The sequence below is a fragment of the Oncorhynchus mykiss genome, chromosome 8, assembly GCF_057628025.1.
Source record: "Oncorhynchus mykiss isolate SJ-2025 chromosome 8, ASM5762802v1, whole genome shotgun sequence".
NCBI classification, from domain to species: domain Eukaryota; kingdom Metazoa; phylum Chordata; class Actinopteri; order Salmoniformes; family Salmonidae; genus Oncorhynchus; species Oncorhynchus mykiss.
In genome coordinates, this window is record NC_143029.1 from 47,658,710 (window position 1) to 47,713,726 (window position 55,017).

Here is a 55,017-nt window from a genome sequence, read left to right on the forward strand (position 1 = left end):
ATAAAGAAGAATCTGACCTTTCTCTCAGTGGACTGAGGAAGAAGCAGAGCTGGTTTGCGTGCGTGACTGATTGCGCGCTCTTCGTTGTTTTTCCTTTCTATTGAATATGCTATTGTCCCATTAAAATATTATTGATTATTTAGACAATCTTTTGACATGTTTCAACGAACTTTACCGGTCCTATTAGGATGTATTCGTCTGCATGTTTTGACCGCCTTTGAGCCAGTGGATTACTGAACAAAACGCGCCAACAAAATTGAGTTTTTGGGATATAAGAGAAAACATTGCTGCACGTCTGAAGTTCGCAAAAGAGCACCTGGATGTCCACACAAAATATTCTGTGGACAGATTAAACTAAAGTTGAGTTGTTTGGAAGGAACACATAACACTATGTGTGGAGAAAAAAGGACACAGCACACCAACACCAAAACCTCATTCTCACTGTGAAGTATGGGGGAGGGAGCATCATGGTTTGGGGCTGCTTTTCTGCCTCAGTGCCTGGACAGCTTGCTATCATTGATGGGAAAATGAATTCCCAAGTTTATCAAGACATTTTGCAGGAGAATGTAACACAATCTGTCCGCCAATTGAAGCTCAACAGAAGTTGGATGATGCAACAGGACAACAACCCAAAACACAAGTAAATCAACAGCAGAATGGCTTCAACTGAAGAAAATACACCTTCTGGAGTGGACCAGTCATAGTCCTGACCTCAACCCGATTGAGATGATGTGGCATGACCCCGAGAGAGGTTCACACCAGACATCCCAAGAATATTGCTGAACCCAAAAATATTGCTGAAATACATAATTGATCATAGTGCTAGTAGAAGGGTAATATTTGCGATGCATTGGAAACATAGAGCAAGATAGAGGACTGATCTTCATATCATTGAGGCTACAACCCATAGGAATCCCCACTCAGTTAAATTTGAGTCATTTAGCAGACACTCTTATCCAGAGCAATTTACAGGAGCAATTAGGGTTAAGTGCCTTTCTTAAGGGCACAGATTTTTCACTTAGTCAGCTCTGGGATTTGAACCAGTGGCCTTTTGGTTACTGGCCCAATGCTCTTAACTGCTAGGCTACCAGCTGACGAATTTAAAATGGCGGAATCATTGTGGAAGCCCTCAATTGCTATGTCCATGCTAAAACAGGTTATATTCATGATGAGTCCTCTATCTCTCTCTATGGTTGGAATGCAAAAACAGGATGTTGCAGACTAACTACATCCCTTGCCGTTTAAACGCACATTGATGTTGTGTATAACGTTAGACTTTCCTGCATCCAAACATAGAACATCTATAAACTTTGCCTCTTCCTCTCTGATCCAAATACATGTTATATTAATAGTTCATTCAAGGTATACGTCCTGGCAAAAAAGTATTAATGAATCGACAAAGTTTCACCTTTGTTAGTAGAGTCTGCCTTTTTGAAACGTCTTCCATTTGACTGACAAAAACATTAATAAAAAAACAAAGTTTAATATTTTATGTGCATTCATTGCATGTTTCACAAGGGTTATAATAATCCAGAAAACATACAGTGGGGCAAAAAAGTTTAGTCAGCCACCAATTGTGCAAGTTCTCCCACTTAAAAAGATGAGAGAGGCCTGTAATTTTCATCATAGGTACACTTCAACTATGACAGACAAAATGAGAAAAAAAATCCAGAAAATCACATTGTGTGATTTGTAATGAATGTATTTGCAATTTGTGGTGGAAAATAAGTATTTGGTCAATAACAAAAGTTTATCTCAATACTTTGTTATATACCCTTTGTTGGCAATGACAGAGGTCAAACGTTTTCTGTAAGTCTTCACAAGGTTTTCAAACACTGTTGATGGTATTTTTGCCCATTCCTCCATGCAGATCTCCTCTAGAGCAGTGATGTTTTGGGGCTGTTGCTGGGCAACACGGACTTTCAACTCCCTTCAAAGATTTTCTATGGGGTTGAGATCTGGAGACTGGCTAGGCCCCTCCAGGACCTTCTTACGAAGCCACTCCTTCGTTGCCCGGGCGGTGTGTTTGGGATCATTGTCATGCTGAAAGACCCAGCCACATTTAATCTTCAATGCCCTTGCTGATGGAAGGAGGTTTTCACTCAAAATCTCACGATACATGGCCCCATTCATTCTTTCCTTTACACGGATCAGTCGTCCTGGTCCCTTTGCAGAAAAACAGCCCCAAAGCATGATGTTTCCACCCCCATGTTTCACAGTAGGTATGGTGTTCTTTGGATGCAACTCAGCATTCTTTGTCCTCCAAACACGGCGAGTTGAGTTTTTACCAAAACATTCTATTTTGGTTTCATCTGACCACATGACATTCTCCCAATCTTCTTCTGGATCATCCAAATGCTCTCTAGCAAACTTCAGACGGGCCTGGACATGTACTGGCTTAAGCAGGGGGACACGTCTGGCACTGCAGGATTTGAGTCCCTGGCTGCGTAGTGTGTTACTGATGGTAGGCTTTGTTACTTTGGTCCCAGCTCTTTGCAGGTCATTCACTAGGTCCCCCCGTGTGGTTCTGGGATTTTTTGCTCACCATTCTTGTGATCATTTTGACCCCACCGGGTGAGATCTTGCATGGAGCCCCAGATCGAGGGAGATTATCAGTGGTCTTGTATGTCTTCCATTTCCTAATAATTGCTCCCACAGTTGTATTCTTCAAACCAAGCTGCTTACCTATTACAGATTCAGTCTTCCCAGCCTGGTGCAGGTCTACAATTTTGTTTCTGGTGTCCTTTGACAGCTCTTTGGTCTTGGCCATAGTGGAGTTTGGAGTGTGACTGTTTGAGGTTGTGGACAGGTGTCTTTTATACTGATAACAAGTTCAAAAATGTGCCATTAATACAGGTAATCCACCATTAATCCACCATAATTTGCAAATAAATTCATAAAAAATCCTACAATGTGATTTTCCGGATTTTCTTTCTCATTTGTCTGTCATAGTTGAAGGGTACCTATGATGAAAATTACAGGCCTCTCTCATCTTTTTAAGTGGGATAACTTGCACAATTGGTGGCTGACTAAATACTTTTTTGCCCCACTGTATTAGCCTAAATATGAACAGCATGTTAATCCACTAATGTCAATGTAGGTCTATGTCTTGATGTCACAAGATATGATTTAAATGTATTTTATTTGACCATGCATCCCACCCCATATCAAGTAAGAAAAGTTAATATTCAACCGGTATATCCAATGGTTAAGGTTAGGCATGGGGATAAAAATGGCCTAAGAATAGGGCTACATTTAAGGTCAGGAGTAGGGTAAGGTTAGGCATTGGTTAATTTTCCCCCATCCAAACCGATCTGACACCCAATGAAGAGAGAGATGTACGCTGTCTAGTGCCTGAATACAAATTTGACTGAGATTTTACAACCACAAGAAATACTGATCAAAGGACAATCTGTTGCGTGTTGGTATCATGTTTATGGTCTCAAAAACAGAGAGACTGGTGATAATAGAAATTGATCCCTGTCAGATATATAGGACATTTGTATGTGTGTGTGGGGTGGGCTGGGGGGGTGGGGAGTGGGTGTGGAAATATGGGTGCACGTGACAAGGTTTTCAGGAGCTGTACCCCAGCTGCTGGGGTAGTCTAAAATTAATCTCTCTCTTTATTGGCCATCAGGCCCAAAGCCTTTTTAGGGGTGTGTGTTTGTGCTAAGTGAGTGCCCCAACAGGGGTTCGCCTCTCGTGGCCAGAAATGTTCTAACCTGAGAGACAGATCCAGACGTACAGAAGCAGCATACTACTAAAGGACTAAGTAAGGACTAGGTAAGTCACTATACACACAAACACACAGGCGGCAGCTGAGACAAACATAGTCTCACAACACATTACACAACACATAGGCTCACTCCTACGAAACGTGACTGAGCATTGCACAAGCTTTGCATACTGTGGCAAGCATAAATTACTCTAAAACGTTTAAACACACAGAGCTTTTACTTTATGAATGTGACATTATAAGCCTACCTTTTAAAATGTTCATGGTATTGAACCACAATGTCCTTCTAGTCACCCGCATGACATGCTCATTTTACTGAGGGTAAAGGATTGTGAAAGTGTGCAGAATGGGTATTCATAGAATAATAGAAGACTGATTGGTTCCTACTAACTTAACGTCCACTTTGTTCAAAAAGGTTGTCTTTTTACTATGATAAAGTGGTATTTTGAGTGTGTATCATGCTACAATTTGTTTCTATCCAGGTCCTCGTAAAACATTTGTGTTGAACTCAACAATTTAGTAATGATGATCTCTTACTAGGTTGTATTGATGTAAATGAAGTGGTCGTCAAGCCTGGTCCTAGAGAACAGGTTATGCTTTGGAAACTGCCAAAACACCTGATTCAACTAAAAGTCTTGATTATGTATTTCGATATAGGACTTTGGATGCATTAAGTGTGCTAGTGCTGAACTGGAACAAAAGACTGCACTCCAAGACCAGGGTTAGTAGCTACAGCATATTATGGATCCCCCACTCAGGTTCTAAGTGGTAGAGAGTAAAGGTTTTATTCCTCCCATCACACACCTGTTTCAAATAATCAATAACCATTATGTAAAATATTGGTCTGATCATCATTTTTTTGTCTGGACCCAGATAAGCTGATGCATGTGTTACTAGTGCTGAGATGGAACTAAAGCTTGTATTAGTAATGAGGTATTTGTTTGTGTTTCCCTCGCAGGCAGCCATGTCGGTTTCTCAGATCACCCCCACCCTGTTCCTGAGTGGCGCAGACGCCCCCCTCAACCAGGCCCTGGTCTCCCGCAAGGGCATTACCCTCATCGTCAATGCCACCCTCAACCACGTCTGCCCAGTCTACCCAGGCGTGGAGTGCCTGCGTGTGCCCGTCTCCGACCTGCCCAGCGCCCGTCTGGGCGACCACTTTGACCGTGTGGCAGAGCGCATCCACAGCAACCGGACTGGTGGTACGCTGGTGCATTGTGCGGCTGGCATGAGCCGCTCGCCGGCCCTGGTCATAGCGTACCTAATGCGCTACCGGGGCGTGACTCTGTGCCGGGCCCACGCATGGGTGCAGGAGAGTCGGCCGTACGTACGACTCAACGCGGGTTTCTGGGCGCAGCTACTAGAGTTTGAGAAGAGGCTCTATGGGAAGAATACGGTTAAGGTGGCAGCGCCCATGCCGCCTGTGAAGCCGCCCCTGTCGCCATGGACACTGCGGTCATCATGGACACAGCGGTCACCACCGCTGTTGCCCAGGTCACCATTGTTGTCGTCTATATCGCAGGCCAAGAAGTTGAAGAAGGGTAGGCTTGTAAGGAAATAGTAGAGGAGGGAAGTTTGCTTTTCTGTCTGAAGATGTGAGGGAAGAACTTACAGCCCTACTGCCTGAGGATTTAAACCAAGGAAGCAGGCATGTCCCCTGTCATGATTTGATAAGGGAAATATAGTACAATAATAATCTTTATATATATGTACACTGAACCAAAATATAAACACAACATGCAACAATTTCTAAGATTTTACTGAATTTCAGTTCATATAAGGACATCATTCAATTTAAATAAATTAATTAGGTCCTAATCTATGGTTTTCACATGACTGAGACTACCGATATGCATCTGTTGGTCACAGACACCATAAAGAAAGGTAGGGGCGTGAATCAGAAAACCAGTCAGTAAATGGTGTGACCATGTTTTGCCTCATGTATCACGACAGATGAGTTGATCAGGCTGTTGATGTCTGGTGAGTATTGTGTACACATTCTTGCGACATGGAGCCAGCCGTGCCTTATCATGAGATGATGGCGGCAGATGAATGCCATGACAATGGGCCTCAGTATCTCGTCACGGTATCTCTGTGGGTGGTTTCAAATCGCAATTGATAAAATGCAATTGTGTTTGTTGTCCATGGCTTATGCCTGCCCATACTATAACCCCACCGCCACCATGGGGAACTCTGTTCACAACGTTGATATCAGCAAACCGCTCGCCCACACGACTCAATACACACTGTCTTCCTGGTACAGTTGAAACCAGGAGTCATCCGTGAAAAGCACACTTATCCAGCGTGACAGTGTGAGCATGTGCCCACTGAGGTCAGTTTCAACGCCGAACTGCAGTCGGGTAAAGATCCTGGTGAGGGCGACGAGCACGCAGATGACCCTGACACAGTTTCTTACAGTTTGTGATGTAATTCTTCAGTTGTGCAAACCACCAGATTAATCAGCTGTTTGGGTGGCTGGTCTCAGACGATGCTGTAGGTGAAGAAGATGGTTGTGGAGGTGCTGGACTGGCTTGGCTACTAGTTGTCTGCGGTTGGGAGGCTGGTTGGACTTACTGCCAAATTCTCTAAAACGGTGGTGTATGTTAGAGAAATTGTCTGGAAACAGACATTCCTGCAGTCAGCACACCAATTGCACGTTCCCTCAAAACTTCAGATATCTGTGGCATTGTGTTGTGTGACAAAAGTGCACATTTTAAAGTGGCCTTTTATTGTCCCCAGCACAAGGTGTAATGATGATCATGTTGTTTAGTCAGCTTCTTGATATGCCACACCTGTCAGGTGGTTGGATTATCCTGGCAAAGGAGAAATGCTCACTAACTCACTATAAAGTTGTGCAAAAAATTGATATATTTTAGCTCATGAAACATTGGACCAACACTACATGTTGCGTTTATATTTTTTGTTCAGTGTATACAGTGCCAGTCAAAAGTTTGGACACATCTGCTCAGTCATAGGTTTTTCTTTATTTTTACTATTTTCTACATGGTAGAATAATGGTGAAGACACCAAAAAAATTGAACAAATTAACTTTTAACAAGGCACACCTGTTAATTGAAATGCATTCCAGGTGACAGCTATGAAACTGGTTGAGAGAATGCCAAGAGTGTGCAAAGCTGTTATCAAGGCAAAGGGTGGCTAATTTGAAATACATGTATTTAATTTTTTTTTGGTTATTACATGATTCCATATGTGTTATTTCATAGTTTTGATGTCTACATTATTATTCTACAATGTAGAAAATAGTTCAATAAAGAAAAACCCTTGAATGAGTAGCTGTGTCCAAACTTTTGACTGGCACTGTTTTGTGTGTATATAATATATATATATATATACACACAAAACAGTGCCATATATATATATATACAGTGCCTTGCAAAAGTATTCGGCCCCCTTGAACTTTGCGACCTTTTGCCACATTTCAGGCTTCAAACACAAAGACATAAAACTGTATTTTTTTTGTGAAGAATCAACAACAAGTGGGACACAATCATGAAGTGGAACGACATTTATTGGATATTTCAAACTTTTTTAACAAATCAAAAACTGAAAAATTGGGCGTGCAAAATTATTCAGCCCCTTTACTTTCAGTGCAGCAAACTCTCTCCAGAAGTTCAGTGAGGATCTCTGAATGATCCAATGTTGACCTAAATGACTAATGATGATAAATACAATCCACCTGTGTGTAATCAAGTCTCCGTATAAATGCACCTGCACTGTGATAGTCTCAGAGGTCCGTTAAAAGCGCAGAGAGCATCATGAAGAACAAGAAAGCCATTTCTTAAAGATATCCATAAAAAGTGTCGTTTAAAGTTTGCCACAAGCCACCTGGGAGACACACCAAACATGTGGAAGAAGGTGCTCTGGTCAGATGAAACCAAAATTGAACTTTTTGGCAACAATGCAAAACGTTATGTTTGGCGTAAAAGCAACACAGCTGAACACACCATCCCCACTGTCAAACATGGTGGTGGCAGCATCATGGTTTGGGCCTGCTTTTCTTCAGCAGGGACAGGGAAGATGGCTAAAATTGATGGGAAGATGGATGGAGCCAAAAACAGGACCATTCTGGAAGAAAACCTGATGGAGTCTGCAAAAGACCTGAGACTGGGACGGAGATTTGTCTTCCAACAAGACAATGATCCAAAATATAAAGCAAAATCTACAATGGAATGGTTCAAAATTAAACATATCCAGGTGTTAGAATGGCCAAGTCAAAGGCCAGACCTGAATCCAATCGAGAATCTGTGGAAAGAACTGAAAACTGCTGTTCACAAATGCTCTCCATCCAACCTCACTGAGCTCGAGCTGTTTTGCAAGGAGGAATGGGAAAAAATGTCAGTCTCTCGATGTGCAAAACTGATAGAGGCATACCCCAAGCGACTTACAGCTGTAATCGCAGCAAAAGGTGGCGCTACAAAGTATTAACTTAAAGGGGCTGAATAATTTTGCACGCCCAATTTTTCAGTTTTTGAATTGTTAAAAAGTTTGAAATATCCAATAAATGTTGTTCCACTTCATGATTGTGTCCCACTTGTTGTTGATTCTTCACAAAAAAATACAGTTTTATATCTTTATGTTTGAAGCCTGAAATGTGGCAAAAGGTCGCAAAGTTCAAGGGGGCCAAATACTTTCGCAAGGCTGTGTATATATATATATATATATATATATATATATATATATATATATATATATATATATATTTATTTTTTTAAAGTATATTGTAATTCCACTCCCCTTCCATATTGTTATGTTTAATTACAGATAGGAATGAGAGGGGGAGAAAGTTGAGTTGAAACACAGCGCAGAACATTTAAGAGGCCGTTTGTGGTCCAGAGTTGGCAGCGCCACCTCTGCACAAGAATGTGTATTCCACTACCTGAGGAAGAATGCAGACAGCAAATCTTCTGCCTAAAGTAATGAAGGAATTGTTATGGCCATCTTTCTCGCTGTAAGGGGAGTTCAAGTTAATTTAAGTCATCAACATTCAACAATTGATCTTTGAATTGTGGGATGAAAAAAAGATATACTAATAGAAAAACACAAACAAACAACAATGCACATTTAGGGAACTATTGTTGTGGCTGTTGCTTGTGTTCACTGCTGTGGAATCTTGTTCCTAGGAATTTTCCTAGGTTCTTCCTGAAGTTTAAAACTGTACATGACAGTGGAGTAAGATCTTCATCACATTCACATTATCTCAAGGATGTCCAGTAAGGACTAAGCCTGGAACTACAGGTTTTTTTTGTATGTTTTTGTTGTTGTTGCATTTATGTACTTTGCAATGCCTTGTTTTATTGCAAATATGAACATCAACCCTTTTAAAGTTAAAGCGTGTAAAATGTGTAGACGTACCCATGACATTATGTTTGACATCATTATATTTCAGGAGGCGTTTTATGTAGAGGCCTTTGTTCTTAACGTTTACAGCTCAACGCTAGGCCCTTTCTGCAGTGGGGTGGTTTTGCAACCCAGGACCCATTATCAAAAGAAAATCTGGATGATTCCACGCCAGTGGAAGCAGAAAATATTTTGGGTATTGCAGATTGTTCTGGCAATTCTCACATAGAAACTAAATTAGGAGGAAGGATGTTTGAAATGTTTCAAAAAAATTGTGTCACAAACCATTTTTGGGAAAATCATTATGAAAGTGACAATTTTATGCCCTACACATGCCTCCTGTAAGACCCTAAATACATGATACAGACATATTGGTGTCATTATGCTCCTTATACTGTAGTGTGCTCTAACATATGGAGTATGTCTCGATTCTGAAATACAAATGCTCACATTCATTTATTCAGCATAAAAAAACGTTCATATTAATATCTCAAAACTATCATTTTTTATTTTGTTAATTTTTACACAACTTCCATAAATCCCATGTCCAACCTAGCAGGTCTCACTGAGGGCGCTTTCACATATTTCTGTATGATCTGGATCCTGGAGCGTTTGATATCCTGATCCACGCTAAAAAGAATATGTGAAACATAAACGAATCCTGGCACAAATAAATCCTGCGCCCTGCAAGGGCTGTGGGTCCAAGATCCAGGACCAGGGTACGAGGTATTGTGACACAGAAACAACCTGTGCTGATGTTCATGTGTCATAAAACTTTTAAAATACAGGTTGCAACTGGAGCGCTATTCGTTATTTTTTGTTGGTTATTCAACTTTTGTTATCCAGTTAACGTTAGGTAGACAATTAGAAAAAATAATTAAGATTTCAAAATAGGGCAAAGGGACGACATGGACGATCTGTGAAACCGAGACCTTACTGCAGATCGGAGGGAGAGTATCAAGGCGGAAATGGCAAACACCCACAAAAAGACAGAAAAAAGCTATTCAGGGAATTTTTAAAAAACTACGCTCACAATACATTTCAGCGAGGGATGCACTCAGGAAGTCAGGAAGCTCGGTAGATGAAAAGGACAAGTGTCAATATTTTGATATGATTGACACGATCATTGGCTCACGACCAACAAGCAATCCAGTCTAAACTGTGGATACATCGTCAGAGACAGTCCTGTGCCTGCTGCTGCAAGTTAAAGTCCAAACAAGACACTGAACAGTTTGTCATCTGAAACGGATGATTTCTTCCCCAGTGGTAAGTTGACAGTAGGCTATGCATAGCAATGGTACACTGTAAGCTAACGTGAGCTAGCTATTAAAAACCAATAACTTTAGACCAAGTAACATCAGCCTGTGATTAAGTCCATTGCTTACAATAACAAGCTAGCTCAGTCACATTCCAACTTTTTTTGGTTACAGTAATCAATACTGCAAATGTATTCAATTATTTTACCTTTGTTTTTTTAGATGATCCTGCTTTTACTTCAGGGGATGTTATCCAGCAAGCGGGGACATGTACCACCAGTGAGGCTAGGCGGACAAAGAGGAAAAGGAAGGCACCTGACACACCAAGTACCATGGCAGCAATTGCAGACACACAGAAGAAACAATTTGAGGAGTTTATGAAGTTGGAGACTGACCGCCTCTTGAGCGAGCTTGCAGATCAACTGGTGGCATGGACAGCAAATGAGGAGGAGAACAGCGAAAGGCAGCTTCAGCAGTGAAAATAATATCTTTCTTACTGTGTTTCAGCACTTGGCAAACAGATTTGAACGTGTGGCAGGGGCCCTTGTCCTACCTCACCAAACCTGTCCCCCAACAACATAAAGCAGGCCCAATAAACACAGCATGGAATCCCCCCACACCACCATTTGGAGCTTCAATGTATGCAGCCTCAGATCTGAATCACCTTTACACCATTGAGAATGAGCTCTCAACATCCACCATGACCACATATTATCGTCTGTAGCTATCCATTGCAGAACTTTTGTCTTGTTTGACTTGATCCGATACATATAATTCTAATTTGTTCAGTTTTGGTTTTTAGATCATAAATAATATATTATTTATTTGATCAGATTTAACGAATATCAATCGATGCAAATATTTATTATATAACAATAATAACTTTGTTACATAATAATAGCATGCTAATAATGTAATAGCAAACGATTGTCATCTTGAATAGATAAGGCCCCTGAGGCCTACTTCATGAACATGGATTACTTAAATACTACACTGAAAAAAATATGTATGCAACATGCAACAATTTTAAAGATTTTACAGAGGTACAGTTCATATAAGGAAATTAGTCAATTTAAATAAATTCATTAGGCCTTAATCTATGGATTTCACATGACTGGGAATACACATATACATATTTTGATGACAGATACTTTAAAAAAAAGTTAGGGGCGTGGATCAGAAAACCAGTCAGTATCTGGTGTGACCACCATTTGCCTCAAGCAGGGGAGGCAGATGAACCTGTAGCCATATTACTTCAACAGTATTTAACATTAGATTGTCTCTGGCTCGTTGAACAAATTTTAAACTGTCCATTTGCAATGTCTTACAATGGGCATTTACCATCACGAATTGGACATATTCTAATATGCTGCAGAAATGCCCAATTGCCTGGCTTGTTGAACTCGGGATGGCCGAGCAGTGATAGTGTTCCTCTCCATCGCTCATTGGTGTTGATTTCAGCCTGTCCATTTGGTGATGGAAAATTCCTCATTAAATACATTGGAAATGGACAAATGTAAACTGTCTGTTTGCAATGTCTTATAATGGGCATTTACCATCACGAATTAGACATGCCCCTAATATACTGCAGAAATGCCCAATTGTGACTGGCTCGTTGAACTCAAGATGGCCGAGCAGCGATAGTGGTTCCTCTCCATCGCTCGTTAGTGTTGATTTCAGCCTGTCCATTTGGTGATGGTAAATCCCTCATTAAATACATTGGAAATGTACACTGTCCATTTGCAATATAAAATGTACAATGCCAATATATTATACTGCCATCAAGTCAGCCATCAGTCAATAAGATATCATATTGACACCAAACTTACTTTGTCCAACTCTTTTAGAAGCCAACTCTCACATATTTCAGAGCCGGCCCACAATTCATAACGCCTTCTGTTAAAACCATAAAAAATTTAAAAAACATAGTTATATTCAAGCTGCGAGTCCAGTTCTGACATTATGTGTAGGCCTAGCTGAGGTGTCCCTGAATCCCGAGTTTCGGGTCAATAGGTAATTTGGGGCCCAAGCAGCGAACTTAATTAGTGCTGAAAATGCACTTATTTCGGGGGTTGCTATGGGTTCCCTGCATGAGCTATCGACCAGAAACGTGTAGTGTCAGTCTCTATGGGCTGAGGCAGTTTTAATGCACCTAGTCTTGTGATTCTGGGACTTTTCTAAATGTTGTCATTTTCGCGACGTAAAAAACAAATTTAAGTTATTTCAAATGGACGAGGCTGTTTCTCGGCCTGAGAACCTTCGAAGGCCACACATCTCACCGTGTACTACCGACTTAAGTGCTAGAACAGGTTTATAAAGCTTCAGAGCTCTAGATCTGACGGTTCTTGATGCTTCGAATGCAGGTAACTATTGCAGGCTCTGTGTGTCTATAAGCCCCATACTAAGTCACTCCATATTGACTCTGTCTGTGTGTGTGTGAGCACAGAAAATCACAGAAATCATGTTGAGTGCTGCAACTGGATCTATAACTTTTGGGATAAAAACCCACCTTTGTTTAACCTTCATCAAACGGACGTTGTACGATTTCTCGTAAATTACAATAGATAAATGGCTGTTTCTGTTTTTCCTCACACCATAGGTTTATATACTTTGATGTGAAGTGGTCAAATTAGCGCTGTATCACCATTTAAAACTTTTAATCCTATAAAATGTGCATCATCATATTTGCACCTCTTCGATGGTCCAACGTCACTGTCTGTTGTTCGGCGCTCTCTCAAACATAGTGAACATAAAAGTTCAATCAGGAGAAACAACAGGGATTATCCAGTCACAGTATATTTTAATGACCTAAAGCATGACATTTCTATCTTTAGATTTTGTGTCATAGAGAAAGTTGAGATATCAAACAGGGGAGGTGATATTAATAATACTCTGAGTAAAAGAGAATGTTTTGGGATTTTCACCCTCCAGACATTATTTTCCTAAAGGACTTAATGCTGAAATGCCTATGTATGTTATGTTGTGAATTTGAACATGAAGTATGTGCCTATTGAAGATTACTGAAGATGTTTTTCGTACGATGTACCCAATGACTAATGAAAACTTGCTATGTCCTCATTGTGGTTTTACAGATGTGTTCACATTTGCACCTCTTCGATGGTACAAGGGGCCAGTAGCTCTTCAGCTGCATCAGATTCCCAACTGTCAATGTCCATGCTAGCTGGGCTAATAACAAATGTAGAATTACTGATGCTAGCATTGGCTGTGCTCGTGGAAGCAGAACAACTTGTGTCGTCGACAGGTGCAGGTGTAGTGCTGCTGGTAGTAGCAGTACTACCAGTAGAGCTGGTATGTGTTTCTATGGACGCGGGCCGTACTTTTTTATAAACCATTTATCAATTTTCGAGCAAACGGAATGAGCAGCAGCTACGTTGGCTACATATGGACCGTTAGTGGAATTCCCGCGAGAGAGTAACGGATAATGTGATTGGATGTTAATTATTTGACTAGGCTACCTGTTGTTGACATTATATTGTTATTTCGCTGAACGCTAGATGGTTTAATTTTATTTTTTGGCAGTGAAACAAGGCTACTCAGTCGAGAAAAAAAAACATCAACCAAATATATAGCCCTGTTGGAAAATATAAATGGACTGTTTGAAAATCTGAATTTTTATATTTATTTATTTGAATCACATTTTTATTTGGCGTACCCCCGACTGTATTGCACGTACACCTGCCCCAAAGTTTTTGGGTTCTTTTTTTGTAAACCTGTGATTTTGTACAAGCATTGGAACTGTAAATCTGAATATTCTCTATTTTTTTAGGTGGTTGAAGCGTAATCTACGATTGCATATTATTATCTGTATTTATTTTTATTATTGGAAATGTGAGGAATTTTTTTCTGATATTAATGTTTGGTTGTTATGTTAATGTCTACGGACCAGAGTGCTCTGGAGCATGTTTTCATCAAGGATCTCTCTGTATTTTGCTCTGTTAATCTTTACCTTGATCCTGACTAGTCTCCCAGTCCCTGCCACTGAAAAACATCCCCACAGCATGATGCTCAGTTTGGCTGGGCGGCCAGCTATAGGAAGAGTGTTGGTAGTTCCAAATTTATTCCATTTAAGAATGATGGAGGTCTTGGGGACCTTCAATGCTGCTAAAAAAAACGTGGTACCCTTCCCCAAATCTGTGCCTCGACACAATCCTGTCTCTGAGCTCTACGGACAATTCCTTCGACCTCATGGCTTGGTTTTAACTTTGACATGCACTGTCAAATGTGGGACAATATATAGACAGGTGTGTGCCTTTCCAAATCATGTCCAATCAATAGAATTGACCACAGGTGGTCGCCAATCAAGTTGTAGAAACATCTCTAGGATGATGAATGGAAACAAGATGCACCTGAGCTCAATTTCGAGTCTCATAGCAAAGGGTCGGAATACTTATGTAAATAAGGTATTTCTGTTTTTTGTTTTTAATACATTTACAAACATTCTAAAGACCTGTTTTCACCTTGTCATTATGGGGTATTATGTGTAGATTGATGAGGGAAAAAAATTATGTAATCAACTTTAGAATAAGGCTGTAACGTAATAAATGTGGAAAAAGTCCAAATTTACTGTATAAAATAAAACTAATCAAGCAGAAAGTACCAGTGAAGCACTCAATATGGAAGAGGTCCAATGAAGCGGATGCTGAGCTACAGGACTGTTTAGCTAGCACAGACTAGAATATGTTCCAGGACTCATCCAATAGCATTGAAGAGTTTACCATATTAATCACCAGCTTTAATAATAAGTGCATTGACGACTTCGTCCCCACAGTGGCTGTACGTACCGTAAATATCCCAACCAGAATCCGTGCATTACAGGTCACACCCACACTGAGCCAAAGGCTAGAGTTTCCACTTTCAAGGAGTGGGACACTGGTGCTTTGAAATGCTTTGAAAGGCTGGTCATGGCTCATATCAACACCATCATCCCAGACAACTTGGATCCACTCCAATTCACATACAGCCCCAACAGATACACAGATGATGCAATGTCTATTGCACTCCACACTGCCCTTTCCCACCTGGACAATAGGAACACCTATGTGAGAATGCTGTTCATTGACTATAGCTCAGTGTTCAACACCATTGAGCCCTACAAGCTCATCACTAAGCTCAGGACCCTAGGACTGAACACCTCCCTCTGTAACTGGATCCTCGATTCCTGACAGGCCCCCAACCACAGGTGGTAAGGGTAGCCAACAACACATCCACCACATTGATCCTCAACACGGTGGCCTCTCAGTGGTGCGTGCTTAGTCCCCTTCTGTAATCCCTGTTCACCCAAAAATGGGTGGCAGCGCACAACTCCAACACCATCGTTAAGTTTGCTGACGACAACACGGTAGTAGGCCTGATCACCGATGACGATGAGACAGCCTATAGGGAGGTGGTCAGTGACCTGGCAGTGTGGTGCTAGGACAACAACCTCTGCCTTAACTTCAGCAAGACAAAGGAGCTGATCGTGGACTACAGGAAACGGAGGGCCAAGCACGCCCCCATTCACATTGACGGAGCTGTAGTGGAGAAGGTCGAGAGCTTCAAGTTCCTCGGTGTCCACATTAATAAAGAATTATCATGGTCCACATACACCAACACAGTTGTGAAGAAGGCCACGACAATGCATCTTCCCCCTCAGGAGGATGAAACGATTTGGCATGGACCTTGAAAAAGTTCTACAGCTGCACAATTGAGAGAATCTTGACTGGCTGCATCACCGCTTGTTATAGCAAATGCTTGGCATCCAACCGCAAGGTGCTACAGAGGGCAGTGCGTATGGCCCAGTGCATCACTTGGGCCAAGCTCCCTGCCATCCAGGACCTCTTTACCAGGCGGTGTCAGTGGAAGGCCCTATAAATTGTCAGTCTCCAGCCACCCAAGTCATACTCTTCTCTCTGCTACTGCACAATAAGAGGTACCGGGGAACCAAGTCTGGAACCAACAGGACCTTGAACATCTTCTATCCCCAAGCCATAAAACTGCTAAATAGTTAACCAAATAGCTACCCGGACGATCTACATTGACCCTTTTTGCACTAACTCTTTTGACTCATCACATGCGCTGCTGCTACTGTTTATTATCTATTCTGTTATCTAGTGACTTTATTCCTAGTTATATGTACATATCTCCCTCAATTACCTTGTACCCCTGCACATCGACTTGGCACTAGTAAGTACCCTGTGCATATAGCCATATACTCATTGTGTATTTATTCCTCATTTTTCAATTCTTTCTCTTTTTTACTCTCTGTATTGTTGGGAAGTTCCCATACGTAAGAATTTCACTGTTAGTCTACACATTTATTTTACAAAGCATGTGACAAATACAATTTGATTTTGAATTTACAGTCAAAATAATTTATTTCAAACATTTATACAATTTTGACATAGGTGTGAGATGACGTGTGAGGGGCTGCAGGGGTTTCCGCTACGCCAGTGGGTGCTGCCCAGCTGTTGAAATTTGGTTACCATGATGACATAATCATGTGGTTGAAACTTCACCCTTAAAACAATTTTATTCAAATCCAATGTATTTTCCACATAGATTCCACTTCACAATACGTTGACAAATTACATTGAAACTACACTAAAATAAAAGCCCAGAAGAAAGCATGAGTATCTATGCATCTCTGCAATTAGCCTATAATTACACTTGGAATTTAAATTGGAAATCGAACATTTGCAGATTATTCCAAATTTACACAACAAACAAACACCAGCGAGAATATCCTAACATGGATTGCAATAAATGTTTTATTACAAGCAATAATATCCACAACTTTTCATATATCATATTCATTTCACATCCAAAAGGAAAATAAATATTCTGAATAGCGTGTTAAAGCGAATCATCGACAATGAAAGTAGCACTAGAAAAATACCTCTAAGTATATATAGACAAAATGGTTATTTAAAATGTCGTTAACAAAATGTCCTGGGTCGTGTTCAGTAGAAGAAGAAAACGGACCGAAACGGGGAGGGACTACCTGAAGTTGTCAAATAAGAAACTAATTACATTGCAAATGGTTTTGCTACAGTGTGCACTAATGAATACGACCCTGTTGTCTTAGCAATGCTGTTATGGATAATTGCAGAGGCTGGTCTGAATATTGATGTTTGCTAATGACACACTCATCCCACTCGTAGTTACCAGTGTGAGGCATTCTCTGCTCTCTGCCCGGAGTGGCATATAGCTGTGTGCCACTCCAGACAGAGAGTCTACAATTTTGAGAAATACTTTCTGTTTGTACATACAGAGATTGGATAGGTATTTCAATTACTTTTGAGTATTATGTCATTTGTATTTGAAAATACTGAAAGTGAATTTGATTTTTATTGCCAGACTATCACTACACTCACTCTCATTCGGAAGTGACTTTCTTTCAAACACCTTTGCGCATCCACCTACACCGTCTGATGGCTCGTAGTAATATATGGTATCTCTTTTTTGACACCAATGCAGCAAATTTTTGAATAATATGCGGCCACAAAGCTCTGAAGATTAACATTCAGAACTGTGCCAATTGTCTTAGCAATAGATACTGTTCATAGAGTGTTAGCCAAGGTTAACAGGCTGTTTTATAACTCATTTAAAGGGGCTGCCTGTAAATATATTTTCTGTATTTTGAAAATACAAAATACATGCATTTTGAAAATACAAAATACATGTATTTTCATCAAATACATTTGTTGGCACCAGTATTTTGTGGTTCATTACAATGCATTGGTCTTTAGGGTATTTTATGTTTTGTAACAGATACATTTTAATGTTTCTTTGCCCACCTCTGTGTACGTACATTACCAGGCAAAATGTTGGACACACCTACTTATTCAAGGGTTTTTCTTTATTTTTACTATTTTCTACATTGTAGAATAATAGTGAAGACATCAAACTAGGAAATAACACATATGGAATCATGTAGTAACCAAAAATCTGTTAAACATATCAAAATATATTTTATATTGGAGATTCTTCAAAGCAGCCACCCTTATCCTTGATGTCAACTTTGCACACTCTTGGCATTCTCTCAACCAGCTCCATGAGGAATGCTTTTCCAACAGTCTTGAAGGAGTTCCCACATATGCTAAGCACTTGTTGGCTGCTTTTCCTTCACTCTGCAGTCCAACTCATCCCAAACCATCTAAATTGGGTTGAGGTCAGGTGATTGTAGAGGCCAGGTCATCTGATGCAGCACTCTCCTTCTCGGTCAAATAGTCCTTCCACAGCCTGGAGGCGTGTTGGGTCATTGTCCTGTTGAAAAACAAATTATAGTCCCACTAAGCCCTAACCAGATGGGATGGCGTATAGCTGAAGAATGCTGTGGTAGCCATGCTGGTTAAGTGTGCCTTAAATTCTAAATAAATCACAGACAGTGTCACAAGAAAAGCACCCCTCACCATCACACCTCCTCCTCCATGCTTCACGATAGAAACCACACATGCGGAGATCATTCATTCACCTACTCTGCGTCTCACAAAGACACGGCAGTTGGAACCCAAAAATCTAAAATTTGGACTCAATAGACCAAAGGATAGGTTTTCACCGGTCTAATGTCCATTGCTTGGGTTTATTGGCCCAAGCAAAACTCTTCTTCTTATTGTTGTTGTCCTTTAGTAGTGGTTTCTTTGCAGCAATTCGACCATGAATGCCTGATTCACGCAGTCTCCTCTGAACAGCTGATGTTTAAATGTGTCTGTTACTTGAAATCTGTGGAGCATTTATTTGGTCTAAAATGTCTGAGGCTGGTAACTCTAATGAACTTATCCTCTGCAGCAAAGGTAACTCTGGGTCTTCCTTTCCTATGGAGGTCCTCATGAGAGCCAGTTTCATCATAGCGCTTATATTTTTTGCGACTGCACTTGAAGAAACGTTCAAAGTTCTTAAAATGTTCTGTATTTGCTGACCTTCATGTCTTAAAGTAATGATGGACTGTCATTTCTCTTTGCTTATTTGAGCTGTTCTTGCCATGATATGGACTTGGTCTTTCACCAAATAGTGCTATCTTCTGTATACCACCCCTACCTTGTCACAACACATTTGTATTTGTATTTGCATATATTATGGATCCCCATCAGCTGCTGTCAAAGCAGCAGCTACTCTTCCTTGGGTCCAGAAAAATTAAGGCAGTTTATACCATTTTAAAAACATACAATACATACACAGATTTCCCAACACAATGTGTGCCCTCAGGCCCCTACTCCACCACTACCACATATCTACAGTACTAAATCCATGTGTTTGTAAAGTGCGTATGTTATCGTGTGTGTGTATATCGTGTGTGTGTGTGTGTGTGTGCCAATGCTTGTGTTGCTTCACAGTCCCCACTGTTCCATAAGGTGTTTTTTTATCTGTTTTTTTTTTTTAAATCTAATTTTACTGCTTGCGTCATTTTCTTGATGTGGAATAGAGTTCCATGTAGTCATGGCTCTATGTAGTACTGTGAGCCTTCCATAGTCTGTTCTGGACTTGGGGATTGTGAAGAGACCTCTGGTGGCATGTCTTGTGGGGTATGCATGGGTGTCCGAGCTGTGTGCCGGTAGTTTAGACAGACAGCTCGGTGCATTCAACATGTCAATATCTTTCATAAATAAAAGTAGTGATTAAGTCAATCTCTCCTCCACTTTCAGCCAGGAGAGATTTACATGTATATTTCTAATATTAGCTCTCTGTGTACATCCAAGGGCCAGCCCTGCTGCCCTGTTCTGAGTCAATTGCATTTTTCCTAAGTCCTTTTTGTGGCACCTGACCACACGACTGAACAACAGTCAGGTTGTGACAAAATTAGGGCCTGTAAGACCTGCCTTGTTGATAGTGTTGTTAAGAGGGCAGATCATCGCTTTATTATAGACAGACTGCTCCCTATCTTAGCTACTACTGCATCAATATGTTTTGACAATGACAGTTAAAATCTAGAGTTACTCCAAGCAGTTCAGTCATCTCAACTTGCTCCATTTCCACATGATTACAACGCTTAGTTGTTTAGCGTTTAGTGAGTGTTTTGTTCCAAATACAATGCTTTTATATTTAGAAATATTTAGGGCTAACGTATTCCTTCCCACCCACTCTGAAACTAACTGCAGTCTTTGTTGAGTGCTGCAGTCATTTCAGTTGCTGTAGTGGCTGACATGTATAGTGTTGAGTCATACGCATACATAGGCACTCTGTCTTTACTCAAAGTCAGTGGCATGTTGTTAGTAAAAATCAAAAAGAGCAAGGGGCCTAAACAGCTACCCTGGGGAATTCCTGATTCTGACTGGATCATATTTGATAGGCTTCCATTAAAGGACACCCTCTGTGTTCTGTTAGACAAGTAACTCTTTATCCACATTATAGCAGGGGGTGTAAAGCCATAACACACGTTTTTCCAGCAGCTGCATGTCTAACAGGACAGCCCCACAATCATTTTATCATCAATTTCTCTCAGCCAATCATCAGTCCTGTGTGTAAGTGCTGTGCTTGCTGAGTGTCGTTCCCTATAAGCATGCTGAAATTCTGTTGTCAATTTGTTTACTGTGAAATGGCATTGTATCTGGTCAAACACCATTTTTTCCATTAGTTTACTAAGGGTTGGTAACAGGCTGATGATTGGTCAGCTATTTGAGCCAGTAAAGGGGGCTTTACTATTCTAGTAGGCTTAAATTGAAGATGTGGCAAATAGGAGTGGCAATATTGTCTGCTATTATCCTCAGTAATTTTTCATTCCATGTTTGGCTCAAATGATTGGCCACAAATTATCTTTTAACAAGGCACACCTGTTAATTGAAATGCATTCCTGGTGACTTCCTCATGAAGCTGGTTTAGAGAATGCCAAGGGTGTGCAAAGCTGTCATCAAGGCAAAGAGTGGCTACTTTGAACAATCTCAAATATAAAATACATTTTAATTTGTTTTAAACACTTTTTTGGTTGCTACATGATTCCATGTGTGCTATTTCACAGTTTTGATGTCTTAATTATTATTCTACAATGTAGAAAATATTAAAAAATAAGGGAAAACCCTTGAATGATTAGGTGTGTCCAAACTTCTGACTGGTACTGTACGTGGTTTAATATGTTTGTTCATTTCAGTCTATGGGTGTGTGTGTGTATCATTTGTTTTACTGTGTTCACACTCCCAGGAGTATCCCGGAAAACAAAGTATCCTGGAGGACTGTGAGTGCTGAGCCTGTTCCGTTGTCGACGAAAATGGACACATACTCCCCCGCCTGCAAGCCAGAACATAAAGGGTTAAAGACCATCAGTCACTCCGCACTCTACCCTCAATCCTTTCACCAAGAGCAGTGTTTATGCTCATCTATCACTCTGACTGCCAGTATCATTCCTGGCAAACAAGGTAATTGCACATAATTGTCAAAGTATATGTCTTTATCTGGAGATGAGAGTGTTGATAGGAGTGTGTGCAGATATCAGATTGTTGTGAATGGGTGGCCATATACATGTTTAACTCAATACTGTGTTTGTGTGTGCGTGAACGTGTAATAATACCCTGTGTGTGTGAGAGAGAGTATATTACCTGTATGTAAAGGGTTCCTGTCAGTAAGATGCTGAAGACTCCTGAACTACCCACCCCTGTCACCGAATCCAGAGACCTGGAACATTCAGAGGCATAGCTCAGGAAAAACAGGCAGGAACAACTGGCAATGATTGAATACATCTCTGTTTGTGTGTGTGTGTGTGTGTGTGCATGCATGCGTTTGTGTGTGTGTACTAGTACTCACACATTGCTCTGGCATAGGGACTCAATGCAGATGGAAGCCTTCACACTATCCTTCATCCTGGCTTGTGACCTCTCATTGGGCTCTGAGAACACACACACACACACACACACACACACACACACACACACACACACACACACACACACACACACACACACACACACACACACACACACACACACACACACACACAGAGGTCAGTGGCAACCCATCATTCAGGGCAGGTGGGGCCTGCCTGTTTTGCTCAATATTTTGGCAAAAATACGTGTCACATATCAGCTTGCAAACAATGTTAAAAAATAAATGTAATTGAGTTAATAAAGTTGCATACACACATGGCCTCTTTTTTTTGCTTTTTTGAGTAAGGCAGGTGTGTCAGGGTAAATGCAAGTGTCTCAGCCTAGCCGAGTGCTTTCTGTGGTGGTGGGGCGAGCCAGCAGAAAATACAGAGCGTTGCGTCTGATTGGCTCAGTTTTCTGTCATGATTGGCTCAGTGTTCGGTCACTCATGGGACAGTACGTCATCCCCAATTCTAAGGTCAGAGCTCAAATATTTTATCCCCTTGGGTTCTGCCATAGGGTTATATTAGATGTGCCCATCCAAGAAGGTTCAAGGTCATTGGCCACAGATAGAATGATATCAAATCACGTTATATTTACAGTAGCTTGGATTGGACTGATCATGTCAACATCTTACTTTCAAAGTCTTACCTAAGCAGTCATCAAATCAAAGTTTATTTGTCACTTGCATCGAATACAACAAGTGTAGTAGACCTTACAGTGAAATTCTTACTTACAGGCTCTAACCAATCGTGCGAAAAAAAGGTGTGTGTGTGTGTGTGTGTGTGTAGGTAAGTAAAGAAATAAAAAGACAGTAAAAAGACATTTGAAATTAAGAGTAGCAAGGCTATATACAGACACCAGTTAGTCAGGCGTATTGAGGTAGTATGTGCATGTAGGTATGGTTAAAGTGACTATGCATATATGATGGACAGAGAGTAGCAGTAGCGTAACAAGAGGGGTTGGCGGGTGGTGGGACACAATGCAGATAGCCCGGCTAGCCCGGTCATCAGTTGTCATCAAGTCGACAATTGACTGGCAAATCCTTGTCATAATAAGAGAAATTATAGATAAAACGTATCAGTCCTCATCGGCCATTGTACATAAAGATTACTCAACATGTTTGAAATCGCAAATTCAACAATGAGTCGTTTGGAAGGAATCAATGGCTAATTGCAAGCGTTGCAAAGAAACCACTAAGGTTAGCCTGCTATTCAATGCCAGACATTGATGACAAGTTTGATGACAAAATATGCCAACTTAGGACCGCTGCGCCACCTTCACAAGTTGAGTCCAAAAATGTATTGTATACTGTGGCATAAATGATGTAATTACGCAAGGGAGAAATGTATACTGTAGCTAAGAAAGTAATACTTAGTGTATGTTGTGTAGTAAGCTGTTAGTAGCCCATGTGCCTCACCCTAATCATTTGGTGTATTTTCACCAACGCGGTATTGTAAACACATCGCTCGTGGCCCAGTGTGTGCTTGTTTGGTTACTTTTTTTTGTACAGCTTTGACAGTGCTACTGATAGTAGTTGTGGGGCTTGGCTTGTGGTGCTTGGCGTCAAATAGTGTTATATGATGTGCATTTCTTTTTGACACGCAAAGACCCAAACGGCATTCAATGTGCCTCACCCTAATAATTCTGTTCTATTTTCACCTCTTAATTCTGCCTACTGTTCTAACTTGGTGGTGCACAAATAGCCTATAACCTGTTTTAGAGAAATGTAATCATTGAATATTGAGCTTCCATTGTCTGTTTATATGCCCCATTTATTTATCCTACGGTTCTGTCGTGTACAGGGAGTACACTGTAAGAACAGCCCATGTTCTGAATTCTGTCGTTGTACATTTCAAAAGTGCTGAACAAATAGTTATATTAACTACGTCTGTCATCAATTGCTCATTAATGTCTTCATCGAAGTTACAGATTATGTGAAAGTTTGTACATCTCAATTGTCACTAGAAACCACATTTGTTTAAGGAAGTCTGCCATATCAGCTATGTTTTTATGTGTAGTTGTTTTGCTGGCATGCATCCCACTTCTTTTTTCTTTTTTCCCTTCACCAAGATTTGCTAAAATGGCCACTGACAGATGCACATGCTAAAATGGCCACTGACAGAGGCATACACATTGCAGTGGTGGTATGGGGTGGTTTCCCTTTGGGTGGACTTTCTGAAGAAAGACCCCACCCCTGTTCCTCAGAACTGGCCAGGCCTTATCTTCTCAACATCTGACACTGATTGGCCAGGGCAGTGCCTAGGCCACTTCTGATTGGTGTAAGCCAATGACACACCCAAAACATTCAAACTGTTTTTTGCCTTGCTGCCATCTTCACTTCTTTACTTGGCCTCTTGCAGGCAGAAAAATAAGGTCAGATATATTTCTAGGTTACGAGGGAAAAGCTACTTAGAGAAAAATATATACTGTACATTGCTATGGAGTTATTGTAATGTTGATTTGTATTTGATCTGTTGTGGAGATTTCTTTTGTATGGTTTCCCATCGTTTTTCTTCATTCCTTGATAGTCTCCTCTCTCCGTCTATCCATCCCCCTCTCTCACTCCCTATCCACCCCCCAGCTCCTATCTTCCTAATTTCCTTGTCTAACCACTTTTCTACCCCTCGTTATATCTCTGTTTTCTATCTATTTGTCCTCCTCCCTCTTGAACCTCTTCCTCTTGCTCCCTCTTTTTGTGTTATGGGAATCAATTCAGCCCCAATGTACTGCAAACCCCCTCACCACCATAATTTATCACTTTGGTATGGGCCGGTGTGGAAGTCTCACCTATGAGAAGGCTGGCGGTGAGTTGGTAGAACCCGGAGACGGGAGCCGTGTAGCGGCCACTGCTAGAGTTGAAGCCCTGGCCCCTCTGGAGGCTCTGCTCAGTGTCCGAGACCTGGAGGGGTGACACAGGGAGACAAAGGTCAATGGTCAAGTGATACTGCCTTAACTAAAATATAAACCATTTAACCTTGGTCGTATTTGGCCATTTTGTCCCATGCTTTTGAGGGATAGAAGGTGTTCTAATATCTGATGATGTAATATTACTGTGCATGTGTGTGCACGTGCATGAGTTTATTGTAGCGTGTGTCTACTCATCCAGTTGAAGGCCTGGGGCTCCAGTGAGTTGTGTCTGTAACCATATGCATGTGTGCTTGTGAGTGTGTGCCTGCGTTGGCATATTTATGCGTGTTTGAGTGTGTGTGTATGTGTGTGTGTGTGTGTGTGTGTGTGTGCGATTCACTCACACTGCTGAATGGCTGCAGCTCTAGCAGACTGCGGCGTGGCACGGTGAGTGGGTGGTGCAGGCGGCAGTGGAAGGCGGTGGCCACACGGGGAGGTCGCTCACAGAGCAGACAGGGTCCACCAGCCATCTCTGAGGTAGAGGGAGAGAGTTCCTGTGATCAGTTGACCTATTTATTTATTTTCAAGAGCGACAGAGACAGATTCCCCTCAATTCATTAGTGCACTATATAGGGAATAGGGTGCTTTGAGACGCACACAGAGACTATTCATGGCTTTCACCTACCCAGCCAAGGCAGATCAATGACTGGATAGGTGAACACCTTCAAGGAAGGAAAGAAGGAAAGGATGCATTGTCAAAGTATTTGAAAAATACATTTAGATTATGTTGGTACTGCATGAGTTTTCTGTAATGGCAAGAGGAGGGGAGATGAGTGAGATTCATGTGGATTGAGGGAGTGAGTGTCAGAATAATCAAAAAGGTACTGAAGTGAAAGACGGAATTGTTTTTGTGTTGTTTATATTCTTAAAGAATATATGTTTGAGTTGTGGTGTGTGAGAGGTGCTGTCTTACATTGCTTTTTGAATTAAGAATCTGAGAGTGCCATGGGCATGCCTAATATAAATATATTTGAGATTGATCTGTGTGGTAGTGAAGGCTCATGACTGCTTATCACTTATTAACCATCAGTTATTCATATTACTTTACTTTAATAAAACAATTATTTTGTATATTAGATTGTTTTATTTGATGACTTTATTATTTGATTCCAAGTCATCATCTCATCTCTAAAGAGATGTTGCCTATGCTGTCTGACAATATCGCTATTTTAGTAGTTCTTCAAAGTAAATAAGGCATACTTTTAATGACTGCTCAATACCAACTATCAATCACTTAGATGATGTATTTTCAGGTGGAGATACCTCAAAGAAACTGCTTTCTATGCATCCCCTCTTGATTACGCATTCTTCTGTCCCTTACATAGCAGGCATAAAAGAAACAGGCCGGACAAGGAGCTGCGCAATGGATTATGGCTATTGTAATTAATGATCACATGTTGTGCACTAAACTATGTAGAACATTGGCCTGTTGGATACTACAACTCCCAACTGTTCAGGCATGATCTGGTTTATCTCTAGAAAAACTGTAGTGAAATGTGTGCATTGAGCTCACAGAAAAAAACTGAATGAAATGGAATTAAAATAATTGAACTATCAATGTCTGTCAATTAGTTGTTTAAAAACTGAAAAATAATTGACATTTCGGTTAATCGCTCAGCATAATCTCTTGCTAATCTATACATTTTGCCATGAGGCTGAGAGAAGATTTTGGTTTTCTAAAGCAAATTTCCTGATATTCTACACATTTTGCAATGAGGCTGAGAGAAAATGTTGCCGTTTTAAAGCACATTTCCTGTAATTGTAAATATTTAAGGCCTGTTCATATGCTACCTGGAGGGGTGGGGGGGGGGGGACCTCCAGAAGGTCTGTGGGGGTGTGTGGTACACCAGTGGTGTGAATATATATTTGTTTGAATATCAGCAGTTTGTGTGTGAGTTTAAGTGTTAAAGAGTATGTTTTAGTTTGAGTGCTAGTGTCTGTAGCGTGTCTGCGAGAGTGTATGTACGGCGCCACCCTGCTCGGCTGTGTGAATAGAAGTCTTTATGTTTTAGAGGGCTGTGAGAACAGCCTGCAGTTCCCGGAGAGCACAAACAGACCCGTGTCTACTCACATGGCAGCCTGCCAACTCTCATTCCACACACGGACAGTTATTACAAACACACAAATGCCAACTGGGAACATACGCACATACCTCATACACACATACTCACGCACGAGCACACACACAAAGTAACAAAGACACACTAGCGAGTCTGGAGGAATCTGAGGAATTTTACGGCCCAGCCAAGTCACATCCACGTTCCGGAAAATTACCTCTATTAAGGGATCAGACCAGCCCACAATCAGACAAACAGCCTCCCAAGCATTTTATAGCCTACATTCACCCACATTGTTTAGAAAGACCAACTGTAACCAATACATAAAATGTAGTGGCTGTGCATTGTTATGCAGCATGTACTGAGTTATGCTGTGTTTGTAGTGTGAATATACTGCATGCACCGCAGAGTATGTATTCAGTAAATTGTTTTCAGCAATTGTAGTATCTTAGGGTTAGGGCAATTTTTCCCATATCAGATGACAGTTTTCAAGCTCTGGCTGCATTCGATAACCAAGATACAAGTCATAATTCAATAATCCTGTTGCAAAAAATAAACAATTGTGATCTCTGATTCAAACAACTAGCACTGTGGGTTCTGCTTTAGAGTCGGGTGTGGTTTTTCTTCAATATCAAATTGATACCTTTTTATGGATTTCATGGTCGAGTCACTCCATTGTTATGAACGTTCTCAGCGGCCACTGACTCCCAACTTTGGTGTCCACTAGTTTTAAACGGCTAGTGATGATTTCATAGTTGCTTAAAAATAAGATGTCATTGCTAAAAAAGACAAATAATTAATAGGCACCTCCTTGTCATCATTATGATGTCCTCAGATCAGTGGAAGATGGTGCCATTTATGATTAGGGAGGACTATCTTTTTTTGTATTAGCATGGCCTTATTTCTATAAAAAAACATTGGATGACTGTCATTCATATTCCATTCACACAGTTCAAATATTTTAATTTGCCCTATACCCATCATGATGTTGCTACAACCTAGTCTATAAAAAAAATGTGTGAACTAGGCCTTTGTTACTCCTCTATTAGCAGAGAAAAATACGCCTTAGTTGCAAAATGTCCTCCGGCTACACCATGGTGCTTCTCTAGATGATGCTGTTTGTATTTGTATTTATCCTGGATCCCCATTAGCAGCAAAATTAAGGAAGTTATACACATTTTAAAAACATTACAATACATTCACAACACACTGTGCTCCCAGGCCACTACTCCACCACTACCACATATCTACCATACCAAATCCATGTGCACGTGTGTGTACAGTGCTTATGTTATTGCGTGTGTGTGTGTATGCATGTGTCTATACCGATGGATTGTCATGCCTTGGCCTTAGTATTCTGTGTTTTCTTTATTATGTTGGTTAGGCCAGGGTGTGACATGGGTGATTTATGTGTCTTGTTTTGTCTAGGGGTTTTGTAGTCTATAGGGTTGTGTTCAGTTGAGTGTTCTAAGTAAGTCTATGGTTGCCTGGAGTGGTTCTCAATCAGAGGCAGGTGTTTATCGTTGTCTCTGATTGGGAACCATATTTAGGCAGCCATATTCTTTAGGTATCTTGTGGGTGATTGTTCCTGTCTCTGTGTTTTGCACCAGTTAGGACTGTTTCGGTTTTCCCACATTTTCTTATTTTGTATAGTGTTCACGTTTTCATCTTTCATTAAAGATGTTTATAAATAACCACGCTGCATTTTGGTCCTCCTCTCCTTCCCAGGAAGAAAACCGTTACAGAATCACCCACCACAACAGGACCAAGCGGTGTGGTGACAGGCAGCGGCAGCAGGAGCAGCACAAGGAGGAATGGACATGGGATGATGTGTTGGACGGCAAGGGTTGCTACACATGGGAGGAGATCCTGGCGGAAAAGGATCGCCTCCCATGGGTACAGGTGGAGGCAGCTAGGAGAGCAGAGGCAGCCGGAGAGAGGAGCCGGCGACACGAGGGAACACGGCTGGCAAGGAAACACGAGAGTCCAGGCCTGCAGTGCGCCTCGCCTGTCCAGCGCTGTCAGAGCCTTCCTCCTCTCCAGCGTCGCCTGAGCTGCTCGGCTGCCCAGCGCCGCCAGAGTCTCCCGTCTGTCCTGAGCCGCCAGAGTCTCCCGTCTGTCCTGAGCCGCCAGAGTCTCCCGTCTGTCCTGAGCCGCCAGAGTCTCCCGTCTGTCCTGAGCCGCCAGAGTCTCCCGTCTGTCCTGAGCCGCCAGTCTCCCGTCTGTCCTGAGACGCCAGAGTCTCCCGTCTGTCCTGAGCCGCCAGAGTCTCCCGTCTGTCCTGAGCCGCCAGAGTCTCCCGTCTGCCCTGAGCCGCCAGAGTCTCCCGTCTGCCCTGAGCCGCCAGAGTCTCCCGTCTGTCCTGAGCCGCCAGAGTCTCCCGTCTGTCCTGAGCCGCCAGTCTCCCGTCTGTCATGAGCCGCCAGAGTCTCCCGTCTGTCATGAGCCGCCAGAGTCTCCCGTCTGTCATGAGCCGCCAGTCTCCCATCTGTCATGAGCCGCCAGTCTCCCGTCTGTCATGAGCCGCCAGAGTCTCCCGTCTGTCATGAGCCGCCAGAGTCTCCCGTCTGTCATGAGCCGCCAGAGTCTCCCGTCTGTCATGAGCCCCCAGAGTCTCCCGTCTGTCATGAGCCGCCAGAGTCTCCCGTCTGTCATGAGCCGACAGAGTCTCCCGTCTGTCATGAGCCGCCAGAGTCTCCCGTCTGTCATGAGCCGCCAGAGTCTCCCGTCTGTCATGAGCCGCCAGAGTCTCCCGTCTGTCATGAGCCGCCAGAGTCTCCCGTCTGTCATGAGCCGCCAGAGTCTCCCGTCTGTCATGAGCCGCCAGAGTCTCCCGTCTGTCATGAGCCGCCAGAGTCTCCCGTCTGTCATGAGCCGCCAGAGTCTCCCGTCTGTCATGAGCCCCCAGAGTCTCCCGTCTGTCATGAGCCCCCAGAGTCTCCCGTCTGTCATGAGCCGCCAGTCTGCAATGAGCCGCCAGAGCCGCCAGTCTGCAAGGAGCCGCCAGAGCCGCCAGTCTGCAAGGAGCAGCCAGAGCCGCCAGTCTGCCAGGACCCGTCAGAGCCACCAGTCAGCCAGGACCCGTCAGAGCCGCCAGTCAGCCAGGACCCGTCAGAGCCGCCAGTCAGCCAGGATCCGCCAGAGCCGCCAGTCAGCCAGGATCCGCCAGAGCCGCCAGTCAGCCAGGATCCGCCAGAGCCGCCAGTCAGCCAGGATCCACCAGAGCCGCCAGTCTGCCAGGATCCGCCAGAGCCGCCATTCAGCCAGGATCCGCCAGAGCCGCCATTCAGCCAGAGCCATCAACCTGCCTGAGCTATCTCGTAGTCTTGGGCTACCTCTCAGTCCTGAGCTACCCCTCAGTCTTCAGCTACCCCTCAGTCTTCAGCTACCCCTCAGTCTTCAGCTACTCCTCAGTCCCGAGCTGTCGCTCAGTCCGGAGCTGCCCCTCAGTCCAGTGGGGCCCTTTGTTAAGGTTACTAGGCCAAGGTCGGCGGCGAGGGTCGCCACTCAAGGGACGCTAAGTAAGCAGATTAAGACTGTGTTGGAGTGGGGTCCACGTCCCGCGCCAGAGCCGCCACCGTGGACAGACGCCCACCAAGACCCTCCCCTATGGGTTTAGGTGTGCGGCCGCACCTTTGGGAGGGGGGGGGGGGGGGGGGGGGTACTGTCACGCCCTGGCCTTAGTATTCTGTGTTTTATTTATTATGTTGGTTAGGCCAGGGTGTGACATGGGTGATTTATGTGTCTTGTTTTGTCTAGGGGTTTTGTAGTCTGTGGGGTTGTGTTCAGTTGAGTGTTCTAGGTAAGTCTATGGTTGCCTGGAGTGGTTCTCAATCAGAGGCAGGTGTTTATCGTCGTCTCTGATTGGGAACCATATTTAGGCAGCCATATTCTTTAGGTATCTTGTGGGTGATTGTTCCTGTCTCTGTGTTTTGCACCAGTTAGGACTGTTTTGGTTTTTCCACATTTTCTTATTTTGTATAGTGTTCGTTTTCATCTTTCATTAAAGATGTTTATAAATAACCACGCTGCATTTTGGTCCTCCTCTCCTTCCCAGGAAGAAAACCGTTACATGGTTGTGTTGCTTCACAGTCCCATAAGGTGTATTTTTATTTGTTTTTTTTAATCAAATGTTATTGCTTGCATCAGTTACTTGATTGTGGAATAGAGTTCCATGTAGTCATGGCTCTATGTAGTACTGTGCGCCTCCCATAGTCTGTTTTGGACTTGGAACTCTTGTCGCGTTTTTTGTGGGGTATGCATGGGTGTCTGAGCTGTGTGCCAGTAGTTTAGACAGACAACTCGGTGCATTCAACATGTCAATACCTCTCATAAATGTGACCGACCGGCTCAAATCGGTCTTATGTAGAAACATTTGAAATTGTGTATTTTACATTTTACATTTTACAAAATGTAAAGACTACAAAATTGCATATCATACACTACAGTTGAGGAACAATGGGAAAGGAATTTTGCCTGATAAACTTGTAAACTCACTTTTGAGAAAATGGCCTTTGAAACTTTTAGTACTACTACTGGAGAGCTCTTCTTTGTCTACACCCATTCAGCATCGTTCACACACTCTTCAGCTTTAGCCCCACCCATCTCTTTAAGGGTTGATCCGAGCTCTCTCTACTAACAACAGAAGTCAAGCTAACTTGCTAGCTACTTCCAGACAAATGACAGAACAGCTCACTGAACATTACTCGCCCTAGCAGAGCTGGTTAGGCTGTTATGTTTTCCAGAGCGTTGGTGACTGCAACTGTGCTGTCAGATTGTCCATTCGGAAATTCAAAACGTGTCGTTCTCGGAGCGTTCAGAGCTCACACTGGACGCTCTGGCCGATGAGTAGGGTTGATACGAACGAACGTTCTGACCTCACAACGGCAGTCATGCACCCAAGATAACTGACTAACATTGGATAACTTGCTAGCTACTTCCAGGCACATAATGAGAGAACACCCCACTCTGACCATTTGAATCGCCCTAGCAGAGCTGGTTAGGCTGTTTTCATGTTAACCAGAGCGTTGGTGACGTTAACTGTGCTGCTGGCAACAATTTAATTATGCTTTTTTGCCTACGTTTACTGACACCAGTCATATTCAACGGGTGTTGAGAGTTCATAAATTCATCAGCTATTCTGCGCCCTGGCACACTCAGACAAGAGTGCTCTGAAATTGGAGTAGATGGCCAGACTGAATTTATGAACGCACCCCAAATTGTTACTTGCGTAGTGGGGTCTTTGGTTAAGACATGTAGCTAGCTCGGTAAACAATGAGCCATAATCACATCTCATGAAGTTACTACCCAGCTTGAATCTGCAGGTAGCTGACCAACCAGGTTCAATGTTAGCTAGCTAACATTAGGCAATAGCTAGCTAAGAAAATGGCTCTGAGATACGAATATTAAGGTCATACACGTAACGTTAGCCAGCAAGCCAGCCAGCTAATGTTAGATAGCTAGGTAAACAATGAACCATGATCCTAACTCATGACGTTACTACCCTGCATGAATCTGCAGGTAGCTGACCAACTAAGTTCGATGTTAGCTAGCTAACATTAGGCAATAGCTAGCTAAGAAAATGGCTCTGAGATACGAATAATAAGGTCATACATGTAACGTTAGCTAGCGAGCCAGCAAGCTAACGTTAGCAATGGTAAACAATGAACCATAATCACAACTCATGACGTTACTACACTGCATGAATCTGCATGTAGCTAACTAACCAGGTTGAATGTTAGCTAGCTAAAATTAGGATATAACTAGCCAAGAAAATGTATCTTTCTGTTAAAATTAGAAACCCGTAATATCTGAAAATGTAACTAGGTAGACTATCTTACATCATTCACGGATGGACGTGTCTCCTGTCGGATGCCATGGTTGCCCTTAGTTTGAAGATGTAATCCGGAGATAGGTGTTTTCTCCATCTCCTTAGCTATCATACTCGAATTCCACTGATTTCAAAACTCGAACCTCCAGAAAGTCGAGAGCAACACTAAAGCAGTTTTAATACATGATACATAAAAAAGCTGTGTTAGACAGAATTACCTACTGACCAGCTTAAATCGACAGAAGTGTGGCAGACCAATCCAAACTCATCTCTCGGCATGTCCAGCCCACTCATTACTCAGCCAACCATGGCTAGTGGGAAGGTTGTTGTCTTTTTATGTGGCTAAACCAACTAGACTTGTGATTTAACAATTTTATTTGTATTTACAGATGGCATACAAGTTTGTTATTAAGGCACATGAATGTTCGAGAAGGCATTTCTACCAAAAAATGCATTGTGATTCTAAAAAGTTTACATTCAAACTGCTCTCCTGTGAAGTGGTGACCCGCCTGTAGGACCTGCGTTGTTGATAATCCTGTTAAGAAGGTAAAACAGCGCTATATTATGGACAGACCCCATTTTAGCTACTACTGCATCAAATGTTTTGACCATGACAGTTTACAATCCAGGATTTCTCCAAGCAGTTTTGTCACCTCAACTTGCTCAATTTCCCCATTATGTATTACAAGGTTGAGGTTTAGTGATTTGTCCCAAATACAATGCTTTTAGTTTTAGAAATATTTAGGACTAATTCATTCCTTTCCACCGACTCTGAACTAACTGCCACACTTTGTTAAGTGTAGAAGTCATATCAGTCGCTGTAGTAGTTGACGTGTACAGTGTTGAATCATCCGCATACATAGACACACTAACTACATATGTCGTTAGTAAAGATTGAAAAAGTTAGAGGCCTAGACCGCTGCCCTGGGGAATTCCTGATTCTACCTAGATTATGTTGGAGAGGGTTCCATTTAAGAACATCCTCTGTGTTCTGTTAGACAGGTAATTCTTAATCCACAATATAGCAGGGAGTGTAAAGCCATAAACATACGTTTTTCCAGCAATAGACTATTATCGATCATGTCAAAAGCCGCACTAAAGTCAAACAAAACATTCCCCACAATCATCAATTTCTCTCAGCCAGTCATTTGTCTAAGTGCTGTGCTTGTTGAATGTCCTTCCCTAAAAGCGTGCAATCCTTTTCTTAATGGGTGCGTAATCATGTGCCTATGAACCAGATGTATACTGTTAGCACTGTGGTGGTTTGCCCCAGTAGGAAGTCCACTTTGTGCAGCTCACCCTGCACTAACATACATACGTAGAAGTAGTAGAAGTAGATATGCTCATGTTATGTATGTTAGTGCAGGGTGAGTTGCACATAGTGGACTTCCTACTAGGGCAAACTGCCACAGTGCTAATAGTATAAATCTGGTTCATAGGCACATGATTTCTGCATACAATAGCTGTAGGATCAGCAGAGGAATTCCGAGCATTAGGTTACTTACATTGTGTCTGCCAATGCTCCTGGTATAATGTACATTTGCTATTGGGGCGGCAGGGTAGCCTAGTGGTTAGAGCTGTGGACTAGTAACCGGAAGGTTGCAAGTTCAATCCCCCGAGCTGACAAGGTACAAATCTGTCGTTCTGCCCCTGAACAGGCAGTTAACCCACTGTTCCTAGGCCGTCATTGAAAATAAGAATTTGTTCTTAACTGACTTGCCTAGTTAAATAAAGAAAAAAAGTCATTGTCTCAATGTAGCCTCATAATGCTGTGAAAGGATCCAGGTACACAAATGATTTGGATGGATCCCATCTTCCTTATAATACATGTTTTGTTTCCAAAAGGTATCAAAATTGTCAACAAATGTTTTGAGCTGCAATAATCACGTAGCCAGTTTTGAAGAGAACGAATCCTTCTAAAACGTTCAATGCCACAATTCAGAGAGGGCACAGGGCCAGATATGATGGGTCTTTTGTTAGTGTTTAGCAGAGACACTAATCAGCTTTTGTAAATCCAGTTTCAACTGTTCAGAGCTGCACTTCATAATGTCATTAAAACCCACATGGACTAACGATAGAATCAATTTCCATGTCCTGACGTAGTACATTCGGGAACTGGTAAGTAATGTTAATTACTCGCGCTCCTGGATAGGACATTGTTTTTGCACCGAGAGCTGCCCAAAATCAAGGCTGGTGAGAAGGATAAGAAAATCCGACGGCTCCCACGCTTCACAGGATTTGGAGAACCCTTTATGGACAGGTGAGAGGCAGGATAACCTGAGCACATTGCTCCTGGCGCCTGGTGCAGGCTTCCGACAGATGGAGAAGCCCCGGTCGATCCATAGCAGGTTACCAAGATCGACTTAGAAATCGTAGGAATAGGCACTGAGCAGCAGACACAGGTGCAGGAAGATCAGGCTCCAGTACAGCGGAACTATTTGTTGTTTGTATCCGCTTTGGGCCTCTCGTTGGGAGTGTAGACTGCTTTGCGAGAGGCCGCTGTCTTCGGCTTCCACAGCTTGTGACATGCGACCATCGTTGATTACCATGTTCCTCTTGCTGTACTCCATCGACTCCGCTATCAGTTGGGGGACGAAAGGCAGGAGATGGCACCCCTGGTGAATCAACTCCAGGCAAGGTGGAGATACATCCAACAAGCGTGAAAGCCGTCCAGCCACCGGTGTAGAAAAGGTAAACATTCCACTCTGCGTTTGCTCCAGTTTCTTACGTAGGCTGGTGTCCTGTGTGATCAAGGAAGCCACCTCCAGCCTATAATTCTCGGCAAGCAAACAATTGCCACATTGGAACTCTGAGTGATCCAGTTTGTCCCGAAACAAAGCGTAGTAGATACAGCGCCTAGAGCACTGGAACTGTACATTTATTACTGTGGATAAAGAGGGCTCCATTGGAAAACTCATGGGACTAACTTCGTTCGCTTGATGGCTAGCAGCTTAGCAAATCTGTCAAGCAGGCTTCAACCTGTCTGTTAAGCAGGATTCCGGGACATAAAATAGCGGTCCTAGCTGTTAAAAGCTAATCCATGCTAATCCATGCAAAAACAAGTTCAGTATTTATATTTAATGAATATTGGTTGTGTTTTAGTCAAAAATGACATGTTTTCAGCATACAGTTTTCAGCTGCGATGTTGAGGCTACTGTAGACCTTCATTGCAAAACAGTGTGTTTTAATCAGTTATTTGGTGACGTGAATATATTTTGTATTTAGTAGAGCTTTATCTAAAAACGATAACTTTTGGAATGTTTCACCCCCCCAAAAAAATGTCACTGAATTGGCTGGTCCTCCCCTTCCTCCTCTGAGGAGCCTCCACTGCACCAGCCATATGCCTAAAGTATATCTATGCCGCCATTATCTAGCAACTATCGTCGTAGAAACCTAGCAATGCTAACATGCTCTTCACTTAATTTTAACTATGTAACATTACACTTCTTCTAAAGTAAAACTAATGACATCATAATGCTGATTAAGGGTTTGCCTACTTTAGGAATGCAATCTTATTTCCAAGCCGCACTTTACTATAAGAGAATGCATTGCGTGGAGCTGTATGTCAGTATGGAGTCCGAGAACTTGTGCAACAGAGTTAAGAATGTACCATAAGCTCACGTGACAGCTAGCTTGACATGTCGCCGATGGAGCCATCCAGGAGGTACCTTTTGAGTTGCTCAACCCCATTGGAACATTGTCAAGGAGGGTGGTCAGGTGTGTTGTGAAGCAGAGGATCACTGGTTTGAGCCCAGTCTGAGGCAATCAGACAGTGGAAGAATCTAAGCTGTTAGCAGCACACTGACCCGCTGCGGCGTAGAAGCCCTATGGGCCGGCTGAAGCATGACGTGGGATAGGAACCTGCCGAGCCAACCGAGGCAAGGAAACCTCTCGAGCCAGCTAGGGCGTGACAGCCCGACGAGCCAGCTTAGGCCCCCCCATTCCATCGGCGGCAGAATCCAAGCCCAACGTCACCAACAAAACAAGTAAACTCATGGGCCGGCTGAGGCATAGGAGCCCGACAAGCCGGCTGAAGCATGATGTGGGATGTGAACCTGCCGAGCCAACCGGGGCAAGGAAACCTCTCGAGCCAGCTAGGGCATGACAGCCCAACGAGCCAGCTTCGACACCCCCGGTTCCATCGGCACCAGCCCCCAGGTCCAACATCACCAACTAAACAAAACCACCAAAAACTTCCTTATGCTTCTTGTAATGTTAGTAGCATTATGTAAGGCCCAATGCAGGAGATGAGTAGCAAGTACAGGGAGTGAACCATTTAATACAGATGGACATGCAACGGAACAGGGACAGCGTCTGGACATAAACACGACACGACAAACAATGCTACTACAGGGAACATCACATAGGAGCAACTATATATGCAGGGGCAGTCAACAAAGAGAGGTAGTCCAGGTGAGTCCAATGAGCACAGCTGCATGTAATGATGATAACAGGTGTGTATGATGACGGGTAGCCTGGCAACCTCGAGCGCAGGGAGGGGGAGCGGGGGCAGGCGTGACACTGTAAAGCTGAAGCGTGTTTACCGTGAATGCAGTCTCCGCTTAAGTGGAACATTGCCTTTAAATTTAAAGACAAGATAAAGCTGAACTTCCGTGATGTGGATTGAAGAGCACTAGGACTATGTTTTGGTGAAGGCTTAAAACAAAATAATTAAAAAAGACCCGCCTATGTGTCTTCAGAATCCATAGTATTCTTAATGCTTGTTAGACTATTGTCAAACAAGGGTAGCCTAGTGGTTTGAGCTGTGGACTAGTAACTGAAAGGTTGCAAGTTTGATTCGTCGTTCTGCCCCTGAACAGGCAGTTAACGAACTGTTCCTAGGCCGTCATTGAAAATAAGAATTTGTTCTTAACTGACTTGCCTATTTAAATGGTGAGCTGCCGGAGGCAGTGGTCGAAGCAGCGAGCTCTGTCTCAGAGCCTCATGTGTTTGCACCCAGTACTGGGCGATATCATGACCAGCCTGAGCCCACAAGTTAATTTATTTATTTATTTATTTTTATTTATTTATTTAGTGCATTTATTTAAATATTTTCCAGAAGTAAAACGAATAGTCTGATAATTTACACATCAAAGAAAAGTGTCTCAGCGCAACAAAATCATCTTTGGATAGGCTCAAATTAATAAATATTTTGACAGCATTGTGAAATGAATTATTAAATCCACACAATACAGGCTTTAAATCCACACCAAAGAACATAACTATAATGATAGGCTATGTATAATTTAACTATAAAATGTGGATGAGCATTTACACTGGAGGAAAGTTTACCTTTCTATAGTAGGCCTACATCTGTCAATCAATTGATGGCCCAAATCAGCTCATCAACTCAGCCAGGGAAACACAGTAGCCTATTATCGGTTATAACACCTTACCATGCCTATTCAGCTACGAGTTCTGCATGACCATGTGGAGCTTGTCCAGTTACATCTGGTGGACTCCTGAGCTTCCCCTGGTTCTTGGACATCCATGGCTTTCCACCCATAATCCTACAATTGACTGGCATTCAGGAAGAGTTCTGGGATGGAATCCTTCATGCCAGTTCGCCTGCCAGCAATTCTGTCCACACCTTTCCAGCTCTGCTCGTCTGGAGACCTCCGCTCCTGTTCCTCTGGTTGGGAATGACAAGCCTGACCGTTCCCGCATACCTCGGGATTACTGGGATTTGGGTCAGGTCTTCAGCAAACAAAAGGCCAGCAAACTACCTCCTCACAGACCCTATGATTGTGCCATCAACCTCCTGTCCAGTACCACTCCTCCGAGAGGAGGGCTGTATTGTCTCTCAGGTCCAGAGACTGCAGCCATGAACAATTATATTGAGGAGGTGCTGGCGGCTGATTTTATTCGATTTTATTCACTTCACCTGCAGGTGCGGGTTTTTCTTTGTTGGGAAGGATGTGGGATTACATCCCTGTATTGATTACCGGATTTAAATAACATTACCATCAAGAACCGTTACCCCCTTCCCCTTATGTCATCAGATTTTGAGAGACACCAGGAAGCTACGGTTTTCTCTAAATTGTATTTACGGAACGCGTACAAGCTGGTGTGCATCAGACAGGGAGACGAGTGGAAGACAACGTACAACACTCCTAATGGACATTATGAGTACCGGGTCATGACGTTTGGACTTACTAATGCTCCAGACGTTTTCCAGGCCCTGGTAAATGATGTGCTGCGCGACATCCTTCACCAGTTTGTGTTTGTGTACCTGGATGATGTCCTCATCTTCTCCAAGTCCATGATTGAACATGTCCAACATGTCCGCCAGGTTCTCCAAAGACTCCTTGCTCATCACTTGTTTGTGTAGCCCGAAAAGTGTGAGTTTCACGTCCTCAGATCTCCTTCCTGGGGTATATCATGTTTCAGGGCTGTGTACTGATGGACTCCCAAAAGGTAGGAGCGGTGGTCAACTGGCCGCAAACCAGTCAAGCAAGTTCAGTGTTTTTGGGGTTTTGCTAATTTCTACCGGACATTTGTGAGAAACTTTAGTGCTGTGACAGCACCATTGACAACGCTCTCCAAGGGCTCGGTTGGGCATGTGTGCTGGACCCTTGCCGCAGAGAAGGCGTTCCAGGACCTGAAACGTCGGTTTTCTTCTGCAACCATTCTTGTTCATGCGGATCCTTCTCTTCCCTTCATGGTAGAGGTGTATGCCTCTGACGTTGGCGTGGGGGCGGTTCTGTCTCAGCGCTCGGTGAAAGACCTAAAGCTTCATCCCTGTGCCTTCTTCTCCAGGCGTCTCACTCCAGAGGAGAGTACCTATGATGTCGGCAATTGAGAGCTTCTTGCAGTCAAACTGGCTTTGGAGGAGTGGCGGCACTGGTTGGAGGGCTCGGAACATCCCTTTACGGTTTGGACTGACCACAAGAACCTGGCGTACATCCAGGAGGCTAAATGCTTTAACCCCTGAAAGGCTCGTTGGGCTCTCTTCTTCACTCGGTTGAGATTCACATCATCTTACCTTCCGGGGTCTAAGAACGTGAAGCCGGATGCCCTTTCTTGCCAGTTCCCCAGCTCGAGTGAGGTTCGGCCATTTGAACCCATCATCGCCAGGTAGCTCATCCCCGTGCCGGGGCGTCCTAGGGTATAGAGACTGTAGTGAGGGAGGCAAAAGATAGGGAGGCAGTTCCAGACAGCTGTCCACCTAACATACTTTTTGTTCCTCTTGGGGCACGGTCCAAGGTTCTTCAGTGGGCTCACTGGTCGCATCTCACCTCTCATCCGGGAGGGCAGCGAACGCTGGAGTTTTTGAGAAGTAGGTTTTGGTGGCCCTCAGTGAAGGCGGACACTCGGACATTTGTGGCTGCCTGTCCGACATGCGCCCGGAACAAGACTCCTCTTCAGTAGCCTCTGGGGTTTCTTCATCCGCTGCCAACACATTCTCAACCATGGTTCCATCTCTATATGGATTTCATCACGGGCCTTCCATCCTCAGAGGGACTCACGGTCATTCTGGTCGTTGTGGACTGCTTTTCCAAGGCGGCACATTTCATTCCGCTGACTAAACTCCCATCTGCCCGTGAGACTGCTCAGCTAGTTTTCCGCCTTCACAGTCTTCCTCTGGACATAGTCTCCGACCGGGGCCCCCTGTTTGCCTCCAAATTTTGGAGGGAATTTTGTACTCTTCTGGGGTCATCAGCCAGTCCTCAGGTTGTCACCCTCAGTCCAATGGTCAAACTGAGCGGGTGAACAAGGATCTGGAGACCACCCGTGTGTTCCCCAACCCCGCCACTTGGGAGTCAGCACCTTCCCTGGGTGGAGTATGCACACAACACTTTCCAGTGTTCTGGCCTGTCATCATTCCAGGTGTTGTACGATTACCAGCCCCCCCTGTTTCCAGAACAGGAGATTGAAGTGATGGTTCTGTCAGCTCAATGCCTCACCTCTCGTTCTGGACCTGGAAGAGGGCTTGGTCAGTGCTCCTGAGGTCCTCAGTTCGGGTTCAACAACAGTCCAACCGTCATCGCCGCCCATGGTGTTCAGTCCTCTGGTTCTGGCCACTCGGCCTCCAACTCCGCCTCGCATGATAGCAGGACAGCCAGCCTACACGGTGTGATGCATCCTCTCCAGTCGTCAGTTCCGGCGAGGGACTCAGTGTCTCGTGGACTGGGAGGGTTACGAGCCTGAGGAACGTTCCTTGGTTCCGGCCCGGGACATTTTGTACCCCGGATTAATTCAGGACTTCCGTCGATGTTCAGCTACCCCTGGTGGGACGTCAGGAGCCATTCCTTGAGGGGGTAGGGGGGTCCTGTTACAGGTCAGGTTTTCTCCCTTGAGTGTACTACCTGAGGTTGCCACTGGAGAGAACCCTTGGGTTACATCTGGTATCCAGGTGACCCTGATTGGGCTTATTGGGATCACCTGCTGGATGACTATTTAGGTTCCTCTGTGGACTGGGCCAGTTGCTCAGGTCTCATATTTTGTTCAGTGTTCTCGTGTGCCCTTGCTTTGTTGTTTTGCTATGAAGACCTTAAGTAAATATTCTGGATGTACCCTTTACCTCTGCCTGCTGTGTTTCTCTGTGCCTGTGTCCGAGTTCGTACTAGCACCATTGTCACAATTATGTGATGATTAATAGGCTAACGGGTAGCCTACATAATGTAGCCAATTGGAATATAATCAAATATGGGGCCTATTGCAACCACCGATTGCTCTAGATTATCGCCACCTGATGTCTCAATAAACCATCAATACGCTCTAATTTCCCGTCACAGCTGATCTCAACTGTCACCATTATTGGTCACCTCATTACCGCTTCCTAAAATATTATATCGGTATTACCGTAGTCCTGCTTGCAACCAAAGTCTTCTAAGATATGTTCGCCCTCTGGTTGGTATTGTAATCGGAACAACTGAGACCTTTTTGAACAGACTAATGGCGATGTATCTATTTGACAAGCATTCCATACAATAGAAACTAAGTATTTAATTGTTTACCACAGCAAACCTACTGTGGAAATTTACCCAGCGTTTTGTATGAATGGAAACTCATGTTGGTGTGGCCTATTGTTATCATTGTTCCCTATTTATGTTATCCCAAAGTGTCTGGCATGCTAATTTATTATCAAGATCGGGGGTAAAATATCCCTGGACTGTCCATATTTGAAATGTGTAAATATATCAAGCCAATCTTTCAGTTCTTTGTGCCAGAAGGGCCAGAATCGACACGATAGGCCTGTAACCGCTAGACCACCCCAGGCCATGATTGAACAAAATTTGAACCTTAGGATACACTTGACACTATGTCGTAGCCTAGTGGAGACCAATAACTGGTTGACATCCAGGTCTGTCCCTTAATTTCAGAGTCTGCCATTGGTCTGTTCTTACGTACCTCTCAGTCGTAGCTGGAACTCCTGCATCAGCTCTTCCTGCTGAGGTAACAGGGGGGCGGGGGGGCCGGGTGGCCCTTGAGGGCCTGGTGGTCCGGGGGGGCCCGGTAGACCATGCTACAGACAGAGACAAAAAAACAATTATGAAACCAGTCCTCGATGATCAGTCCTCAAAGAGTTCAGACAAACGGGAATATCTAAGGGCTTCTACATCTCAAACTGATTGGTTACAGTTATTCTCGATGGGAGGCAGCTACAGAGTTTATTGGTGAAATGAGAAAACTGAGGATGGATCAGCAACAATGTAATTAATCCACAATACTAACCTAAATGACAGAGTGAAAAGAAGGAAGCCTGTACAGAATACAAATATTCCAGAACATGCATCTTGTTTGCAATAAGGCATGAAAGTAAAACTGTAGAAGATGTAGCAAAGAAATTAACTTTATGTCCTGAATACAAAGCTTTATTTTGGGGGCAAATCCAACACAACACATCACTGTGTACAACTCTTCATATTTTAAAGCATGGTCATCAGCAAGGACTAGGGAGTTTTTTAGGATTAAAAGAATAAAGCTAAGCACAGGCTGAATTCTAAAGGAAAACCTGGTTCAGTCTGCTTTACAACAGACACTGGGAGACAAATTCACCTTTCAGCAGGACAGCAACCTAAAACACAAGGCCAAATATACACTAAAGTTGCTTACCAAGATGACTATAAATGTTCCTGAGTGGCATAGTTACAGTTTTGACTTAAATCGTCTTGAAAATCTATGGCTGAAATGGCTGTCTAGCAATGATCAACAACCAACTTGACAGAGCTTGAAGTATTGTAAAAAATAATAATGGGCAAATATTGTACAATCCAGTTGTGCAAAGCTCTTAGTGACTTACCCAGAAAGACTGTCAGCTGTAATCACTGCCAAAGGGGATCCTAACATGTATTGACTCAGGGGTGTGAATAGTTATATACATTTTATATTTCTGTATTTAATTTTTAATGGATTTGTTAACATTTCTAAAAACATGTTTTCACTTTGTCATTATGGGGTATTGCGTGTAAATTGGTGAAAAAAAGATTTAATCGATTTTGAATTCAGGCTGTAACACAACAAATGTGGAAGAAGTCAAGGGGTATGAATACTTTCTGAAGGCACTGTATATATACTAAACAAAGATATAAACGCAACACGTAAAGTGTTGGGCCCATGTTTCAGGAACTGAAATAAAATAAATGTTCCATACCCACAAAAAACATTTACATCCCCATTTGTGAGCATTTCTTCTTTGGCACGATAATCCACCCACAGGTGTGGCATATCAAGAAGCTGATTAAACAGCATGATCATTCCACAGGTGCACCTTGTGCTGGGGACAATAAAGGCCACTAAAATGTGCACTTTTGTCACACAACACGATGCCACAGACTTCTCAAGTTTTGAGGGAGTGTGCAACTGGCATGCTGACTGCAGGAATGTCCACCAGAGCTGTTGCCAGAGAATGTAATGTTTATTTCTCTACCATAAGCCTCCTCCAACGTCATTTTAGAGAATTTGGCAGTATGTCCTCACAACCACAGAACACGTGGAGGTCCTGGGCTGGCGAGATTACACATCTGGCTTCTTCACCTGCGGGATCGTTTGAGACCAACCACCCGAACAGCTGATGAAACTAAGGAGTTTTTCTGTCTGTAATAAAGTATTTTGTGGGGAAAAACTCATTCTGATTGGCTGGGCCTGGCTCCCCAGTGGGTGGGCCTATGCCCTCCCAGGCCCACCCATAGCTGCGCCGCTGCCCAGTCATGTGAAATCCATAGATTAGGGCCTAATTCATTTATTTCAATTGACCGATTTCCTTATATGAACTGTAACTCAGTAAAATCTTTGCATGTTGTGTTTCTGTTTTTGTTCAGTACTTATATAAGCCAGAATGTGAATGTACCGGTGTTAGCTAGCTTGTACCTGTGTTAGCTAGGCTTGTATTAGCCTACTGTGTAGATCTGTGTGGGTTTCCATTTGTATATCTACTCACCTTAGATGCCCTCTTTGGGGGCTTGGTCTTCTTGTTCTCTCCTTTGTTGGAGTTGTGTCTGAAGACGAGCCAGGAGTTACGAGGACTGACGATGGCCACATCTGAGGAGACAGTCTCCTGCAATTACAATGAGTTACTACTACCATGAATGTTGAAAAATATCCCCTTTAACCTTACGGACTGTAACCACTTGGTCCTCACACTGAACAGCAATATCATAATATTTACCACCGCAATTATATCTGACTCACAATCTTATACCCATCATAACAGTCATTCATCAAGTCAGACACATACTGCCATTTGGAGAGAAAAAAAACGTGTTTAACTGTTAATGTGCGATTATGTGTGTACATGTGAGAGACGTATTGCTAACGGTGTGTGTGAAAATAGAGACGTACCGGGCTCTCCGTACTGCCAGTGTTATTCTCTCCCTGGTTCTCCTGACTCTTTTCGCTCTGTGCAGCACAAAAAGTCACCAGCAGCACCATTAGGAGGGGCAGCAGCAGGAGCCCTCGTACCCTGCTTAAGGTGCCCCTGCCCTGGGCCGTATGGGGCAGCATGGTGGGGAAGGGCTGGAGGGCTGGTGGTGCTCCTTCCAGGGACACAGCTCTTCAGCTCGCCTGTCTTAGGCACCCATACTACGGAGATGATAGATCCTCAATACAGTTGCTCTGGTTTGCTGCTGGTTAATCGTAATAGGATTGTAGTCAAAGTTTAGAAGAATCACCGGCCTTCAGTTCTGTGGTAATTATTTTTGGGGGTTAAGTTGGCAGTATAGTTCCTCAGGTTAGTTTTCAAAGAGTTCCTGCTCCTGTGGAGGCCCCGTGATGCCACTATGTTGCGTTTTGTCTGTCTATGTCACTCTGTGCGTAGTAATACCAACCCATATGACGCTTTAATGTCTCTCCATGCCTCTTTATCTTCTTTGTTTCTCTCCGTTTCTGTTGATATAAACGTTTTGATTTCAGCGTGTCGAATACTTACTGCATATGTTGCATGCAAACTTGTTTGAGAAATTTGGTGTGTGTGGTATAGCCAATGTGTGAGACATAAATACTGTGTGTGTGGCACAGGCAGGTTTTCTGTCTTTGAATGTGTGTATGTGCGTAACAATTTTACTCTGTGTGTGGTATTGGCACAGTGGGTGGTATTAATTCTCTTCTTTTGCCCTCCTCTGTCTAGCCACTCTTTTTCCCTTACTCGTTCACTGCCCTGTGCTCTCTCTTCTCTTGCTCCCTCTCACTGTCTGTCTTTCTCTCCCTCTCTTCGCAATAGAAGTTGTTCCTTTGGTTGTTGGTTTAATTAGGGTGTCCTGTTCCCAGATAGATTTCCAACTTGTCTTGACTTCAATCCATATTCCTTGGGCTCAACACGCTGCGCCAGTGTAATGGCTGTGTTTGGACGGGTTCTGTTTGTAGATCTTTCTCTCTCCAAAGCGATTTTTTTTTATCTTCGTATTGTTGAAGACTCCTCCTCCTCCCTCCCTCCTTAGTGGGCTCCTCCTTCACTCTATCAGCCTCTTGATCTTGAGCTGTCACTCTTTCCAGCTGCAGCCCTGTTCCTCTTGTCTGCCCAGAGTCATTCTGTCTCTCTTTATCTCGCTCCCACCTCCCTGTGTTCTTTCCCTGTCTCCGTTCTTTGTTTGTGGTCTCTTTCATTCCCTCCCTCTCTGAATCATTTTCCCTTCTCTGCTGCAAGTTTTCCAGCACTGACTTACATGGCTTCCCACATGTCATTATTTTTTGCTGGGTCCTAGTGCCAACAAGGTAGTCTTTACTCCTTGACCCTGACCCAAGGACGTCGAATTGAATTTATTACATCCTTAAGAGTCAGACAAATGAAATACATTTTTATTATGGTGAACCTGGAGTTGTCAAAGTGAGAGAGTTCAGCCGAATCCACTTTATTGGTCTTATTCACAAATTTGTCTCTAGTTAAAAATAAATCAACATTTACAGACCACATTGACATAAATGACAACACACGTTTACACAGACCAATCGAGCCATTGACAACACAAGCTATAACATCTGGCGATATGGAGGATCAATGCAAAAGAAAGGGGGAAAGTGAGGGAGACAGAAGAAGAGGGAGAGCAACACAGCAGAGATATGAGAGGGGAGTGGTCTAACATTTGTTCAATGTTGCCAAGATGATGACATTTGTCAGGAAAGTTGGTGCATGAGAGCGAGCACTCCAGATGATGAAATGTTATTTTGGAGTTGAGTGTACCGTTTCAGTGGAAATGTATCTCTCTCGCGGCGGGGGGTTAAATTGCAAGGAGATTACCGGTTTCCGTTTTTTTGCTACTGCAGTAATGGCAGCTGCTGTACAGTACAGGCACAGATAGAACAAGGAGCTAATTATACAAATCTTTGCTACGGTGTATCAAAAGTAATTCTCTGGTAAAAAATATACGTCAGTCTTTCTGACCTGATTCAAACAATCTCCTCTGAACAGTTAACGTCTGTTACTTGAACTCTGTGAAGCATTTATTTGGGCTGCAATTTCTGAGGATGGTAACTCTAATTAACGTATCCTCTCCAGCAGAGGTAACTCTGGGTCTTCCATTCCTGTGGATCTCCTCATGAGAGCCAGTTTCATCATAGCGCTTGATGGTTTTTGCGACTGCACTTGAAGAAACTTTCAAAGTTCTTGAAATTGTCCATATTGACTGACCTTCATGTCTTAAAGTAAGGACGGACTGGCGTTTCTCTTTGCTTATTTGAGCTATTCTTGCCATACTATGGACTTGGTCTTTTACCAAATTGGGCTTTCTTTGGAATCTGGGATCATCAGTGACCGAACTGAAATTTGTGATATTTTTAATAAGCAATTTATTTCTGCTAGTTTTCTTTTTTAAAGAGAAAATGGCCAACATGATCCTGACCGGTCTATTGTTTCAGCCCCTCGGCCTTCAGCTGATGTGGAAAACAGTAAGCCGGTTTTTAATTTCCAAAAAATCACAGAAGATGAGGTCTTATCTGCTCTAGCTGCTATAGATTCTAAGAAATTGTTAGGCGCTGACAATCAGGAGCCATATTTACTCAAGTGTGCAGCACCTGTCAATGCTAGTGCAGTGGCGTACATCTTCAATCAAACATTAGTCGTAGGAAAGATTCCTAAAGCTTGGAAAACCAGATATAATTTAATTTCTAAATGTGGGAACTAATTATTGCTAATATTACAGTTATCTAGGTACTCCATTCGCAAACCTGAAGCCCTCTGTCCCCAGAAGGAAAGACCATGAAAAAGTGTTGGCTTAAGGTACAACGTCCTATTGAGGAAATGTAAGATAACTCAATGTCGTATTTAGAGTTACTGACATGAATACAAACATATACAAGCAATCAATCAAATGTATTTTATAAAGCCTCTTTTACATCAGCAGTTGTCACAATGTGCTTAGAGATATACCCAGCCTAAAACACAGAAGAGCAAGCAATGCAGATGTACAAGCACAGTGACTAGGAAAAACTCCCTAGAAAGGCAGGAACCTAGGAAGAAACCCAGAGCCAGGCTCCGAAGGATTGCCAGTCTTCTTCTGACAGTGCTGGTGGAGATTATAAAAAGGTACAGCCATTTAGGCCAGATCGTTCTTCAAGACATTTAAATGTTCATAGATGACCAACAGGGTCAAATAATAATCACAGTTGTTGTAGGGGGTGCAATCGTTCAGCACATCGGGAGTAAATGCCAGTTGGCTCTTCATAGCTGAGAATTTAGAAGTTGAGATAGTGGGTCCGGTAGAGAGAGACAGGATCAAACAGAAGGTCTGGGACAAGGTAGCACTTTCGGTGATGAGCAGGTCCGCGTCCCATAGCCGCAGCAGACAGAAACAGCAGAGACTTGATCAACAGCATGACCAGTTGGACTAGGGACAGGGACAGCCAGGAGTCATCAGGCCAGATATTCCTGAGGCATGTTCCTAGAGCTCAGGTTGTGCATCCTTTATTAGTCCATGTCCTTAGTAGAGTGACCTTCAAATGTAATATTTTACACTTGTTCTCTGTGTATGTAAACCATTATTGTATGGCAAAACAGCTGTCACCTAAGATAGTGTAGCATACAGTGGGGCAAAAAATAATTTAGTCAGCCACCAATTGTACAAGTTCTCCCACTTAAAAAGATGAGAGAGGCCTGTAATTTTCATCATAGGTACAGAAAATCACATTGTAGGATTTTTAATGAATTTATTTGCAAATTATGGTGGAAAATAAATATTTGGTCACCTACAAACAAGCAAGATTTCTGGCTCTCACAGACCTGTAACTTCTTCTTTAAGAGGCTCCTCTGTCCTTGTTACCTGTATTAATGGCACCTGTTTGAATTTGTTATCAGTACAAAAGACACCTGTCCACAACCTCAAACAGTCACACTCCAAACTCTACTATGGCCAAGACCAAAGAGCTGTCAAAGGACACCAGAAACACAATTGTAGACCTGCACCAGGCTGGGACGACTGAATCTGCAATAGGTAAGCAGCTTGGTTTGAAGAAATCAACTGTGGGAGCAATTATTAAGAAATGGAAGACATACAAGACCACTGACAATCTCCCTCGATCTGGGGCTCCACGCAAGATCTCACCCCGTGGGGTCAAAATGATCACAAGAACGGTGAGCAAAAATCCCAGAACCACACGGGGGGACCTAGTGAATGACCTGCAGAGAGCTGGGACCAAAGTAACAAAGCCTACCATCAGTAACACACTACGCCGCCAGGGACTCAAATCCTGCAGTGCCAGACGTGTCCCCCTGCTTTAGCCAGTACATGTCCAGGCCCGTCTGAAGTTTGCTAGAGAGCATTTTGATGATCCAGAGAAGATTGGGAGAATGTCATATGGTCAGATGAAACCAAAATATAACTTTTTGGTAAAAACTCAACTGGTCGTGTTTGGAGGACAAAGAATGCTGAGTTGCATCCAAAGAACAAAGGAAAGAATGAATGGGGCCATGTATCGTAAGATTTTGAGTCAAAACCTCCTTCCATCACCAAGGGCATTGAAGATGAAACGTGGCTGGGTCTTCCAGCATGACAATGATCCCAAACGCACCGCCCGGGCAACGAAGAAGCATTTGGCTTCGTAAGAAGCATTTCAAGGTCCTGGAGTGGCCTAGCCAGTCTCCAGATCTCAACCCCATAGAAAATCTTTGGAGGGAGTTGAAAGTCCGTGTTGCCCAGCAACAGCCCCAAAACATCACTGCTCTAGAGGAGATCTGCATGGAGGAATGGGCCAAAATACCAGCAACAGTATGACTATCTTGTGAAGACTTACAGAAAACGTTTGACCTCTGTCATTGCCATCAAAGGGCATATATTAACAAAGTAATGAGCTAAACTTTTGTTATTGACTAAATACTTATTTTCCACCATAATTTGCAAATAATTTCATAAAAAATCACACAATGTGATTTTCTGGATTTTTCTTTTCTTCTCATTTTGTCTGTCATAGTTGAAGTATACCTATGATGAAAATTACAGGCCTCTGTCATCTTTTTAAGTGGGAGAACTTGCACAATTGGTGGCTGACTAAATACTTTTTTGCCCCACTGTATATTGACACATTCATGAAAATAGTAATAGCCTCTAAACCTTCAAGCTGCATACTGGACCCTATTCCAACAAAACTACTGAAAGAGCTGCTTCCTGTGCTTGGCCCTCCTATGTTGAACATAATAAATGGCTCCCTATCCACTGGATGTGTACCAAACTCACTAAAAGTGGCAGTAATAAAGCCTCTCTTGAAAAAGCCAAACCTTGACCAAGAAAATAATTCAAAGTATCGAAACTCCCATTCCTCTCAAAAAAATGTAGAAAAAGCTGTTGCACAGCAACTCACTGCCTTCCTGAAGACAAACAATGTATACGAAACGCTTCAGTCTGGTTTTAGATCCCATCATAGCACAGAGACTGCACTCGTGAAGGTGGTAAATTACCTTTGAATGGCATCAGACCAAAGCTCTGCATCTGTCCTCGTACTCCTAGACCTTCGTGCTGCTTTTGATACAATCGATCACCACATTCTTCTGGGGAGATTGGAACCCCAAATTGGTCTACATGGACAAGTTCTGGCCTGGTTTAGATCTTATTTGTCAGAAAGATATCACTTTGTCTCTGTGGATGGTTTGTCCTCTGACAAATCTACTGTAAGTTGCGGTGTTCCTCAAGGTTCCATTTTAGGACCACTATTGTTTTCACTATACATTTTTACCTCCTGGCGATGTCATGTGTAAACATAGTGTTAACTTTCACTGCTATGCGGACAATACACAGCTGTACATTTCAATTAAAACACGGTGAAGCTCCAAAATTGCCCTCCCTGGAAGCCTGTGTTTCAGACATAAGGAAGTGGATGGCGGCAATTATTTTTTAAACTTTTAAACTCAGACAAAACAGAGATTATAGTTCCAGGTCTCAAGAAACAATGAGGTCTTCTATTGGATCTGACAAATAATCTTGATGACCTGGGTGTCACTCTGGGGCCTGATCTCTCTTTTGATATATCAAGACTACTTCAAGGACAGCTTTTTTCCATCTTTGTAACATTGCAAAAATCAAACTTTCTATCCAAAAATTATGCTGAAAAGTTCATCCATGCTTTTGTCACTTTTAGATTAGACTACTACAATGCTCTACTTTCCGGCTACCTGGATAAAGCACAAAATAAACTTCAGTTAGTGCTAAACATGGCTGCTAGAATCTTGACTAGAACCAAAGCACAGCCCCCACACCACTAGAGGGATATCTTCAACCACCAACACCATCTGTGGCTATTATTATTAGACCCTGCTGGTCATCTATTAACGTTTGAACATCTTGGCCATGTACTGTTATAGTCTCCATCCGGCATAGCCAGAAGAGGACTGGCTACCCCTCAGAGTCTGGTTCCTCTCTAGGTTTCTTCCTAAATTCCCTACCTTTCTAGGGAGTTTTTCCTAGCCACCATGCTTCTACATCTGCATAGGGTACATAACAAAGTATTGAGATAAACTTTTTTTGAAAATATATTCGTAAAAAATGTAAATAAATTCAAATAAATTCATAAAACATCATACAATGTGATTTTCTGGATTTTTTTTCTAATTTTGTCTGTCATGGTTGAAGTGTACCTATGATGAAAATTACAGGCCTCTCTCATTTTTTTAAGTGGGAGAGCTTGCACAATTGGTGGCTGACTAAATACTTGTTTGCCCCATTGTATATAGTATTAAGAAACTTGAATGTCTCCCTTGATCCTAGGTCCTGGCAGTGTTCTGCAGACTCAAGAAAACTGAGGTTTGGAGAATTACGCAGATTTAAAGAGGAGTCCGTAATTTGCTTTCATCATGATCATGATCTTTTCATCAAAGAAGATCATGAATTTTTAACTGACATGTATTTTTTGTTTTTAGTGGTGCGACTGCATCTAGGGTATTATGCAAGGTTAAATTTAGCTCCTCCGTTAGGTGGTTAACCAATTTTTGTACTCTGACTGTCACGTTCTGACCTTAGTTCTTTTGTTATGTCTTTGTTTTAGTATGGTCAGGGCGTAAGTTGGGTGGGTTGTCTATGTTCGTTTTTCTATGATTTGCTCTTTCTGTGTTTGGCCTGGTGTGGTTCTCAATCAGAGGCAGCTGTCAATCGTTGTCCCTGATTGAGAACCATATTTAGGGAGCCTGTTTTCTATTGTGTTTCGTGGGTGATTATTTTCTGTTCTATGTTTGTATTTCACCGTTCAGGACTGTTTTTGTTTCGTTCACGTGTTTTGTTGTTTTTGTTCGAGTATTTGTTTTCCTTAAAAGAGAATATGAATACTTACCACGCTGCACCTTGGTCCTCCTCTCTTTCTCCCAACGACAAACGTTACAGAATCACCCACCACCAAAGGACCAAGCAGCGTGGTAAGGAGCAGCGCTATCTGGAGGAGGTTGCAACATGGGACGAAATAGAGAGGTGGTCGGTCGACCCAGGGAGTGCCGGAGGCCGCCTGGGATTCTCTGGGACAATGTGAAGAGGGATACCGGAGAATGGAGTTGGCACGGCGGTCAAGGAAGCCCGAGAGGCAGCCCCAAAATTTGTTGGGGGGGCACACGGGGAGTGTGGCTAAGTCAGGTAGGAGACCTGAGCCAACTCCCCGTGCTTATCGTTTTAGAGAGTTGGACCGGGCAGGCACCGTGTTATGCCGGGAGGCGCACGGTGTCCGAGGTGCACAGACATAGCCCGGTGCGGTACTTAGCAGCACCTCATATCGGCCGGGCTAGAGTGGGCATTGAGCCAGGTGCCATGAAGCCGGCTCAGCGCATCTGGTCTCCAGTGCGTCTCCTCGGGCCGGGGTACATGGCATCAGCCCTACGCATGGTGTCCCCGGTTTGCCTGCACAGCCCAGTGCAGGCTATTCCACATCACCGCTCTGGCCTGGCTACGGGGAGCATTCAGCCAGGTAGTCTTGGGCAGGCACGGTGCTCGAGAGCTCCAGTGCGCCTTCACGGTCCGGTCTATCCGGTGCCTCCTCCACGCACCAGCCTTCAGGTGGCAGCCCCCCGCACCAGCCTGTCTCTCCGTCTCCTCCCTACAGGTGCTCCCGCCTGTCCAGCGCTGCCAGAGTCTCCCTCCAGTCCGGATCTGCCAGAGTCTCCCTCCAGTCCGGATCTGCCAGAGTCTCCCTCCAGTCCGAAACTGCCAGAGTCTCCCTCCAGTCCGGATCTGCCAGAGTCTCCCTCCAGTCCGGATCTGTCAGAGTCTCCCTCCAGTCAGAGCCGCCCGTCTGTCCTGAGCTGCCAGAGCCGCCCGTCTGTCCTGAGCTGCCGAGCTGCCCGTCTGTCCTGAGCTGCAGAGCCGCCCGTCTGTCCTGAGCTGCCAGAGCCGCCCGTCTGTCCTGAGCTGCCAGAGCCGCCCGTCTGTCCTGAGCTGCCAGAGCCGCCCGTCTGTCCTGAGCTGCCGAGCTGCCCATCTGTCCTGAGCTGCCAGATCCGCCCGTCTGTCCTGAGCTGCAGAGCCGCCCGTCTGTCCTGAGCTGCCAGAGCCACCCGTCTGTCCAGAGCTGCCAGAGCCGCCCGTCTGTCCTGAGCTGCCAGAGCCGCCCGTCTGTCCTGAGCTGCCAGAGCCGCCTGTCTGTCCTGAGCTGCCAGAGCCGTCCGTCAGCCAGGAGCTGCCAGAGCCGTCCGTCAGCCAGGAGCTGCCAGAGCCGCTTGTCAGTCAGGAGCTGTCAGAGCCGTCCGTCAGCCAGGAGCTGCCGGAATCGCCCTTCTCTCCGGAGCTGCCGGAATCGCCCTTCTCTCCGGAGTTGCCGGAGTCTCCCGCCTGTCCGGTGCTGCCGGAGTCTCCCGCCCGTCCGGTGCTGACGGAGTCTCCCGTCCATTCGGGACCCGTGGCTAGGGTCCCCAGTCCGAGGTCGGCGGCGAGGATCGCCGCTCTAAAAAGGCCACAGAGGCAGGCTAAGAGGTGGACAAGGACTATGGTAGAGTGGGGTCCACATCCCGCGCCAGAGCCGCCACCGCGGACAGACACCCACCGAGACCCTCCCCTATAGGTTCAGGTTTTGCGGCCTGGAGTCTGCACCTTTGGGGGGGGGGGGTACTGTCACGTTCTGACCTTAGTTCTTTTGTTATGTCTTTGTTTTAGTATGGTCAAGGTGTGAGTTGGGTGGGTTGTCTATGTTAGTTTTTCTATGATTTGCTCTTTCTGTGTTTGGCCTGGTATGGTTCTCAATCAGAGGCAGCTGTCAATCGTTGTCCCTGATTGAGAACCATATTTAGGGAGCCTGTTTTCTATTGTGTTTCGTGGGTGATTATTTTCTGTTCTGTGTTTGTATTTCACCGTTCAGGACTGTTTTCGTTTCGTTCTCGTGTTTTGTTGTTTTTATTTGGGTATTCGTTTTCCTTAAAAGAGAATATGAATACTTACCACGCTGCACCTTGGTCCTCCTCTCTTTCTCCCAACGACGAACGTTACACACTGACATCCTTGGGTAGGTAGAGGGAGTCTGGAACGGCATATTATTCCACGGGACAAAACTAGGTCCAGAGTATGACTGTGGCAGTGAGTAGGTTCAGAGACATGTTGGACAAAACTCATTGAGTCGATGATGGCTCCGAAAGCCTTTTGGAGTGGGTCTGTGGACCATTCCATGTGAATATTAAAGTCACCAAAAATGTGAATATTATCTGCCATGACTACAAGGTCCGATAGGAATTCAGGGGACTCATTGAGGAACGCTGTATATGGCCCAGGAGGCCTGTAAACTGTACCTATAAAAAGTGATTGAGCAGGCTGCATATACTTCATGACAAGAAGCTCAAAAGATGAAAACGCAGTAATTATTTTTGTAAATTGAAATTTGAGCAGACATGTTCTCTCTCTCTCCTATTGAAAAAGCTACAGTCCGGTTGAAATATTATCGATTATTTATTGTAAAAGCAACCTGGGGATTGATTATAAAAAACGTTTGACATGTTTCTACAAACTTTACGGATACTATTTGGAATTTTCGTCTGCCCCGTCGTGACCGCTCGAGCCTGTGGATTTCTGAAAAAAACGCGCCAACCAAATGGAGGTATTGTGGATATAAAATATTCTTTATCGAACAAAAGGAACATTTATTGTGTAACTGGGAGTCTCATGGGTGCAACCATCCGAAGATCATCAAAGGTAAGTGATTAATTTTATTGCTTCTCTGACTTTCATGACCAATCTACTTTGCTGCCAGCTGTTTGTAA

General features: G+C 43.5%; 2 protein-coding genes across 3 annotated transcripts; one reads left to right on the forward strand and one right to left on the reverse strand.

Annotated features, from left to right (window-relative positions):
• The first annotated feature begins 3,652 nt into the window (after positions 1 to 3,652).
• si:ch1073-184j22.2 (dual specificity protein phosphatase 18) lies at positions 3,653 to 7,026 on the forward strand. Of its 2 annotated transcripts, XM_021612655.3 has the most exons (3): positions 3,653 to 3,783; positions 4,394 to 4,457; positions 4,695 to 7,026. In XM_021612655.3, the coding sequence occupies exon 3, from the start codon at positions 4,701 to 4,703 to the stop codon at positions 5,295 to 5,297; it is 597 nt and encodes a 198-aa protein (XP_021468330.1). In that variant the 5' UTR covers positions 3,653 to 3,783; positions 4,394 to 4,457; positions 4,695 to 4,700; the 3' UTR covers positions 5,298 to 7,026. The 2 variants fall into 2 exon arrangements, with proteins under 2 accessions (XP_021468330.1, XP_021468331.1); XM_021612656.3 differs by lacking the exon at positions 4,394 to 4,457.
• Positions 7,027 to 16,698: 9,672 nt separating this feature from the next.
• si:ch1073-184j22.1 (erythroferrone) lies at positions 16,699 to 46,041 on the reverse strand. Its single transcript, XM_021612657.3, has 8 exons — positions 44,721 to 46,041; positions 44,320 to 44,436; positions 42,291 to 42,405; positions 25,394 to 25,521; positions 24,930 to 25,041; positions 22,081 to 22,162; positions 21,876 to 21,951; positions 16,699 to 21,567 (listed from the first exon to the last, which is right to left on the reverse strand). The coding sequence occupies exons 1-8, from the start codon at positions 44,880 to 44,882 to the stop codon at positions 21,469 to 21,471; spliced, it is 891 nt and encodes a 296-aa protein (XP_021468332.1). The 5' UTR covers positions 44,883 to 46,041; the 3' UTR covers positions 16,699 to 21,468.
• Between the last annotated feature and the right edge of the window lie 8,976 nt (positions 46,042 to 55,017).

Excerpts from the sequence above, each read along its gene's own strand:
- si:ch1073-184j22.1 (XM_021612657.3), bottom strand. The coding sequence starts at position 44,882 with ATGCTGCCCCATACGGCCCAGGGCAGGGGCACCTTAAGCAGGGTACGA. Across the intron at positions 21,952-22,080 it reads TCCCTATGCCAGAGCAATGT|GTCTCTGGATTCGGTGACAG; the intron begins GTGAGTACTAGT and ends TGAATGTTCCAG. Across the intron at positions 21,568-21,875 it reads CAGGAACCCTTTACATACAG|GCGGGGGAGTATGTGTCCAT; the intron begins GTAATATACTCT and ends TCTGGCTTGCAG.
- si:ch1073-184j22.2 (XM_021612655.3), top strand. The coding sequence starts at position 4,701 with ATGTCGGTTTCTCAGATCACCCCCACCCTGTTCCTGAGTGGCGCAGAC.